Below are 69969 nucleotides of genomic sequence, written 5' to 3'. Positions count from 1 at the left end.
GCCCATAGAGCGCCTTATGGAGCAAGTAGACGTGGTTTGGGAATTTGGGATCTTCAAAACCCGGTGGTTGCTCAACATATACTAATTTGGAGATTGGACCATTAAGGAAAGTACTCTTCACGTCCATTTGATATAGCTTGAAATCATGGTGAGTAGCATAGGCAAGGAAAATACGAATTGATTCAAGCCTAGCTACGGGTGCATAAGTCTCACCAAAATCCAAACCTTCGATTTGTGTGTAGCCTTGAGCAACCAACCTTGCTTTGTTCCTTGTCACCACGCCATGTTCATCTTGTTTATTTCGAAAAACCCACTTGGTTCCAATTATATTTTGCTTGGGTCTTTCTACTAAGGACCAAACTTCATTCCGAGTGAAGTTGTTCAATTCCTTTTGCATAGCCATCACCCAATCCGGATCATCCAATGCTTCCTCCACCTTAAGAGGTTCCAAGGAAGAAACAAACGAGTAATGTTCACAAAAAGTAGCCAAACGAGATTGAGTGGTTACCCCTTTACTTATGCTTCCAAGGATATTATCCATGGGTTGATCCTTTTGAATTATGTGATGAACTCTTGGATGTGGAATGGAGGATTTATGTTGGATTGGTTCAGTTTCTCCATTGTCTTGAGACTGGTCTTGATGTTGAGTTGGTGCTTCGGCTTGAGTAGCCCGGTCAATATGTCCGGAGTCTCCGGCTTCGTATTCGGAGTTTCCGGGTTTTGCAGCGGATGTAGATGTAGATGGCCTTTGAAACATCAACTCATCGTCATTATCGTTGTCCATTTGTTCTTGAGGCTTTATCTCACCAATCGCCAACTTCTTGATGACTTGACTTGATGATTCTTCCATACCTACAATATTTTCAACTTGCTCTCCTTGAGAGCCATTAGATTCATCAAATGTCACGTCACACGCTATTTCAACACAACCGGAGGTTTTGTTGGAAACACGATAGCCATGAGCATTTGAGGCATAACCAAGAAGAAATCATTCATCAACTTTAGGTGCAAACTTAGAATTCTTGGGCTTCTTGTTAAGAATGAAGCACTTACTTCCAAAAACTCTAAAGTAAGACTCATTAGGCTTTTTACCAAGTAGAAGCTCGTATGCCGTTTTGTTCAAGATCTTGTGAAGGTATAGACGGTTGATTGCATGACATGCCGTGTTGATTGCTTCCGCCCAAAATTGATCCGAGATCTTGTACTCATCAAGCATTGTTCTTGCGGCCTCAATGAGAGTTCTATTTTTCCTCTCAACAATTCCATTTTGTTGAGGAGTGTATGGAACCGAGAACTCATGACCAATGCCCTCTTCATCTAAAAACTCTTCTACATTAGTGTTCTTGAATTCGGTGCCATTGTCACTTCTCACTTTCTTGATCTTAGTCTCAAATTCATTTTGAGCTCTTTTTGCAAACTTCTTGAAGGTATCTTGCACTACACTTTTGTCATGCAAAAAGAATACCCATGTGAAACGAGAATAATCATCAACAATGACAAGACCATATTTGTTACCACTAATGCTAATGTACGCCACTGGATCAAAGAGATCCATATGTAGAAGTTCAAATGGCTTGACGGTGGTGACAATACTCTTCGATGGATGTGGAACACCAACTTGCTTCTCGGCTTGGCATGCACTACAAACACGATCTTTCTCAAAAGAAACATTTGTTAGTCCTAGGATGTGATCCCCCTTTAGAAGCTTGTTGAGATTTCTCATCCCAACGTGGGCTAGTCGGCGATGCCATAACCAACCCAAGCTAGACTTTGCTATCAAGCAAGCGTCAAGTTGAGCCCTCTCTTGAGAGAAATCCACAAGATAGAGCTTTCCCTTGAGCACCCCCCTGAAAGCAACAGAGTCATCGCTTCTTCTAATGACAGTTACACCCTCGTTAGTGAACAAACAATTGAAGCCTGAATCACAAAGTTGTGAGATGGACAACAAATTGTAACCAAGTGACTCAACTAGAAGAACTTTTGAGAGAGTGAACTTTGAGTTTAAATTAATGTTACCGGTACCAAGCACTCTTCCCTTTTGATTTCCCGCAAATGTAATGAAATGATCTCCACTTGATGCGGTTATAGTTTCGAACATACTCCTTTCTCCGGTCATATGATTTGTGCATCCACTATCAATCACCCAAGTTGATCCACCGGAGGAGTATCCCTACAAAACAAAGTTACTCTTTTCTTTTAGTTACCCAACAATACTTGGGTCCTTTAATGGTAGTCACAAGAATTTTGGGCACCCAAACATGACTTTTTACTTTTGTGTTCCATGTACGATGTCCTATAAATTTGGCAACCACTTTACCACGGTGGTTCCTTGTCAAAACATAATCGGCGTAAAATGATACATGAGATGATTCTTGTGCCTTGATCTTGGTTGAGTTAGAGGCCTTGAACTTGTCTTCTTTCAATGAAGATGCAACAATCTTAGAACCCTCATCACATGTTGTGCCTCTCTTGATGAATTTGACATGACCACTTTCTTGAATCACATCATTTGTCTTGTGAATGGGAGTGGTCATGTTTACTAGACCTCCTTGAGCACCCAAGGCGGTCTTGTCCTTGTTCTTGGTAAATAGAATGGCATGTGGAGTACCTTGCCCATTCCTACCAAATCCCTTACCTTTTTCGAACCCAAACTTGCTCATGTATCTTGACCCAAATCCCTTGGTGTGTTTCTCAAACTCACCTACTCTTGTTGAGGGATTTTTCTTTGGGACTTGAGTGTGTGGTGAAGCTTCTTCTTGCAACAAATGAGTGAGTCTAGAAATTTCTTTCTTCATTGCATTCATCTCAACAAGGTTAGTAGCACAAGTTTGAATATCAATATTAAAGCACCGTGCACATCCATTACTCGTAGAAGGACTAGATGAATTGGATGTCTCTCTAGTCTTAGAAGTACTTTCCCAAAGAGTATTAAATTGAACTTCAAGTGCAGTGTGATTAGCTTGTAAACTTGTCATGCTCTCTTGAAGTTTCTCATTATCCTTCCTTAGGAAAGTGTTAGTGTCATTGACAAAAGAAAATTTTCTAGTCAAATCATCCACTATTTCTTTTTCGCTAGAGAGTGACTCTTTTAACTCAAGAAGAGTGCCATCCTTGACTTTGATTGAGTTCACAAGCATCTTGTTTTCCTCCCTTTCATAGGCGAGGTCCTTTTCAAGAGCTTTGAATTTTTCTCTTTCAAGTCTAAGCAATTCTTCTTGTGTTTCAAGAGTCTCATCCGCTTCGTCTAGTTTCATAACTAATTTCATCATTTTAGTTGTGGCCCCTTTACCATATTTCTTGACTAGTTTAGCAACTTCTACTTCATTATCAATTTCATCATCCGATGAGTTTGGAGATGTTACCTTGGAGTTTTTAGCCATGAGGCACATGATAGGATCTTCATCCTCATCGTCGGTGAGATCTTCAAACAAACTTGTAGGATGTGGAGATGATGCCTTGAAAGCCATGGTTGCAACATCTTCTTTCTCGGACTCACTTTCTTGTTGTGAATCCCATTCTTGGCCAAGATGAGCTTCTCTGGCTTGCTTCTTGTATCTTGATCTATCTCTATTGGATGAGCTTTCTTTGGTGTCTTTGTTCTTCTTCTTCTCTTTCGGACAATCGGCAATGAAATGCCCAACTTTGTTACACCCAAAACATGGCCTATTAGATCTTCTTCTTGGCTCATATTTCTTGTTCTTCCCAAAGTTTCTAAAGTTGCTTTTCTTCAATACCCTTGTGAAGTTCTTGATAAAGAAGGTCATTTGCTCATCATCAAGCTCGTTATCATCATCACTACTAGTGCCTTCAATTTTTGAAGATTGGCTTGCCTTTTCTTTGCCTTTTGACTTAGCTTGAAGTGCCAACCCATTGTTTTTGGCCGCTTGTTCTTGAAGCTCGGCTAGATTTTGATTAATCTTGACTCTCTTCAATTGATCATGGTGAGCTTCAATTCTTCCAAGGACATTCTCGGCGGTGAAGTGCTTGAAACCTCTTTCGGCTCTAATCAAACTAGGTAGAGTAACATCCCTAGCCATATACACAATCAAGAGCTTGTCCACAATCTCACGGTCACCCCACTTGTCACCACCAAAAGATTTGATTTGATTTGTGATCTTCTTCATGCGGTTATACATTTCTTTCACACCTTAATTCTTCTTCATGGAGAATAAGCTCAATTCATCTTCCAAAGTTTTGATTCTTGATTCACATACTTTTCTTGACCCTTGATGATTCACTAGGAGAGTGTCCCAAGCATCTTTGGCGGTTGGTGCATCCTCTATCTTGTCAAACTTTTCGGGACTCATGGATGTATGCAGGATGTTTAATGCTTGAAAGTTCATTTGTAGCACATATGCTTGAATCGGTGTTGGAGTTTCATCTTCTTCCGGAATTTCACATCCAACCTCCACAACTTTCCAAAGATCCTTGTGAATTGTATTTATGTAACCGAACATCTTAGTCTTCCATTGGTTATATCCGGTGCCATCAAAGAAAGGTGGCTTGCCCATATGAATTGATGCATTGTGCTCACTAGGTAGTGAAAATGTGTAGTCATGAGCAACTCTTCGATAGTCACCTTTGCCTTTTGACCTTGATGAGCTGCTCTTGTTTGAAGAGCGTGAGGCTCTTCTCTTGGGATCGGTATCGGAGTCATCACTAGAATCTATAATAACTTGGGAGCTAGACTTTTTCTTCCTTTGCTCCTTCTTCTTTTTCCTCCATGCCTTCCACTCCTCATAAGACATGTCATCATCGGATGTCTCTTCTTCACTTTCTTCTCCACCATTCTTATACTTTCCCTTCTTGTTGTTGTTGGATGGCTCTACATTCTTATCTTTGTCTCTTTTATCACTAGGATCACATTTTTCACCTTCATTAACCGGATTCTCTGGATTCTTCTCATCATCTGACATCTTGACCTCTCCGGACGGTTAAGCCCCTTGAATGGAGAGCCTTGCTCTGATACCAATTGAAAGGATCTTAAGATGCCTAGAGAGGGGTGAATAGGCAATCTGCAATTTAAAACACTTAACAAAAATGTCAGACACAAACCAGCCCGGATACTCCGGGTAAGAGCCCGGATAATCTGGGTTTTGTGATCCGGAGTCTCCGGGTATGAACGACCTAAAAGGAAACTGCAAGAATCTATGTATAAAAAGTAGATCGAGTCAAAGTATGAGTACCAGGGGTTCCTTAAGGTTGATATCCAACAAACAAAACTTACTAGAAACTCGTGAGTGAGTAGATCGAGCTCAAACCCTAGAAATGAAGTTTCACAAGCAAATAGCAAAGAAATCAAGTAAACTAACACAAAGGAGACAAGGATTTATTTCCCGAAGTTCACACCCGAAGGTGCTACGTCTCCGTTGAGGAAAGATTCGAGAGACGACGCTCAAGAACCCCTATGCTCCTCTTCCAAGGGCGAGATCACCACTCAAGCCCAAGGTTACTTACTATGGATTCCTCGGCGAGGAATGGAGCTTACAAACTTCTTGTGCAGCTAACAATCTTGATTGAGCAATCACAAGCACGCCTAACCATCTAGGAGCACAAGGCTCCAAGAGTAACAAACTTGAATCCGCGGGCTTTGACCAAAACCAAGTGCTCAAGAGATGGGAATGAGGCTCACTTTCACTAATCCTTGCTCTTGCTTGCTTCTCACTCAAATCCCTATAGGGAATCACTCAAGAATGAAGAAAGGGGAGTGAGAGAGCTCTTTCTTGGCTTAAGTTTGAGTTTAGCTCGTCAAAGTGGCAAGAGAGAGGGCTGAAGGGGTATGGTGGGGGTATTTATAGTCTTCAGCCCAGAAATAGCCGTTGGTTGAAACGGTACCCGGAGACTCCGGGCAACTCTAGTTTTTCAGCCCGGAAACAGTGTTGGCGCTCCTTAAGTACCCATTTTAATATACAATTAGGAGTTGTTTTGGTAAATTCTTCGGGATGATTCATGTACTAACCCGCCACTTGGCACCCGAACTTGACCGTTTTCGATTTTGTCCTGGATTTTGGAGCATGTTGCATTTTGACAGGAATTTGGACATTTTTGTATATGTTTTGACGCATGGTTACAACTGGGCTAAGATGAGAAATAAAAGGAAGATTCAACACACAAAAGATGGGACCGAAAGGGGCCAGAAAAGGCCCAGGCCGGCCGGCCTGGAGTCCTTGGGCCGGCCGGCCTAGCCCTTTTCGGAGCCCAATCGGTCTCGGTTTTCTTCAGCACGAAGTATGCGTCAACCCTAATCTATGTTTTACCAAAACCACCGACCATATCTGCCTATAAATACCCCCGAAGCCGCCGTCAAAGAGGGGGGTACTGCGGGAAGATCGCAGTGATCGCAGAGAAAGAGCATCCAGAGATACATTCGAGTTAGACACAAGAGAAAGGCGACACCGGAGGCCTCATCGTCCCTCGGCGCCACTGCAAGTTGGAGGACAGCAAGGGATCCATCCCTTGCCGGAGATTTCGTCACCATGATCGACTACGCTTCGCTTAGCTTCATGGGGTAAAGTCCTCGTTTGTTCATGGGGTTGTAAGGAGATCTTGAGTTGTAATTGCCGAATCCTTTATGAGATTGATCTATCACAATTCTTGTTGATGATGCTTTGATGCCTAATAGTTCGCGGCTTGGCTTTGGGTTTGTTGTGCTCTTGCATGGTTTACTTAGATTACATCAACTATCGTGTTCTTGTTGATTCGTTACCGATTATCCTCGTGGTGTGACAGTATGCGGAAGGGAAAGGTTTTGATCTTGGAACACACCTTTGGTAGATTAGATCTGTTCTTTATTGCTTGGCGATTACATCTCCAGTGATCCTAGACCCTATGGACAAATGCTCTTCATATCTTGTGCACACGTTTATCATTGCTCACTAGTCTAGATTATATTAGATTGGTTAGATTAGATCTATTTCACACTCAATCACTCAATATAGATATTTTACCAACATCATTAGTGCTTAGTTAAGCATAGTAATATACTTGTTCCGTGGATTGATAAACCTTGGGGGAATACTCTAAGGGAAAAGTTACACGATCCGTGCGCTTGCGGTACGTAAATTGGCGCTTTAAGAAGTGTCAACAAGCTTTTCTGGCGCCGTTGCCGGGGAACAAGCGATTTTGCTACATTTAACTATGTATTAATTTTGTTGGTTACTAACACCTAACCTTTTCCCTAGAAAATTTTTGTTTTTGTTTTGATTGTCTAGATGGGCCATCTCATTCAACACATGGAGTAAGGAGAAAAATCACTAAGGGACTATGCAAGCCCGCAATCGGAGGACTTCGACATGCAAAAATCAGATTCGGTGGTGTGAGCTACCGAGTACGAGATCAAGCCTCAAATCATCAAGATGGCGGCGGCAAACCCCTTTAGAGGAGATGAGACGGACAATCCATATAGACATATCAAGTGGTTCACAATGCTATGCAACACGGTACAACAAGACGGAGTTCCGCTAGCTTGGTTTAGATGGAATCTTTTCCCATACTCACTTGTGGAAGAAGCGAGAAGATGGTTTGCACTTGCATCCTTCGAGGTAAAAGGAAATTGGGATGACTTGATGAAAAAATTTGCGAGCGGTTCTTTCCGTTAAGCAAGGTTCAACATATTCGGAAGCAAGTGATCAACTTCGCGCAAGGAGAAGAAGAAGGGATAGATCAAGCATGGGATAGATTCAATGGATTGATTGAACAAGGACCGAAGCTCGGATTTTCTGGTGAAGTACTCTTGCATACTTTTTACTTTTCCCTAACCCCCGAGTGCATGCAGTTTGTTCAAATGTGTGCAGGAGGAGATCTCATGGAGAAAACACTCACGGAAGCCGCCCAACTCCTACAAAAAATCAGCAAGGGTGCGGCCATGCGAAGAGATTGGGAAAAACGATGTTCGGCAAGCTCCGAGGAAGAATCTCAAGTGCGGGTGCTTGCTGGAATTTTCAGAAAAGAGGCATCGGAAGTGAGGGAAGAACAACCGAAGCATGGGAAAGTCATAGAGACAAACAACGATGAAGAAGCATCAATCCGGAGTGCAACGAAAGACGACCCGGAAAAGAAAGGAAGAACCATGGGCACCGCCAAATCGCTAAGGGAATTCGAGCAAATGGATTGGATACCAATTGACTTCAGAAGATTGTTCGACAAAGCAAGACCGCATCCAAATCAGCGAGGAATGGCGAAGGTGATAGCGGAAGACTTCCCGCCGAATAATCACACGGGATATACATTTGGCAAGGAATCGGCCGGTGATATTATTCGGAAACTTTTTGAAGAAATAGAGGAAGAGATTGACTTAGACGAAATGCTGGAGATCAAAAGGACCCTAGGAGTGAACTCGGAATCGTCACCCTACGCGCACATAGCCCAAGTATATGCGATTGGAAGCGATCAAGGCGAAGGTAATCCATCACCCACACCTCGTGTTGATTGCACGATAGAAGGAAAGAATGTTGCAATGTTTTATGTGACGTTGGCGCCCATGTTAGTGTGCTGAGTTCCAAGGTTTACGTTGAGCTTTTTAACAAAACATCAAACCTAGATGCCACAATCATTAAATTGATCATGGGAGATGGTAGATTAATCAAACCGCTAGGAGTGCTTAGAAATCTAAATGTTGCCATAGCAGATAAAAAAATTCCTACCGACCTTTTTGTGATTAATGCCAGTGATGATGAGCATGAAGGCATAATCCTTGTAAAACCCTTTCTCAAATTAGTAAATGTTGTTCTAGATGTTGGAAAAGGGATTGTCACTTTTGACCTATATAGAGAGAAGCGCTCATTCGACTTTCATTCAAAACCGTCTTTTGCTTCACCTCTACCTCTTGATAACGAAGAGGTAGAGAGCATTCGTTCCATTGATTCACTCAGGGATCCTCTCCAACGCGCTTTGGAGAATGGAGACGCTCAATATGATCAAGACGGAGAACTAGTGGAAACAATGGAAGAGTTGAAGCCGCAACATGGGAATTTGGAGGAAGAAAAATTTGAAGACATTGGAGAGTTAGATCAAGAAGAGGATGGTGCGCCCGATGTTGAAATGAAGCCACTCCCCAAGGGATTGAAATATGAATTTTTGGGAGATGGCAAGACTTTTCTGGTGATTATTAGCGACGAATTGAGCCCGGAAGAGACGGAGAAGTTGCTGAATTTATTGAAGAAGCACAAAAAGGTGATCGGCTACTCGATTAACGACTTGAAAGGTATTAGCCCCGCTTTTTGCACACATCGTATACAACTTGAGGAGCAATACAAGACGGTCGTAGAACATCAAAGAAGGTTGAGCCATGCTATGCGTGATGCGGTGAAGAAGGAGGTTATCAAATTATTGAATGCCGGAATAATATACCCCGTGCCACATAGTAAATGGGTAAGCCCTGTTCATTGCGTTCCAAAGAAAAGAGGACTCACGGTTGTGAAAAATGAGAAGGAGCAATTGATACCGCAAAGAACCATCACGGGATGGAGGATGTGCATCGATTATAGAAAATTGAATAAGGCGACGAGGAAGGATCATTTTCCACTACCATTCATTGACGAGATGCTAGAAAAGTTGGCAAAGCATATTAAATTTTGGGAAGACATCACAACATCATACAAAGGTAGTGGAAACTTATTTTCTATTTTAGCATTTATATATTATTTATAAACTATTTACTTAGCAATCAACAAGTTAAATCAATAACTCGGTCATACTGCACTCAATGAACTTGAATTTTTTACCACAACACACACATCACAAGAATAGCCTACCATAAAAATTTCATAGCAAACAAAGCAACGTAACTATAAATATGAATTTATTTCTAACAAACATAGATAAATACCTAGAGCAATATTTTCTACTAAAGCATACAATATTATGCATCTACTGCATAGATCTATTTGCAAGGATTCCAAAATATCTTCATTTTCTATTTTACAATTTTTCTACCATTTACTATGCATTTTCAAAGCTTGCAACCACTTAAACTAACATTTAAATTAGAGCAAAAACAATTTAGAAACTGAAGTTCAACCTGTAAGGAAAGTTGTAGATCTTAGAACAAGGAATCCAACAAATTTTAGTTTGCATTTTTTTGATTTTTCTATGATTTACTACGATTTTTCAAAGTTTCAGCCAATTTATTACAAAAGAACCCTTCGCAGCACTATTCATATGAGTCATAGACTTCGCAGAAAACCCCCTGGACTTTATTCAATTGCTGCAGGAGATCCTTGGTCGCATACAGAGTAGGGAACGGCTTAGGGAACGGCGATTCCGGCGATGGGGGTGCTCACCGGCGGCGATGGAAGAGTGGATGAGCACAAGGAGGTCGAGAGCTACCCATTGGTGGGTTCGGACGGGGTTGGGGGCGGCCGGAGAGGGCTTTCCACGGAAGCAGGGGCGCGACGGTGGTACTGAGCGGCGGCGGCGGCCGTCCGGTGATGGAGGGCGAGCGGGTTCGGGCCGGGGAGCACCAGCGCGTCGGGGCAAATCCGTTTGGGGGCTCGGCTTGAGCGAAGGATGGCCGGAGGTGGGGCGCAGTGTGCAGGGCCAGGCGGCGGCCATGGTGGGCGGCGGTGCTGCGCAGGCAGGCAGGGTCGGCCGGCATGGTCTGGGCGGCGATGACAAGCACAGGGTGGGTGGCGAGGAGGCGACCTCAAGATGGTTCGAGAACGAACAACGCGGCAGCCGGGGAGGGGCGGGGGTTTGGCCACGACCACGCACCGGGAGAGGGGATGAACCGAGACGTTCGAACCATCAATGCGACGGATGAGGCCAGCACGAGGACGCGGCAGGGCACGTGGCGAGGCAGTGGCGGCATTGACGAGCCTGTTGCCATCGTCGGCATAGGCGCACAGGGCGATGGCGAGCGGGCGCTTGCCGCGCGTCGCGTGGCCATGGCTGGCGGAAGTGAGCAGGTAACACAGGGAGAGAGAGAGAGAGAGAGAAAAGTTCAATGAAACTCAGCTCAATTTTGACCATCCAAAATTCAAAATTTGATATTGAAACTTGAATTTTTGCCAAAACAAAAGTTGTAGAGAAAGGAAAAATCTACAACTTTGATGTTGGGCAACACTTGATTTGAGCTTTAGATTTGACAGAAAATTATGGATTAAAGCTCAGCTGACATGAAATGTCATTAAGCGAGAAAGGTTAACATTAATGACAATGTTTAAGCAAGGATTAGCGACTAAAGCATATGATTAACCCAAAACGTAACACTGGGGTGTTACAACAGCCCACTCCCTCTCTCCCTCACCGTGCCCTCCCTCTCCCCCCAAACCCTACACTCCAAATCTCTCATCCCAAATCAATCTCAAGGCCATGGGAGCTTCAAATCCACGTGGAGGACCATCTTCCCCACGTATTCCTCCCCGGGGAGCCTTGGATTTCAAGTTCTTCGCGCGGGGAAAATCTCGTTCAAGGTACTCCAACTTGTGTCGGTCCGATCTATCTTTCGAGGAGGTTCTAAGTGATTTCCTTTAGTCAATCATCTCTATATGCATCCCTTCACTACAATCTAAAGGGGTTTTGATTTTGTTGGTTAGTTTTTCCGTAATAAGAATTTCTGTTTTTGGCTGAAAATGTGTTTATCAGAACTTCCGACGTGTTGTCGGAACTTCCTACACGATTATTTTGGATAGGCCGAGCACTCCTTGTCGGAAGAAGCTCAAAACTTCCGATGGTTATCGGAACTTCCTACACATTTATTTTGGTTTGGCCGAGCGCCTCTTGTCGGAAGAAACTCAAAACTTCCGATGGGGGTCGGAACTTCCGACCCTGGGTCAGAACTTTCGATCAGCACTGAGCAGCAGAGCTTGTAAAATGCGTAGAAATTTGTAAAAAAATCAAAAAAATGCAAAACTAATTTTGTTAGCTTCGTATCTTCATGCTCTATATGATAGAACCATGAAATGTATTGTTTGACAACTGTGTTTATGTGGTTTTATTTATGCAAGATGAAATGCTTTTATAGCTTGTTAAATGCATAACTGGAGTTAGGGCCATGCGGTAAATGTAAAACCAATTGGGTTAGCTTTGTTTTGACATGTATTAACTTTTGCATTGCATTAATTAGCATATCATATGCATCTCATTTAGATGCGCTAGATGTACAAAGTGTGAACGTGAAGTACATGATGCTGGAGCAGAACCACAAGACGGTGTTTGGTGGGCATCTCCAGAATATGGAAGGACCAGCTAGTGCAACCGAAGACCCGGCCCAAGGTCGGAAGGGCCCAAGGCCTTGATAGTATTAACACTAATCTTGTTTTACCCTCAGGCAAGCACCGGTGCATGTCCTATTATTTTAAATTATGATTCACTATATATATATATATATATTACTTGTGCATTACGTTGTAGGAATTATTTGGAACTCTAGTTGCACAATCCTTAGGTTTCCTTTAGTTTATACTAGTATGTATAGGTCGATAGCGATGCCATGCTTAATAGGTCTCGGTAGAAGACGGGTGATTCCTTATCACTCGCCAGATACATGATATTTAAAAGTCGAGTAATTGCCAGTTACTCGCAAGATATAATTATCTTTATACTTCAGTATTTGAGATATGGAATGAAATGTGGAAATGATAGAAACTTGAGACCGGGCGGGGAATGATGATGATATGTAGGTATGGCAGCAGAACAGGGTTCCTGGTTGTCTTAGCCCCGTCTGTGTCGATTAAGGACCGGTCGTTGTCGGCAGTGCTGATTGGGGATTGAACTGTACTAACCGCATACCGGGAGTAGGAGGTAGTCGAAATCGGTAATCCTAGTACTACCTCACTTCGAAAGTACAGGACCCCATCTCACCTCCTGGGGTAGTCGAGTAATCGCGGAGAAATGGAAATGCATGTATTTACTTTTGGTGGTCTCACGTTGAGCTCGGCTGACCATATGATGGTGGGGCGGTCCTGTAGTTCGAGGCGGGGAGGAGAATGGTTGGTGCGTGTGGTCCGACGGGATTTATGCGCGCCGTGTTGGTTAGGTCCACCTTGCAAGGTTAAATCGGATCGATTCGCCGTGTCTCGCGGATATGAGGGCCTCGATCTCTTTGTCGCCTCGTAGAAAATGAGTTAGAATAATTGTGATCTATGATGGATACTACTTTGAATTAATATTGAATGCTCCACCATGATTGTTTTAGATGTGCAAACATTAGTTGATAGTCTATCCATATAAAATATGCGGCTAAAATATTAAAAGTAAGGACCTGCCAATAGAGGCATTTCTGCAAACAAACCACTAGCCAGAAAACCGTGCATGTCTAGATAATAGGCTAAGTATACTCTTAGTCGGGTAAGTCTTGCTGAGTATTAGTATACTCAGGATTTATTGTTTACCCTGTTTCAGGTATAGAAGCTAACCAGGATTCGCATCAGTGGGCTCGATGTGACGTCCTCACGTTTTCATAGTTATCGTTTTATTTTATTGGTTCTCAAATAAACTCCCTTCTCTCAAGTTATATTCGCTTCCACTGTCATCATTTATTGTAAGTAAATTCTAAATTTAAAGATGCTTTTGTAAATATTTATGTTGTTATCTATATTTGTGGAATTATATCATGCTAGTACCATCTGCGCTCGCCGTCATGCGAGACTACTGGTGATGTTTCGATCGGCCTGTGGGTTGAAAACAGACTATCAGGTTACACTTAATTAAGCTAATGCGCCTGATAAGTTCAAATGATGGCCATTACGCTTAATTAATCATTTTAACTTGGTGGTTCTGTCACAGCTAGTATCAGAGCTGAAACGCATCAGGGAGGGTACTAGCGTGATTATTTTGGTGACTTAAAAACTAAAAGTGAGCTTTAAAAAACCACATTTCTTTGCCCTTAAGGGATTAGGAGGGATTAGTTTGTAAGCCCTATATAGTGTAGGCTATGATAGGTGGCTGTAAATATAGTATCAACTAACTCCTAGTCAATTAGTAGTGGTGAATATATATGTGTTGTGATTTTTCTGCAGATACACTAATCCCGCTTATGTAGGAAAGAATTAGTAGTACACGGTTAGTATATAGGGAGAATACGTATTGTGCCACCGAATGATCTCCGTATATTGCCATAGTTGATTTGGCAAAAAATTTCTTTTGTAAGGACGTATAGGTCATGCGTGCATGCATCATGTCATTCATCGCATTGTGAAATTTTGATTAATAGAATTTTGTATGTATTGCTTCGTTTACATAAGAGCACATCTCCCTTATTTTGAGGTTTCGCATTGGTAATTTGTAATGCCGTTTTGGGTCATTTAGACCGCTTTTCTTCAAAACTCTCAACACTAGAAAAGAGCCGGCTCGTAGTCTAGTATGCTAGTTAAGTTTAGGAGTAAAAATTTGAAGTATGGTTAATACTTTTGAGCCTAGTTTTCAAAAGAATTCCGAAGGCACCACAGTATTGAGGGTAAAAATTTGACATGTGTAGGTTCAGAATCTATTCTAATAATAGGTACCCGGAGATTCCGGATATTGTGTCCAGATAATCCGGATATTGTGTCCGGACATTCCAGACTGCAACTCGGATTCTCCGGAGCTCTGCTGAGACACTATCAAAAGATCGTTTTAGAATAGTATTTGAGAATCTCGTGGATTTGTATAGGTTCTTTTGAGCACTAGTTCCAAATCAAACTGTACAATTTATCCTTGTCTCTAGGCCCTTCGTTTTCATATTCAAAGATAATTCATTCGGCCATCCTTGATGACTAAAAGTATTCTGTTATTCCTTCCATAGTTGGTATTTGTTGATTCCTGCTCGTCTTGATTCATATGCCTAAGATGGGTTCACTTGCATTTTTGCTCAAATAAATAAAAGTAAATTCTAAATTTAAAGATGCTTTTGTAAATATTTATGTTGTTATCTATATTTGTGAAATTATATCATGGTAGTACCATCTGCGCTCGCCGTCGTGCGAGACTACTGGTGATGTTTCGATCGGCCTGTGGGTTGGAAATAGACTGTCAGGTTACATTTAATTAAGCTAATGCGCCTGATAAGTTCAAATGATGGTCATTACGCTTAATTAAGCGTTTTAGTTTGACGGTTCTATTACATTGACCGTGTCCTTCTTTGATATCAAATCATTAGCTTGCTTCCATATACTCCATTTGCTATAAAATTTTCAAATTTTGATTTGAACATAACTATAAATAACTTACATGTGCATATTACAATAAAGTCACATGACGTCAAGATCAAGGGCTGAACATTATGATGGAAGATACCATGATACATTAGAAGTTTTTAATATAATACTACTATCAATATATCATACAATCCTACTAAGAGATCTTACTTTGAAAAAAATGTCATGGCATAAAAATCGGAAAATTGTGATGCAATTCGGAAGCAGAATTACAAGTTTTTTTTTCCCGTTGTCCACGTGGTGCAAACACACGGCGGAGAGGCTTCTGCCGTTCTGCGAAGCTTCCCCAAAAGGCCAAAAGTCAGCGGGCGCTACGTAAAAATAGCCATTCGCATTTCGCAGGGCGGAAAACAGGAAAATTCCCCATCTGTGCCTCGTGATCTCCGGTCCCCTCCAACGCCGACTCGCCGTCGCCTCCAACCCGACCGGCGACCGCGCGTCCCCGACGCCCTCAGCGCCCGCCTCTCGCGCGACACCGTGGCGACTAGTGTTTCCTAGCACCGCCTGCATCCCCCACCTCCGACCGGGTCCGCAGACGTCGGTGTCCTTCGCATTCCTCCGCTGTGCACGTCGTCAGGCCGGCGATCTCCGCTCCCCCGTCGTTGGCTCTCTCCCCGAGGGAAATCCCCTCTTCACCCGTCCGTCGTGTTCCTCCGGCCGTCCCAGCCGCAAGGAGGTAGGGGCCGACGGCTTCCCCATCTCCCTACCCCAACAGCAAATTCCTCTGTTCGCGAGGTGAGGTGAGGCCGCCCTTGGTTCCCCAAATCAAAGTGCTTGTGGAAATTTTGAGTTATGAACTGAGGATAATAGATTTTGGCTTGCGCTTCTGTTGTCAATGTGGGTTAATTTGTATCCTATACTTCTATTTGAGTTTTTCGGAAGCGATTTCTTACAAGAATTGCATGCACAACTAGTTGGTAGGAGGTGATGTCGACACTGGAGGAAGGAGAGTTCAGCTGCTGATTGTAGCAACACAGTCTCCTTCCTGATAATTTATTCAGGCCGTGAAGTGGCATCCTTGCTGACTATGTTAAATTAGGCGACCTCATTAGAGTGATGAAGAAACATTAGTTTCTCTGCTGATGTTAAGTTGGCCATGTTCTCCTGCACAAATAAAAGTCAACTGGCTTAGTGGTGCTTACCTCATGTTGGGAAATGAGCATGTGGTTTACAAATACAGGGAGCCACAAAATCATGCAAATTTTGCATCTCGGTTTCGTATATTTGCTGCCTAGCTTCTAGTTGCTGCATGCTGGGAATAATTTTAGCCAATCCTGATCGGAGCTGGTTCTGTGCCTCTAAGTCTGGGTTCAGGGTTCTCATTTCTGAAAAGTTAGCAAAACTAACCTGCATCTTTGTCAATAGCTAAGAGAGGATATTAATAAACAATGTCTTATTTCATGAATTTTTTTGGTTGGTTGTGCCATTGCAACTTATGGGCAAAATGAGAACATGTAGATAGTTACTGTTGTGTGCAAAGGAAATAAGACAACAAGTAAATTCCCAATAATCACACTTAGGGGCAAGGGTGGGTAAAAAAAGACAGTATAGGGGCAGAGTGATGGTGAACTGGTGATGGCAGGCACACCATGACCACCAACTCCATTGTTTTAAGTAGTACGGATAAACGAATTTCACAAAAGCAGACATATGCACATTACTTCTTTGTCTTTTTGCCCCCACAATGCCATTGTATTAACGGTGATTTTGTGGATTATCCTACCTGAGGACCTGAAGGTGTAATTATCAAATGGACAACACTACCTATTACCACCAAAATACCTATTGAAGTTACAGCTTTTATCTTTGTTCAATGGTTGCATATAGTGAATTTCTGAGTCCCTTAATAGTTTTCACTTTTTAGAAGTACCTAGTCTCTTCTCCGCCATAGCCATTGTGCCAGCTCATGCTCCATCTCTGCAAGTGGAACCAAATACTTTATACTCTGAACTAAGATCGTATAAGTAACAAATGAAGTTGTGATCTATACATAATGTACCAGTTCAGAAATTCACCTGTTCTAACTGTTTTTACATTTCAGGGGAAGCTAGCACATGTGACACATCAGTGACAGATAGAAGTCTGTGTCCACTGGATGTGAATTGTGAATTTCATTCGATTTGAGTTGAGATGGCTGTTGGATTGACATCCCAGCTGTTCCTAAGGCTGCCTGCTTCTCACATATTTTGCCAAAGGAACAAATTTAGGGTACATATTGCTCACTGATTTTTTGGTACTCAGTCTTTTTTTTTTGTTATTGTTTTATGAATCTCTCTCTGTCTCTCTCTCTCTCTCTTGTTTTGTGCAGAGCCATCAGATGAGGAGTTCTCTTCCCTTGTCATCCACTTCGTTTCCTTCAATTGCTGATGTATGCTTTCTTTCTTTTCAATTGTTAAGCTAACAGCACTGTTCATTCATTCTAAGACCAAATTTTGAAGGGGTTGTGACTAGGGATGCTTCTTTTCTCATGCTCTGTCATAAGGCATGTAACTGTTCATTTATCCTTTTTTGTCACCTTTCTGTTGTTTCAAAATTGGAATTACAATCAGTTTAGCTGTAGCAAATGGTTCTTTCAAGTGTGTGTATATTTTGACAGAAGAATTAATGAAAACTAACCATTACCTCTTTTTCTTTCATGTAGTTGTAATACATAACTCCGCGTATATCATGATATTATTTTTCAAAACTTTTTTTATTTTGAAATATTTTCTGAACAATTTAAACTTATTCCAAATTCCAAAAGAATGTGTTGAGTATATTTGGTAGTATAGGAAATATCTCGGGGGGGGGGGGGGCATTACCACTATATGTTCACCCTCAAGGCTCAATGTAATACAGACCACAATCATACGCAATCTATCCTTCCTACAGAATGAGGCATTTGGGTGTATTTGGTTTGAGTTGTGTAGAGAACACAGCCACTCAGAATATCAAAAGGCATTAGTCATACTCACTAGGAAATAAAGTTAAGCAATATGCTGCTGCTTTTGGGTGTAAATGTATTTCTTTGAACTAAAGGCTTATCTGCGTGCCTTTTGATCAATCGGTTACATGAAACATACTTCATCATATTTGTTGATAGGTTGAGAAATATCAAATAAGGCTCTTTATATAATATACTCCCTCCATTCACCTTTGATAGATATATTTCAAAAATTCAAATGTTCATAAATGATAGATATATTTGCTAATGCCGACGGGGGTTCTTGTGGAAGGGCCACAAAGATGTTAGAGGCGGCCATTGTCTCATTGCTTGGCCTAAGGTGACAAGGCCAGTTGAGCTTGGTGGTCTTGGCATTACAAATCTGCAGCAACTTAGTTGGGCCCTCAATTTGCGGTGGTTATGGTTGCAGAAGACCGAACCCGACAAGGTGTGGAACTTCTTTCCTGTCCATGCACCAAAGCAGGTCAAGGCTTTCTTCTCAGTGGCCATTGTTTCTGAGGTTGGAAATGGAAAAAACACTTGTTTTTGGTCGGACAGATGTCTGCATGGACAAAGATTGGATCAATTACTGCCTCATTTGTTTGCTGCAATAGCACCTAGAGCTCGGAAGAGATCGGTGTTTGATGCCTTGGATGATGCGCGTTGGATCTCAGACATCAAAGGAGCACTCACTCTAGAAGTTCTTGCGGAATACCTTGAATTATGGGACTTCCTCTCTAATTTTTCCTTGCAAGCAGAAGTGGAAGATGTTCATGTGTGGCAGTTTTCTACCACTGGACAGTACACCAACAAATCTGCCTATGAGGCTCTTTTCATTGGAGCTACTAGCTTTGGCCCCTGGAAACAGATTTGGAAGAGTTGGGCTCCAGGCAAGTGCAAATTCTTCCTTTGGACAGCTGCTTTGAACAGAATTTGGACTGCAGATCGCCTGGCCAGGAAAGGTCTTTCCCACCCTGCTGCCTGCCCTCTCTGTGATCAGGCTGAGGAAACTGCGGATCACCTGCTGGTTGCTTGTGTCTTTTCCCGACAAGTATGGTTCATGGTCTTGCAAACATACTCTCTACAAACCTTGGCTCCACTGAATGACCTCTCTTTTTTTGATTGGTGGATGGCCGCTAGCAATAGAGTGGATGGTCTGGTTAAAAAAGGCTTTGACTCCATTCTTATTTTGGGAGCCTGGACCATCTGGAAGCATCGCAACCGCTACGTCTTTGATGGGATTACTCCTGATGTGTCTTGTGTTGTCTCGGTCATCAAAGAGGATCTAAGACAGTGGTCCTTTGCTGGGGCTCGAGGAGTGTCACATGTCCTCGCCCTAGGAAATCAGGTGGTTTAGGTGCTTGTCTCGGTTCTTGTTGGTCAGGTCTCACCCCTTGTGTGTGTTCTTGTAATAGCTCTTAAGGGGTCTGTCTTGGGCTTGGTACAGGCCCTAATTGTACCTTTTGGGGCTCTTACCCCTCCTTTCTTCTTAATATATTGAGGCGCAGTTCTCCTGCGCTTTTGAGAAAAAAAAAAAGAGAACTACTAACTGATGTTGATAAATGTTGTGTATTTATCTGTGCTTGCATTCATCACACATGCTTCACTAAGCAACAATGCTGTTTATAAAATCATAATCCACTATGTCTCTCCAAACATAGACTTGGGGGGATTGTGGAGTCAAAATTTGTTGGCCTTATCAAAACGCCATTTGCACTTTCATTGCTAAAACTACTTTACAACATTGTATTTTACAGTTTTATCAACAATATTATTTTCAGATGTGTGCCTTGGAGACTGAAAGCATAAAACTTAGAATTAGGTATCAAAGAAGACTGTAGAACCGAAACTTGACGTACTTTATGCTTTATAGTATAACTAGCATAATGCCCGTGCGTTGCTACGGGTAACATAATAAACCTACATAATACTACCAAAACTTTATGCTCTTTCACTTCCTGTACAGGCCGTGTCATGATCGTGGGAGGCATTCATTGTCCGGGTTCTGATTAGGATTCCGATTAATTTGTCCCGGTTCCAATTAGGATTCCGATTGATATGTCTGGTTCCGATTAGGATTCCAATTGACGGACCAAGGAAACATTTCTTGCTTTAGAAATAGTAGAGATAGAGATGTGTAATCCACAGCCTTCTCTTATTTCCATCCTACCTTGAGTGTTGCCATTGGTTCCAAGATTTGTTCCATGATATTATTGTTGTATAGAAATAATTCTGTTTTTTTCCTTATAATTTGTGCCACTGCAGTCGTTAATAGCAATGTTGCTTGGACATGGCTGTGGGTGTCAGAGACTGATTCGTGTGTAGGTGTCTGACTCAGCAAAGGGGTTGGGATTCAACAATGGCGTGGTGTGCAACTGGACAAATCTTTTTTAGAAATGATGGTGTCCAAGTTATACCGATTAAAAAGTGCACTGATTTCGCCCAACTGTTGTAGATCTTACATAGTAACTCATGTTTTTATTTTATTTGTTTCTGTTTTTGCAGCGACAAGATTATTGGGGTCATTATGTGTTGGAGAGTAACTACAGGCTCATGCCTTATATTCCTAACAGATATAGATCTTTGGGCTTTAGGTCTTTTGCCTTGCCAGTTCCTTTGCAGGAAAATCCTCTTATCAAGAGCACGTCATTAGCACTGACTAGGTAGTTATCCTTATACCATTCTTTACTTATGAAGTTTCTGAATGCTTAGATAGTTCTTGGCATCCAAAGATGGTAATTTTGATCCTACCATTTTCTTGTGTCAGCAAGTGAGTAAACATTGGAGAAGAACAATTATCTAATGTATGTAGTACCATGCATTGGCAACTTAGTATTTTCCATTATGTTGGTAAGGGGAGCATAGGAAAATTTGCATTCAGTAGGGTGATTACCTAAACCTCTTGTTGCTATTGTTGAGGTCTTCAGGCTTTAGTAACCTATTGAAGTTAGATGATAAGATGGCGATGGTACTAAATTTGATGTTTTGGCATATGTGGCGCATATATGTCATGTTATTGGGGTATTTTTTTTAAATTTTTCATTTCTAAAGTAAGTTATGGATTAGTCAATAACTCTACCCATTTGTTAGGTTATATAGTTGGTGGCTAATCTAATAGAACTACAGTTTTAAACCCGTTCATGCTCTTACACTGGCTACATCCCTTAGGCAGTTTAAATTGACTATTTGTTTCTGACTTATTCTTTCTTGAGATTATTACTATGACACTATGCAAATTCATTAGGTTAACGCTTGAAATTGTCTCCTTTACTTTTAGTCAAAATGCAAATATGCCCATGGCAATGATACGGTGGTACCATTGTACCCATTTCTGCAGAAGCGTGTTGTACTTCATAAAAAAAACTAAAAGTTTCAGAGATGTGAAGCATTTTATTTACTTCAAAATTGTTCATTGCTATATCGTGTTTGCAGTTCATATCTTTTTATTAATTACTTTTATTTTTCTCCTTGACAGGTCATGTGATACTTTACTTGCAAATCCTGCTACTTCGCTTGTGTTCACTGCAGTTGGAATTATTGTGTTTGCTCTATGGGGTTTTTTGCCTCTAATGCGGGATATTAGAAACCGTTTTGATGTATGCTTCTGTTACATGCAACCATATTTATATGATTATATACTGGGCTAGCTAAATATATGGCAACACATAATGGACCTTGCAGCATGGAGGCAACTGGAAGAAGAGCCGTACTTATTTAGTTTCTTCGTCCTACCTTCAACCTTTACTTCTCTGGACAGGAGCAACACTAATCTGCAGGTATAGCTCCATATTATAATAGTTGCTTTCTGCAGTGGTAACCCTATCTGCTTGATATTTCATTGTTGTAATGCTTTGGACTCTATGTAATGTTGGAATTCTTCCTGTTTCCTATAGGAATTGCACTACCTACAATTCCTGCAAAATTCATGTGGTCCAAATGGGATTTAATACTTTTTCAGTTTTTCTTAGTTTTTGTTTTCTGTTATTTATCTTTCTTTGTCAATGCAACACAGGGGTTTGGATCCAGTTGTGTTGCCTTCAGCAGCAAGTCAAGCTGTGAAAACGCGCCTGATAACTTTCGTGAGATCATTATCAACTGTCCTGGCTGTTGCTTATATTCTCACAAGGTGCAGATACTACATTCTATGAAAAACTTCAGGTGTTGTTTGTAAGTTGCAACTTTATCGATTAAATCATGCTCATGTAAGTTACTTCAAGCTAATGGCAAAGCCTTCAAGCCAATAACAACATATCTAGATAGTTTATGATCAAGTACTCGAAGAGTCAAGATAGCTGCACCAATTGCAAAAGCACATGCTGGAGACTACAATTTAGACCATTGTGAATCTAGTAGTGTCAACCTTATGTTGCAAAACTATTTGTATTTTTAGCTATTGATGCTCAAAACTACAAAACAGTTTGACTTGGACAAACCTAAAACTACTTATATTTGTGATTGAGGAAGTAATTTCAACATTGTTTAGCAATGAACCAAAGAATTAGTTAGGCTACAATGGTCTTTCATGTGTTGCAATAGAAAGATATGCAGATCAACGTTAGTAATTGCTACCCCGATTTGCATTATCTTAAAGGTGCCATTATTTTTTTATGTTCTCTTGCCTATGATTGAGTTGGTTTCTTTGTGTTCAGTTTTTTTTTTCATTTTTAAAACTGACATAAATTTTATTCTTTTAGCTTGACTCAGCAGGTACAGAAGTTTCTTGTGGATATGCGTAATCCCAATGATACAAGAAATGTAAGATCCTTGTATCATAATAAGTAAAATTTGATATCTACCATAGTTCTTTGAACCATACCTTTTCTTTGTTAGCAATTTACTTCTCTTTATTCACTAGTGCCCTCCCCCTCCACCAACCATTCACTAAAAACAAACATGGAATGCGTGGCAAACTAATTGTAGAATGTAGAACTGTCTTTATGGATCTTGAATCCTATCTCTTGATCTCCAAATAAGGGATCCAGAGGTGCAGGATCCAACATTGCTTCTTTTGAAACAATTACTTCTAGTAGTTCACGGAGGCCACCATCCCCCTAAATTCTACTGGCAGAGGAACCTTCTTCCCCAATGAGTTGCTTTACTGCTTCAACTTTGAGGGCCTTATCAGATTTAAGCTGACAGCAAAAAGAATAAAAAAGAAGCAATATTTTATGTTATAAGAAGTGAATATTTGGGAAGAAATGGCATAAACCCAAGATCCTAAGCACACAGCTACTTTCTTTTGTAACACATAAAGCACTAAAATGTTTAAGATGCGGCTTAAGCAAACCAACAAAAGCCATAAGTGGGAGCACTGCTGACTTGCGCCAGCAGGTTCCTTTTTGAGCTATGAGCAACTAGAGAAGCGGAGAGAGTTCCATGTGCACGTGATACAACAACAACAACATAGCCTTTTTTCCCGAGCAAGTTGGGGTAGGCTAGAGATGAAACCCGAAAGAAATAAGTTCAAGGTTCAGACATATTGATAGCTAGTCTCCAAGCGCTCCTATCCAAAGCTATCTCTTTAGAGATATTCCAATCCTTAAGGTCTCTCTTAACCGACTCATCACACGTCAGTTTAGGTCTACCCCTACCCCTCTTTACATTATCGACCCGCTCAAGAACCCCATTACGCACCGGCGCCTCAAGAGGCTTTCGTTGGACATGTCCAAACCATCTCAGCCGATGCTGGGTAAGTTTCTCCTCAATTGGTGCCACTCCGACCCTATCTCGAATAACTTCGTTCCGGACTCTATCCCTCCTTGTGTGCCCGCAAAACCACCGCAACATCCGCATCTCTGCTACACTCAGTTGCTGGACATGTCTTTTTTAGGCCAACATTCAGCACCGTATAGCATCGCCGGACGAATTGCTGTCCTATAGAATTTGCCTTTTAGCTTTTGTGGCACCCTCTTGTCACAAAGGATGCCAGAAGCTTGCCGCCATTTCAACCAGCCAGCTGAAATTCTATGCCTAACATCTTCATCAATGTCGCCATCCTTTTGTAGCACCGATCCTAAATACCGAAAAGTATCCTTCTGAACCACCACTTGTCCATCTAGACTAACGTCTCCCCCCTCATGCCTACTCGCGCTAAAATCGCACATCATGTACTCGGTCTTGGTTCTACTAAGTCTGAACCCTTTCGACTCTAACGTGCGTCTCCACAGCTCTAACTTCCTATTAACCCCTGCCCTACTCTCGTCAACTAGCACCACATCATCAGCAAAGAGCATACACCAAGGGAACTCACCTTGTATATCCCTTGTGACCTCATCCATCACTAAAGCAAATAAATAAGGGCTCAATGCTGACCCCTGGTGTAGGCCTATATTAATAGGAAAGTCAGTGGTGTTGCCATCACATGTCCGGACAAACGTCGTCGCATCCTTGTACATATCCTTAATGAGGGTAATGTACTTAGTTGGGACTTTGTGCTTCTCCAAGGCCCGCCACATGACATTTCTCGGTACTTTGTCATATGCCTTCTCAAGGTCAATGAAGACCATGTGCAAGTCCTTCTTCTGTTCCCTATATCTCTCCATCAATTGTCGTATTAAGAAAATCGCCTCCATGGTTGATCTTCCAGGCATGAACTCAAATTGGTTTTGGGTCACACTTGTCACTCTTCTTAGGCGATGCTCGATAACCCTCTCCCAAAGCTTCATCGTATGGCTCATCAGCTTAATCCCACGGTAGTTAGTACAACTTTGAACATCACCCTTGTTTTTGAAGATAGGTACTAATATACTTCTCCTCCATTCTTTCGGCATCTTGTTTGACCGAAAAATGAGATTAAAAAGTTTAGTTAACCATACTATTGCTCTATCTCCTAGGCATCTCCACACCTCAATGGGGATACCATCAGGGCCCATCGATTTACCTCCCTTCATCTCTTCAAAGCCTCCCCGATCTCTACCTCCTGAATTCTCCTCACAAAACGTCTGTTGGTATCGTCAAAAGTCATCTAACTCAAGGGTAGGGCCCTCACTCTCCCCATTAAACAACTTGTCGAAGTACTCTCTCCATCTATCCATGATCTCCTCATCCTTCACTAGCAGTCGATCTGTCCCATCCTTAATGCATTTGATTTGGTTGATGTCCCTTGTCTTCCGCTCGCGGATCCTAGCCATCCTATAAATGTCCTTCTCCCCTTCTTTCGTGCATAGCCGCTGATACAGGTCATCATACGCCTTACCCTTTGCTACATTCACAACTCGCTTTGCAACCCTCTTCGCTAATTTATAGCCCTCGATGTTGGCTGCACTCTTGTCAAGGTGGAGGCGCTTGAAACACTCCTTCTTCTCCTTAATAGCCCTTTGCACCTCGTCATTCCACCACCAGGTGTCTTTCCCCTCCTGTTTGCCTCCCCTACTCACGCCAAACACCTCCGAGGCCACCTTCCGAGCACATGTTGCCATCTTTAGCCATATGTCATCTGCGTCTTCTCCTTCTTCCCAAGGCCCCTCACCTAGCATCCTTTCCTTAAACGCTTGTGCTGCTTCCCCTCTAAGCTTCCACCACTTTGTTCTCGCAATCTTGGCACGTTTGTCCCGGTGGACACGTACCCGAAGACGAAAGTCCGCCACCACAAGCTTGTGTTGAGGGACAACACACTCCCCAGGTATCACCTTACAATCTAAGCAATCACGTCTATCCTCCCTCCTAGCAAGGATAAAGTCGATCTGGCTCAAGTGTTGTCCACTACGAAACGTCACAAGATGGGATTCCCTCTTCTTAAACACGGTATTCGCTATCAACAAGTCGTAGGCTAACGCGAAGTTCAACACATCCTCCCCCTCTTGACTCCTGCTACCTCAAATTTAGAAATTAATAATTTAACAAATTTAGTTGCCACCTCAAACTGACTAGTCATCATCTGACATTGTTAGTCAATAGCAATTGTGATAAAGTCTGCTAACATATTAGCAAGTCCAGGATCTGATAGTTTAATGTTTAAGTTGAGGTAGCTAGTTGGAATCATGCTAGTTTATGGACCTACAGTGCAGTTTTCTCTTGATAATTGTCTGTTTAGAAATAGCCCTTCCAATGTAGTGTCTAAATGCCCCAAGGCCAGAAGATAAGGGTGAATGCAAGGGGTGTACTACCTCCATCCCAAAATAAGTGCATTTCAGTACCTGCCCAGGTACATAGTCAGAATGACTTATTTTGGGACAGAGGTAGTACAATGCAAGATGCTCAGTAGTCAGAATGACTTATTTTGGGACAGAGGTAGTACAATGCAAGATGCTCAGACATAAGTGCTTGGAGGGAGGGAGGGAGGAAGGGCGGATGGAGCTTGTTGTTACACAGTTAAGCACATATATAAAAGTTAATCCCTACAATGTAAACCTGTCTTAAATAGGCTCAGCCAACCTGTTAGCACAGCTTAAGCATCTCATTCATCATATAAGCGCACCTGGTGCATGTGACCTGGCCGAAAACAAAATGGTTTTGTCATCGAAGCACCTTCATTGTGCATGCCCTAAGTGAAACTACCTTCCTCCGGTGCATACTCTTCTGGATTTTTTAACAAGGGCTATGTCTTGCATGAGAGTATGAGACATCACTACCTTGTCTTTCTTCCCAAAGTCTCCTACCTGGCTACCTCGTCTCATTTCATCCTAAGGGGTAACCTATAAGCTATCATGGATTTATCCTAGATTTAATACAAGGTCTGTTTGGGATTGACAGAAATATGGATGTGAGTATACAAGGACAATATTAAGAAGAAGAAAAAGTAGTCCACAAACGGAGCTCAAGAGCTCAAGGAAACACCAAAAACAAAGAAGAGGAGAAACAAGAAACAAGAAACAAAACAGGCGTTCTGGCTGAAACACAAAAGAAAGCAGAAAATACAATAAGAACCCAGGGAAAAACCCTGGCCTGCACATTGGTCCAGAGTGTTGCCTCATCCCACATAGCTAGCTGCTGTTCATCCGTTTTGATGTTTCCATATAAACCATTCTGTGAGGATGATGAGGGAGTTTAGACTGCGGTGCTCACCCTACCTGTTTTCTCTTCAGTTTCTAGAATTCTGCATCAGAAGTGGGAGGAAAGGAGTGGAGGCTAAATCAGTGGGGTTATTATAATATAGAAAATGAGACTCTAATTCCTTTTTTAATAATAATATATAATTAATTATTGAAACTTTTGCTGAATGACTTTGTGTGTTTGAATCACGAAATTCCATGCCAACATTTACTCGCTAGTAGCCCACACTCTCCATTTGCTATACTTCTGAGTGTCTGATATGAGTATATGACATTTAACCTTACCAAATCTACAAATAAGTAATAAACTCAAGATATTCTTCTGATTTTTAATATTTTTACCACATAATACATTTTTATAAAAAAAAATTCATGTTGCTGTATCACTTATGCAAGTTTGTTTGCGGCAGATGGGATTTGATTTTATCACAAAAGCTCTTTATACTGGTATTTGGATTGCTGCCGTTTCTCTCTTTATGGAATTGCTGGGCTTCAATACCCAGAAGTGGATAACTGCTGGAGGTTTTGGGACAGTATTGCTTACACTTGCTGGTCGTGAGGTGCCACAAAACACGCTGCTCATGGGATCAGATTATTTTCTGCTATTGTGTTAATAGCTATCATAATTCATTGCAGATTTTCACTAACTTCCTCTCGAGTGTCATGATCAATGCTACAAGACCATTTGTAGTCAATGAATGGATCAATGCAAAGATAGATGGTGTTGAAATCTCTGGCATTGTCGAGGTCAGGATTATCGTGCCTTATTTTAGGTTTCAACTATCTTTGGTTCTGTTCCTTGCGTTTTATGGTCCAAAACTACACCATCTAGTTATGATAATGTTTGTAGCATTACTTAAGGCTTTATTTGAATGTACTATAATATCAGTTGGATCCCCATAAAATATCTGCTTAATGCTTCATTTCATCATTTCACTAACTTAAAAGTGATTTGATTTTCAGCATGTTGGTTGGTGGTCTCCAACAATTATTAGAGGTGATGATCGAGAAGCGATATACATTCCTAACCATAAGTTTACAGTTTCTATAGTAAGGAACAACACCCAGAGAACCCATTGGCGTATTAAGACCTATCTTGCTATAAGCCACATGGATGCTGGAAAAATTGGGGTAAGCACCACTATGAAGTACGTAGCATAACCCAAATCTCTCGTCTGTTTAACCAACCATGCTTCATTTTTCTTTGGCAGGTTATTGTTGCAGACATGAGGAAAGTGTTGGCAAAAAATCCACACATAGAACAACAGAAGCTGCATAGGAGAGTATTTTTTGAGAAAATTGATCCGAAAAATCAGGCACTTATGGTAATTATACATTTAGTAATTCCATCTTTTGGTTGGAATACTATTGCACAATCAGTCCTCACTAAAAACTCTGACCATCACTGGTACATCTTTTTTAGGTGTCACCTTATTGAGCTGTCTGCCAAAGACCCCCCCCCCCCCCCCCCCCACATACTGTTATCGTTGGGATTTTTATTTTTCTGATGTAAATTTGGCCTGTTTACTGTTTATGTTACCTGATAAACTTACCTTAGCGGTGCGAACTACATAATGCTTCGTGGCCATAACATTATTCATGAAGTCCAGTCTGTTCTGATGTTTAAGTTGGCCTGCTTTATGGAATGCTGGCACTAAAATCATGAAACAGTTTTTTTTTTTTTTGCTTTCCTTTTGTTTCCCGTAAAATGGTCCACTTGTTTGCATGCAACTGGTGTCAATATTCTAGTTCAATGCACATTTATATATTTGTATACATTCTTAGAATACTACGCTTTTTCTCCATTCTATTGCTTTGGGTTTATAATTGGCCACCAACTCATTTTATTTATGATGTGTTTCTTGTAGATTTACATATCCTGTTTTGTGAAGACATCGCATGTCGAGGAGTATCTCAATGTCCAGGTATAATGTCTATCCATTTCTAGAATTAGTTATATGTTCTATGGGCATAGGCTTATGGTGTCTGCTGAACAAATATGTTTTGTCAGACTATTATTATCTAGCATGTATTCTTCAAATAATTAATCAGGCCTGTAGAACCTTTATGGAGTTGTTAGCTCTCATGGTTTCACTCATTGGGTGTCAGAACTAAGCACATAATTTCTAGCATGTGGGATCTTTCAGAGTGAAGTATTTCAGTTTGGAGTTTCCAGTTCCTTTCCAATATGGTGCTACTGTTCTGAGCAGTTTCCAAGATGACATAAAAAAGCAGATAAATATAACTATTTTAAACTGCATAATTCTTGCACCCAAAATAATTCTTGCATAGAACTGTATGGCTACATTAGCATGTCCTAATGTTTGAATGTTTGAGCCCAATGTTTTTGGTTTTTGCTTGAATCCTGCTATTGATGTAACTTCCGAGGGTTTCTGAACTGTTCTGTTTGCTTTGGAATCGTATGTGTTGCTTCAATATATTTGATGGTTTCTTACATGATAAAGTTATTCAATAGTTCTGCCCTTTTTCTATTCTGACAAGATTTCATTGGAGAAGCTTAGGATGCTATTTCGGCATGCCACACATTTTAATCAATTATTTCAGCTGGATTAGGCTGCATTTAGTATAAACTAGGTGTCACGGCATACTAAAGCATAACTAATACATTTTTTCTATGTTCTGAATAACACAGGAAGCTGTTATGTTGGATCTTCTTAGAATAGTTGGCCATCACAAAGCAAGGCTTGCTACCCAAATTCGAACGGTTCAGAAATCATATGGCAATGCAGACTTTGATAACATTCCTTTTGGAGAGGACATGTATAGCCGCACCCGTGGCCGTCCACTTCTGATCGATACATCTGCGAGGATCAGTGATGACAAAGCCAAACCTCGACAGGCACTGTCACGTGAGGACCAGAAAGGGAAGACAAATGGTTCGGTACAGATCAAATCCGCTACACTTGAAAATCGTAATGTAAGCAACTCTGAAAAGCAGGAACAGAAAAAATTGGTAACTGAAGATGCTAGGATGAAGAACAGCAAGAGTGATAACGTGACACCAGTAATACCGTCTTCAGATGCTGTTTCGTCAACTTCTAAGACTGGTAAAGGGAAGGCACAGGAACTTGAGGCCACTGAACGTCAAGGAGATGGTTCCGTGTCGTTGCCTAATCCGAAGAAAGAATCTAGTCCAGCTTTCGAAGACAACATTGTTCTGGGCGTTGCTCTCGAGGGCTCCAAGAGGACGCTGCCTATTGAAGAAGGAAACCCTTATCCATCACACACCAAGTCTGAGACTGACACCGTAGAGGCTGCTTCATCACCGAAGGAAAAGATAGCTCAAAGACCGAAAATTTCAGGTCAAGAGAGGACTGACCAGAGGAATGTAGATAGGTGATCCGAGTTCAGATCGAACCCTTATGAAGAATTGTCACCAAGCCTACCTTTTTTTGTGCGCTGGTGCAAATGCGATGTGATCCGCATCATTCATGTGTGTTCAAGGTGTAAATTGCTGCTGATGATTATTCTGGGAACACAACTTGAAATATATCTATCAGTCCTATTGTATAGGCTTGTAAAAGTTTCAAGGGAACATACATTTTGTACATGCACTGCAGCAACTGATTTAAGTTGGTTTTTGCATGGGCATGCATGCGCTGCAGCAGCTGCCGTTTCCTCAGCAGCCTTGCCCTGGACCTGGAAGCATTTCCTATGAAACCGTCAAGGGCGCCACACGAAATTAGTTAAGTAATGAGATCCAGGGCTCCATCTGGACCTGGCTAAGCAGGCAATCTCATGCTGACAAAGGTTAAATGTCTAGCGAAATACAGTAGCAGTAATGAACGAGTGGTTAAAGATGTAATAGCATTGAGCAGAAACACTATACAGAAAGGTAGCAAGGGGACGTTTTTATGGTATCTTTAATTTTGAAGTTCGAAAGATTTATGGTATCTTTAATTTTACTCCCTGGGAAGGTTAAGATGAAACTCGGAAACTCTCTGACCGATTAGGGCAATCCCAATGGAGAGTTTCTAGTGCAGTTTTCAACGAAAATAAATTTCATTGTAGACTCTACCGCTCCAATGGATAGTTTCTTATACTCTCTTCTTACACGTTTATAAGGCATGGTGGACATATCACGGTCTTCTAAACAACATTTTGATCATTTATTCATCATATATTATATCACTTATGATTATAAACCTATAATCATTGTAAACTATATTTGATTACGAATCCAATTATATAAAATTTACATTATAAAAATAAAAAATAATAGTTAAATTATTTGTCAAAGATGGGAAGGTTTGAATCTTGATAGGCGTGTGCGCTTTATAAACGTGGAATGAGAGAGTAACAGTTATTAAAAGTACTAACATTTATTGGGAAACATCATCATATATATTAAAACTGAGCGTGATCAGTTGTGGCAACAGTCAGACCACACTGCACCCTTCTCCTTCTCACTTGTTCTCTCTTCTCGTCCTCACGCTGTCACGCACCTTGCCAAGAATAGAAAGAAAAATTCTCTTCTTGCTCTCCCACATCCCACCTCCAAATCTAAAAATCAGGTTATGCATATCAGACCAGCACGTTCTCCATCACAAAAGCTTTCCATTCTCTTACAGGACTGTCGCTGGTGTAGAGTATCGGAGGAGATCCAAGAAGGTTGGCCTTCATGGCCGCCTCAGCAAATTTCGCTGGCAAGCAGCAGCGACCCATGCCGGAGCAGCAGCGAGCCGCGATGCAGCAGCAAGCGCGTGGCAGCAACGAGTGCTGGAGCAGCGAGCCACGTAGCAAGCGCGCGGCCGCCGCGAATGCCAGAGCAGCCAGCACAGGCAAAGAAAAGCACGCGAGGGAGCGAGGCCGCGATGGCGCACAGGATCCACAGGGAAGAAGATAGAAACGAGTAGAGTCTTCCTAATGCTATTTTCAAGGTTTCTTCGCGTCTTGGTCCGTGCGACGATGCCGTGTCGTAGAGAAGAAATCGTTTCTTCGTTTTTCAATCTCTCTCCGTATAAACTCGGTTGCCACGTGAGCAATTTGCTTAGGTGTCACTGTATTTAAGATAGATAGAAACTATCATTAATGTTCCATTGAAACTGCCCTTAGAGGATGGGATCTTTTTCGGTCCAGGAGTTGGCCCGGCAATTATTTGTTTCCAAATTGAGGGCAAAAAAAACACGAAAAAAATAGCGAGGCTCGAACATGAGGTGAGGCTGCGTGTTTTTTTGTCTTTATACATAGCAGCATTCTCTCTGGTCCGAAAAAAATATAATTCTCGCTTTCTGAGGAGGCTCGAACGGAGGATGGATCCGATTTACATATAGGATGGACTAATAAGATCCACCTATCAGTAACACATAACAGATCAATCAAAAATTTGGATGAAAACCTTACTTGCATTAGAAATATAGATATAGATACATAGCAGTACTCCATTCCGAAAAGAATGCAGCTCTCGTTTTATGAGGAGTCAAACAATTCAAAATTTCATGAAATTTATATAAAATAATATTAACTCCTAGCTCAACATAACTCGGTCAATGATCAATCGTGGGTGATGCACCTTGCTTGTGCTGTCTTAGCTCCATCTAGATCTAAGGTTCAAATTATGGAATTTTCCAGATTTTTTATTATTTGTTCCATCATACACGCGTCAGACCGTACCCTATATTTTTTTCAGATGCAGCAGACTTATTATCAATGCTGTTTACGGCCTGACATTCAATTCCAATGGAGATTGCCGATGTGTTTGGCTTCTTAAATCGACTTGTCTATCTTTGCATATATAAATAAAACCGGTTTGTTCCTAACTTCCTATGCCATCTTCTAAATCTAATTGCTATGAATCTCGTTGCAAAAGCTATGGAGATTTAGTACCACACCCCAAAACCACAAGTGTTATTATTGTCAGCACATTTTATGAGTAATCAAAAATATTTGTTAGACGACTTGTAGAACAAGTGGTACTCTGCACTCAGTAGGGGGCGTGCCCCTCCTGTTCTCCTCAAAAAATCGGTACTCTGTACGTGAGATACCTAGATTGCCATCCTAAAAATCATGGTATTTGTGGTTGAACAAACAATATTTCAGTTTCTCCGTTATCTCTATCTCTATCTAGAAAATGTGGCTTATAGAAGGAAATTGATGATTAAATCATTCTTCTTGTCAAATCAATTGGCCGAAATACATTTGGCAACCTTAATTATCTTGCCTTGCATGACTAATTACAATTATTAAAGAAAAGAGCAGCAAGTAAAAAAAAGTTAAACTCATCTAATTAATAAGTAGATGACACTATTACTCTAGGGGAAAATAATTATTATAATTACATTTTTTTATGGGATGGAGGTAGCGTGCGATTTCTAAGAGGAACATGCAGCTAGTTAGTCCAAGAAGCGGACAAGTCCATCCTTTCCGAGGCGCCGCTTGCTTTCCTTTTCCTTGCAACCTTCCGGCCGGAGCACGGAAGAGTCCAAGTAATCGAACCGTTCGGGATCAAGGTCGTAGGGCTCCACCAGGTGGTCCGGCGCCGGGACGATCCCGAGCTTCGCCTGCCACGCATGGACTAGCGCCCAGTGCTCGTCCGCCACGGCGGCCATAATCCACTCCGCAAGCTCCCTGTCCTCGTCCTCGTCCGCCGTGGCGGCCACCCACTCCGCAAGCTCCCTGTCCTCGTCGTCGTCGTCCACGTCCGTCGCCACCGGCGGGATGCTCCGCAGCCGGTTGGCGGCGGCGGACGAGAGGCTCTCCGCCAGCATGTAGTCCTGCATCGCTTCGTCTGCTTGGCGGTCTGGCTCCGGCTCCGGCTCCGGCTCCTTCCGCTTGGTGCCAAGCTTGGGCGCTCCGCCCGGCGCAGCATCAGGTGCAGCCACGGGAGCTGCAAGGTGGCTGGCCATGGTTGCAATCTGACCGGAAAAATCTATTAATCTAATCTGGATGCAGCTCCCTCCTGCAGGCCTCCTACTGATTTATTAGATTATGGACTGGGATCAAAGGTACGCAGCCGTGGCGATCGAGCCCGACACGAGCACGGACCAACAACGATCTCCACGGACTCCGATCCGGCCCGGACTCACTCGCCGCCTATTAGCGCGAGGATGGCACGGTCATTGCGTGATGCGGTGATGCCATTGATGTGCCGCGCGTATTCGGAACCCACCTGGTGCGTCGCGCCTCGGCCTCGCCACGGCGGCATGGGACGCCAGCGGAGCGTCCCCGGTCACGTTCCCTGAAGCATACACGTAATCGCACATGTTTGACGGCGAGGGACAGGTCGGCTACGATCGGCTCCGTTCACATTTCTGCTCCCGACCGATGATGGTAAGCCAGAAATTTCGGTTCGCTCCGTTACGATCTTGCCCCGCGGGCCCGGTCCGGTCGATTCACCGAATCGCCGATGCCGAACTTGTTGCTGAAGGGTTGGCCACCCAGAGGGAGCCTCGACTTGCGACTTGCGACTTGCGAGTTGCCACCGTGAGAATTCCTCGACATGAGCGACCGGGCCACGCACGCGCAGGACACAGCTAGCACTAGCAGATGATTGAATAGCCAGGCCAAGAGGGCGCAGCCTTGTAAGTTGTAACCGGGCCGAAATTCCATTTGGGGCTCCTATACATCTTGTGGAAGGTGTATAAGTCATTCATCTTTAAAGCTCATTTGAGCCAATTAATTGCTGCAAATATATTCAACATTTCAACAAAATTATGTCAACATTTTTTATAAACATGTTTAACATTGAACTTCGAATTGTTGAAGCTGTAGAGATAAATGTTAGAATTGGAGTCACGCAATGTTGAAAAATACTAAAATTAAAAGTTGAATCCGGTGACCTGAACGCATTCTTCTCCGGCGCCGGCGCGTGGAGCAGGGCACCTCGCGGCGGCGGCGCGCGGCAACAGCGCAGCAGCAGGCCACGGCGCAGGAGCAGCAGGCTGCAGGGGCGGCAGCGCTGCCGCACAGGAGCAGCAGGCAGCCGCGATGCAGCAGCAGGCAGCAGTGCGCGGCGGTAGCAGACTGTAGCGGCCGCAGCACCGTGCCGCAGAGCAGGCAGCCATCCAGCAAGCAGGCCGGCTCGGTAGCAGCGACGCACACGTGACCAAGCAGGTGGCCGTGAGGAGGCAGCAGCTGCGACGTGGGGCGGCGGCGCAGCGGGTGAATTACGGGCAACGGCGGTGGCGGCGTGGGGGTGAGGAAGGAGGGAGAAGAAGATTAGGATTGAGAAGATCTAACCGACGAGATGTTTTGCATGATTCTCAAACACTGAAAGGTGGGGAAGAAAAAATCTTGTGGAAGATGTATAGAATTTCTGCAAGAGGGGGAAGGGGGTTGTCAAGTAAAGTAGGCCGATGTTGGGCCGTCTTGACATCAGCCGACAAATAAGCCCGCCAGCGGCGAGTGACAGCAATTTTCCAGAATTCCCCCAAAAAAGCAATTTTTTCAAAATTTCTATTCATCTTCCAGCAGATTTTTGCTTTGATATCTTCCAGTATTTGAGATTCATGCAAACAATTACAACCCTCAAATTTAATCCAAACCCTAGCTTCCTCTCTCCCAACCACTGCTGGTCGTCCCCGTGGCCATGCGCCGCCCCCATCCTGCCCCGCCACTACACAGATGTCCACGCGCTCCACGCGTAGCTGACCGCACGCAACGTCGCTCGCGCCCCTGAAAGCGATCGGACCGCGCTCTAGCCTAAAAGGGGGAGGGAGTGAATTAGGCAAACTAAAAACTTAGACCTATGGCTCTAACTATTTGCACAATAGTAAACTAAAATATGCTATCTAGATGTGCAACTATGATTGTTCTAGTGTGAAACCCCTATCCCAAAATAGTTTAGCAACCTATAATCTTTTCTATCAAGAAACTACTCTATGAAAATAAAGGCACACAAATTGATAGTATGAAATGCGGAAGCTTAAAGAGAGGAATAGGAGAAAGCAAACTGTTGACGCGGGTGTTTATCCCGTGGTTCGGTTAACCACAAAGGCACACCTACATCCACGTTGTTGTAGCACTCACTAAGAATATTGCTACTCGGCCACCAAGTCACTTCCGTGCACACAATCACGGTCACCTTGGCCCCGAGTTCCACTAAGGAGCTTCTCCACAAAGGATGGGGGTCTCCACGTCCCCCGCATAATATTGTCGTCGCCGCTCCACACCATGTCGGAGGGTCGATGACGTGCCGGCGAGCCTTCAAAGCTCCAAGGTGCCGGCGCACCAAAATCTTCTTTTGGTTCACTCAAAAATCACAGCACAAAGGCTCAAAGCCTTGCAATCTCACTCACTAAGAGCTAATTCTTTACACAACACTCTCAAAGTGTGCTAAGGACTAAGGATATGAGTGCTAAGCTCTTGGATGGCTTGGAGATGTTCTTGGTGTGTTTGTGACTTCCTTGAACTCCAGCAATCTTCAAATGGCCGGGGGATGGCATATATATAGGCCACCAAGTGGAGAGAGCCGTTGGCCACTTTTATGTGTGGCGTCGAATAGACCGACGGGTAGGCACCGGATCATCCGGTCACTCTGTGCCTTGAGATAGCCGTTGGGACTTCTAACACGTGACGCAGAAGGCACCGGATGAACCGGTGATGTGGCGTCGGTTCATCCGGTGGGGCGTCGGATCTTCTGGTGCTGAAGGGATCTTCAGCTGCTGCTGACGTCATTACACCGACGCTTGCTCCGGTGCTGCTTCGGATTATTCGGTGTAGTAGACTTCGCTCCCACGCCTTTGACATGCTCTCTCATGTATACTCCGGTCAATGCTCCGACGCCTTAGTTTTGGCAGCGTCGGATCATCCGGTCCCACTTAGTTTTCTCCCACATAGTCTGGCACACGGATAGAATTGCTCCGACGCCCTTGCGTCGGTTTATCCGGTGCCAGCCGGATACTCCGGTGCCTATGCACCGGTTCATCCGGTCCCACAGTCTTTTGCAGAACTCGTCCATTTCTTCATTTCTTCGAGTTCTTTCCTCGTGTTTTGTTTTGCTTGGCCTTTTTGCTTTATCCCTAGGATCTATTAATGTTTACTTGACAAACACATTAGTCCCATTGATTACGTTGTTACTCAATCACCAAAATCACAAAATAATGGCTTAATGAGGCTATTTTTCTTACAATCTCCCCCTTTTTAGTGATTGATGACAACACAATCAAAGAAGTATAAATTTGCAAAAATTGACAAATTGATACCAATTGAAAACAATTTGAAAACCATTTACACTTACTTGGATGCTTACCATCATCCAATGATGACTTGGTCTCCCCCTAAATCCATTATCCCCTTTTGTTTCTTTCTTTTTTTTCTTCTTTTCTTCCTTTTTGGAATCAAAGTTGCTCCTCCTTTGGGTGATACTCATTTACTCCTTGCTTTGATCCAAAATTCTCCCCCTTTGGAATCAAATCACCTAAAAAGGCTTGGCAAACCAAAATAGCTCAAAGGAAAAAGTTAGTAGCCTAAGGAGTTAGTTACATGAATCATGATCCAATTTATATGATATCAATGAAAATACCAATTGAGTGATTACTAAAGTGGATCACAAAATTACGAAACTAGCACGGAGGTAACCCTAAAATAACAAAAAATTGACAAGAATACCAATTGAAGGGGTTATAGACAATGCATACCTCCGAGTGATGTAGTTATCTTGCATGTACCAATTTGAAAGTGACTTGTGTCAAATGAAACCAATTGAAGTTGGAAACCAATTGAAAGTCTTTGAGGTCATAAACACTTGGTACACCAAGGTGAACAAAAACATGAGCTCATAGTCTATGAATTTAGATATGGAAGTTTAGTTTAATAGGTCATGGCTCAATATGAGACTACAAAGGATAAGCTTGAAAGTATGTTAGTCTCAAATTACAAACCATAGGATGACTCCCCCTAAATATGTGCATTTAGTATTTGAATCACTAATCAAATATATGCACATTGTTTATGACAACAATGGAAAGTTTACCCTATAGCTTGTGTTCATGGTACAAAAAGAAATACATACCTTATGAAGTCCATGTACCATGAGATGTAACATTGTGTAACTTTCTACACATTTATCAAACCATGTAGGTTGCTCATTGATTAGAGTCATGACACAAGCAACCCACCATATATAACACTAGGTGATGCAAATGCAAACAACCTAGCAACAGTAATGAAGCTATATGATGCTTGAATTGAAATCTAACTATCATTACCTTATGGGAGACTTGGGCAATAAATATCCAAAATGCGAGCTTGGCTTCTTTAGCTTGAGACCATCATCTTTTAGGTAGCCAAGCCTCCAAATACCCCGTAGCCATTCTTAGGCTTCAAGTCTCCTTTGGAACCCACACTATTTGAGACCCCTTCATATTGGTGATGACATCCTTGGGCATCCAAATGGAGTGATTCCAACTCCTTTCTTGCTTCCCAATCTTATGAGCAATTACCTTGCCATTTGTCTTCTTTTTTATCACATAGGTGGTGCTACAGCTCTTGTTCCTCCGGTTGGGCTTGGTGTAGATAAGAGAACTCTTGATTGTAAGTTTCTTCTTATTCTTCTCATCCGAAAGCTTCTTCTTTGGTTGAGGGCACATGTTGGACTTGTGGCCTTTTTTATGACACTTTGAGCAAGTCACGGTGGACCCCTTCTCAAGCTTCTTCACCATCTTTTCACGGTTATCTTGAGAAGGTTGGACATTGCTCTCTAGGTCCTTTCCTTTTAATCTAGCCAAGTCCTTCATGAGTCTTTGTACTTCTTGCTTGAGTTCATCATTCTCTTTGGCAATGAGATCATCATATGATTCTACAACAATATCCTCAAAGTATTTCTCATTGCAAGGGTTAGGTTTATCAAAGCAAAAGGTTGAAGCATTATTAGTGTCGTTAATGCTCTCAATTTTCAACTTGAGCTCTTCATGCTCTTCGCTAAGCAATTTGAATTTGTATAACAAATTTTCATAATTTATAGTGAAAATAGCATTAAAATCATTAAGAGCATTAAGATTTTCAATTTCAGTTAATTGCTTCTTTATGACTTTTTGGTGCTCATGAACTAATTCAAGAAGTTCTTCATATGAAGGAGCATCGGAGTCATCGTCACTTACATCGCTATCCATACCTTTGCATTTGATTCTTCATTTGAGTTTGCATTTGATTCTTCACCACTACTAACCCATTCACCAAAGATGGCAAATGACTCATGCTTGGGCTTCTTCTCCTTTTCTTTCTTCTTCTTGAATCTCCTCTCAACCTTCATTTGTTGGTGATAATGTCCATCTTTGAAGAAGACCATATACCCCATTGAATTGATTTCTTGCAAATATTTGTTTATCTTTTTGACTTGCATGTAGAGGTTGGGGTGCATTGACTCTTTTTCATCATTAGAGGAGTTTTGGTTTGCCTCCTCTTCTTTCTCTTCACTTGAGCTACCCTTAATGACCATCTTCTTCAACTTCTTGACTTGCTTGCATGCAAGTGCGCTATGTGTTGGTGAAGAAGGTGGCTTTCTTGACTTGATATCATGGCGTAACTCATGGTTGATCACCTTGGTGAGGACTTGATTTGGTGTCAAGGTGTTGATTTAATTCTCATAAAGGATTGTGATCACCAAATCATACTCCGGCCTTCGTAGTGAATGAAGGATCTTGCGAATGAACTTCAAATCATCAATTTTCTTCACATCTAAAGAATTAATCTCATTCACAAGAATATTCAACCGTGAGTATACAGTTTCGGCATTTTCATGATCAAGTTGCTTAAAACTATGAAGTTTATCAATGAGGACATGATATTTTTTATTTGCAACATCTTTAGTTCCTTCATGGTTCTCACTAATAGTTTTCCAAAGTTCCTTAGCATTTTTACAATCAAAAACACGGTTGAACACATTATCACCAAGAGAGTTTAAAATATCACATTTGGCTATAGCATCATGTTGCTTCTCTTGTTGACTATTGCCATTCATTCCCTCACTAGTTACCCTCCAAATATTTAGACCCTTTGCTTGGAGGTGAGCTTCCATTAAAACTTTCCAACATTGGAAGCCCGTGCCATCGAAACGTGGAGGAGATCCTAAAGAATACATCCCTTCCCCTAAAGGAGCTAACTCACTAGGCGGTGAAGCCTAACCGATCAAGTGAGCCGGTAAACACAAATTTCCAATAGAATTGGCTTCCTTTGTGAGAGGTGTGAGCCTCGGCTCTTATACCAATTGAAAGTCCTTGGATTGGAGAACACTTGGTTTAGCACTAGCACACTTGGTTTAGCCTATGCACCGGTTCATCCGGTCCCATAGTTTTTTGCAGAACTCGTCCATTTCTTTATTTTTTTGAGTTATTTCCTCGTGTTTTGCTTTGCTTGGCCTTTTTGCTTCATCTCTAGGATCTATTAATGTTTACTTGACAAACACATTAGTCTCATTGATTGTGTTGTTACTCAATCACCAAAATCACAAAACAATGGCTTAATGAGACCATTTTCCTTACAGCCCCGCGCCGCTGCCTCGCCGGATCGCCTTCAACATTTTAAATTCAACATGTCAATATTTCACGCTTCCAATTTCAACATTTCGTCTATACAATTTCAATATTTTGATGTGGAATCTATTTAATAAGAATATTAAATTAATCATATTAAAATATTGAATATGTTTGCAGAAGTTCACACATGATAATTGGATTAAGATGGACTTTAAAGATAGCTTATCTATCTTCCATAAGATACATAGAAAGTTCTGCAATTTTCCTCTTTTTTGCGAAAGTGATAGCAATTTTTCTTCTTTTAGAAATTTTCTTCTCGAAGAATAAATTCTGAGCGGTTTGGGTCTTGCCCTCGTGCTGTAGTGGGTGACACTCTCCACTTAACACGCTACGTGGGCTTTCAAGTGTCAACAGGTGGCTCAATGAAGACGACCTGGTCATAACAGGTAAGCTTAAAACAAACTTTAAAACAATTGACAATTGTACGCTAGATATTTGTCGAGAGAGAGAAGAGAGAAGCAAACTCTCAACCACCCAAACCTTGTTTCGTAGCCACCTCATCACATTGCGCACAAAATGAAATGATCACCCGATGGCTTGACGTCGTACATACACGTTAACTTATGACACAAGCAATGTACCAAACATGTGCTATTCGTAACCTCAGCTATTTGGTTCACTAATTTTTATCCAACTATGAAAATTTGCCTTAGAATAAAAATGATTACTAAAATATGGCAATTCTAAATTAGGAGTTTATTAAGCATATGTTTGAAGCCTAAAATATATTGCTTTGTAGCCAAGCCAAAATGAAATACTTTTCTAAAAAAGAAGACATGATAAAATATTACTTCCTCTGTTCCAAATTATAAGTCATTTTAGTTTTACTCTTATTCAAACTTCTTCACTCTGATCCAATTTATCGGAAAAAAACAAAAAAAAAATTACGAGTTTCATTAGATATACCATATAATATATATTTATAATGCATTTATTTGACAATATAGATGTTAATACATTTTTTATAAAAATAATCAAAGTTAAATAAGTTTGGTTTAGACGGAAGGGGTACGTTGATATTGACATGTTGTACATTGATGTGATAAATTATTATGCTGTACTCCTACATTACATTAGTTTAGTCAGACCTCCATTGGATCAAGATGCTAATGGCTGAAGTGCTAAACTTTAATACTAGCATATTTAATTAAGAGGGGTAATGAATGGTTAAACTTAGCCAAGATCTAGAAAATATCTAAACACTTTAGCTGCGAGAAAGGAACTAATGGATGCTAATAGAAACCGATCACTTAGGGAAAGATTAAAATACCCTCAACTTCATCTCTTTCACCATTCGTTCCAAGCTACTCCCTTCTTCTCAAATTATTAGTCGTTTTGACTTTTTTTAGATACATAAATTTTGCTATGCATCTAGATATATAATTATATTTAGATACATAACAGAAATTATACACCTAGGAAAGCTGATAAAATGACTAACTATTTGATATGGAGGGAATAAATAAATAGCTTTCACTCATCCAGCTAAATTTTAGCCATGACTCCTCCAAACATCCCCTATGCTAGAAATTTATCAGAATAGTTGCACTAAACTTTTCCTACAGACGATCTAAACATAACCTTTTAAAAAAACAAACCTCCTTAGTTTCGAAGATTCAGGCCTTGTTTAGATGCGAAAATGTTTGGGTGTAAAGTACTTAGTACTTTCGTCTGTATTTGGTAATTATTGTCCCGTCAAGAGTTAACTAAGCTCAAAAGATTCGTCTCGCAAATTATAGTCAAATTATGTAATTAATTATTTTATTTAGTTATATTTAATATTTCATACATGCATTCAAAGATTCGATGTGACGGAAAATCTTATAAAGTTTTGAAATTTTAAGTGCATCTAAACCAGGCCTCATTTAGCCTTGTAAAGCACTTGCAACGATCGAAATTTTATTGGTAAAGAAAAGCCGTCAAGAATAAAGTGGAACCTGGCGTCCCGTGTAGCCGTACGTGCGTGCACGTAACCTTGATACGCTACGCTCGCCACTGACTTTTTCTCCGACGAGTGGATAATCATACAGCACTCAGCGCTCACCACCGAACGCCTCTCCTTCTGGGCGACGATGACCGCGACAAGTAGCCTTCTTTTCAATCCCAGCAATCACCGTCGTCCCCTCCCCGGCTCCGAAGCTTCCTCCGTCGTTTTCCCCGACGGGTCGTTTTCCCCGACGGGCGAGGCCGGGCGCGGGAGCGCGCGGGGGTCAGAGACCCCGGCGGACAAGAAACCTCCCTCCCCGCCTACGCTGCCGCTGCCACATCATCGCATTGCATTGCCGCCGGGTGGAGCAATAAGCAATTGACTTGACTTCCCCCCTCCACTGCACAGCGGGGTCTCCCCTCCGGTTATTATTGTAACCGAGTGCGCTGCGCTGCATCCGGTGGGCGGCCCGACTCACTCCCGTCGTCGTCTTCCTCGTCCTCGCCCTCGTCGCGGAGCGGAGGCGCGCGTTCTTGGACGCCACCGGGGCACGGGCGTGAGGTGAGTGAGCCCCACGTGGGTTGCTGATTCGGTGGTCGGATTCCGTGCGGTGGTGTATCTGCTCTGGTTTTCTTGGCCCGGTCTCGATTTCTCGCACCGGCTAGTCCGTCTCATCTGCCCAATTCCCCTCCCCACTTCTCCTATCCTCTTGGTGAGGACGCCGAATTCTCGGTTGGCTTAGGAGGTGTCTGGATCAAATCGTGTCAGGTGAGTTTGTCCAGTGTTCGTCCCCGAGTATCTGAGGTTTGCGCTTTAATCTAAAAAAACTGAGGTCTGTGCAATGCCGAATTCTAGTTTCGTTAGCGGCCTTCGATATGGTCGATGCTTGTAGTTGACCCGGCGCATGTTTGGTCGATTTTAGCCAGGGAAAATTCGAAAAAGAAAAATAGTGGCCATGGAAAGGAGATGGGGGGACGATGTTGTGGATGTTGTAGGGTTATAGGAATTAGGAAATATGCCTATTATTGGCAGTGGGGAATCCCAACCTTGAATTAGGCATCCTTCAAAAGGTCCCACTATAACTTCTTGAGACATGTCATAAAAGGCTATGCTTTATTCCAGTTAGTTAGTACTTATTAGTGTGTGAATGTAGTGATGTTTTTCTTCCATGTACCAGGAAGCTCATCTGGGTGTTGGGGTCATCCGGAGCCCGGAGGTGCAGGCTGAACAATGGGGCAAAAGGACTCCAAGCCTTCCTATAGCTACTCTTATGATCACGGCAATACTTCGTCGGGGTATACTTCCAGGTATGCTGGAAATCCATCATCCAGTTATAGCGCGAGGTACGCGCCTTCTTCGGAGAACAATGTGCAGCCAGAAACACACGCCAGGTTGCAGAGGAAGTATTCCAGGATTGGTGATGACTACCGCTCTTTGAGTCAGGTATGTCTTCATGGCATGGCCTGCATTGCTGTTTCTGATTTGTGGTTTCCACTAGGTTCTTAAAATGGTGTTATTCTTCTTTTTGTTAAATCATCCTTGGTGAACTTTGGAAGAAACTAATTCGATAGGATTGCTTTCTCAAAAGGATTCCAACAGGAGCTGTATTTTTGCATTCTCTTCACTAGTGTCTTGTCATGAAATCAGTTGTCACTATATCAAATTCATATCTTGCTTCAGTTCCTAAGGGGCCATAGTCACATTGTGCATGTACTAGAGTCTTGCACAATATTCGTCTTTCAGTTATGGTTCTGTTACTTGTACAGGTGACTGAAGCTTTGGCACAAGCAGGCCTTGAATCTTCAAATCTTATTGTAGGCATTGATTTTACAAAGAGCAATGAATGGACAGGTTAATAGATGATCTTCCCCCTTTTGACTTTGGACGCATACTTGTGCTTCGTTACATTTGTTCTGTGTTGTACTGGTGCTCATTACACACTAAGCTACCATACTATTTTTCTTTTGAAACAAGAGCTACCAGACTATTTCTTGATTCCCTGGTTTTAGGAGAAGTTTTTTATGTTAGGTAAAATGTCCTTCAATCGCCGCTGCCTGCATGATATTGGAAGCACTCCAAACCCATATGAACAAGCCATATCTATTATTGGAAGGACACTTTCAGCTTTTGATGAAGATAATTTGATTCCCTGCTTTGGATTTGGTGATGGTAATTATTAACTCCTTTTTCTGTTGACCGCTTGATGGATTTTTCAATTACATGTCTAAACCACAGTGTTGATCTAGAGCTTCTGTTCTCTGATGAGCAGCATCAACTCATGATCAGGAGGTATTCAGCTTTTACCCAGAGAACCGTCCATGCAACGGTTTTGAAGAGGTGCTAGAAAGATACAGAGAAATTGTTCCAACTCTTCGATTAGCTGGTTCGTTCAGTAAAGATTTAATGTATACATTTTCTTTCTTTCTTTTGTTCTGAAGAAAGTAGTTCTTTCTTTCATAAAGGAGAAAAACTAAGTAGAATTTGCTATTTCACATCATTTTATAACTAGCTGTTTATTAAATGGTACTTCATCCATCCCAAATTATAGGTCGTTTTGGCTTGTCTAGATATGTAAGTTTTTCTATGGATCTTGATATACGCTATGGCTAGATGCATAGTAAAAGTTGTGTCTCTAGAATAAGCCAAAACAATCTATAATTTGGAACGGAGGGTGTACTTAAATAGGAACTGAGTCTAGATCAGTTGGATGAGGGTGTGGATGTATGCCCAGACCACCCAAATTTAGTCCTTGTCAAGGCAAATTTGGGTGACTATTTGGTTAGTTCTTCTTAATACAAAGCCGCCTATTTCCTCCTAGGTTGATCTAGCTTTTTTTTTAATAGTACTAAAGCATGGAAACTAAGATTTTAGTAGTTTATCAGGGAAAGAAGTGCATAATAAAATATTCATAGTTATTTTCTAACAGGGCCAACATCTTTCGCTCCGATAATTGAGACAGCAGTTGGAATTGTTGACAGCACTGGTGGCCAATACCATGTTCTTCTGATAATTGCTGATGGACAGGTTGGCGAACATATTATCAAATTTTTGCCTTTGTTTAAGTCACCTGTTCTTTCTGAACATTAAATGTTTGTTAGCAAAGCTTTTCTCTAGTAGAGCTTTTGTTTGTGTACACTTTTTTCACATGGATAAAACTTCTGGTTATAGGTAACCCGAAGTGTTGATACACAATATGGACAACTAAGTCCGCAGGAGCGAGATACAATTGACGCAATAGTAAAAGCAAGGTACTCTATCTGACAGAGGTTTTCGAAGTAAATAAGTAATACCTTCATGTTTTGCTGAATCTAATGTTTCAATAAAGTAAACACAGAATAATCTCTCTCCTTCAAAAAATATTCCAGCCAGTTCCCTCTGTCAATTGTTCTTGTCGGGGTTGGTGATGGACCATGGGATATGATGCACCAGTTTGATGACAATATACCTGCTCGCTCATTTGACAATTTCCAGGTGATTGTCCTACAGATTATGTCTAGTATTCAACTGAATAATCTGGTTCGAAATAACATAGGTATGGAAGTTTATTTTATGCAGTTTGTGAATTTCACGGAGATTATGTCAAAGAGCATAGCTGCTGAGAGAAAGGAGGCAGAGTTTGCATTGTCAGCACTGATGGAAATTCCTGAACAGTACAAAGCAACACTTGATCTTCAACTCTTAGGGTATCTACTATGATTAATAATGCTATTCTGGGTCAGTTAGAACTACAACTTGAGCTTTGAGAAATGATGTGCCAATTGACCACTTTCTTAATTTTTTCTACTATTTCAGACGCCGACACAGAATAACTCCAAGAGTTGCTCTGCCGCCACCAACAAGGAATGCTTATTCGCGGTCAACTAGCTTCAGTCAGCAATCTGGTGTTTATTCACGATCTAGTAGCTTTGACCAACAAACAAGTGGCTTTCAGCAACGTTCTGAGAGCTCCAAACCGCAGCAGCAGCCTGCCGCCACAAGGAGACCTGACACTTATGCAGCAGAAAGTGCTTTAGAGGACAGATTGGTACGTATATCTTTCTTATTTTCACCATGCCCGGTCATTTCATGCCCAAATCCAAAGTTAAACTGAATCACTGGAAATTTGATTTTACCAGTGCATTCACATGTTATTAGGCTTATTGATATTCAACCCTTGCATTTTGTTTCTTTAACTTCCCTTATAAACCTAGACTGATTTGACTATTTCTCAGTTTCACTTGTACCTTCTTATGTTCCATTTGATCTGGAAACCATAGTAGTCAAGCTTTGCTGTTGTACTTGGACACATATATTTGCATCTTGTGGTCATATTGATGACTTTCAAATCCTGGAGCAAAGGGTATTCCATGTTTGGGTTTCTATCTGCTGACGAAATATGTGCTAAAACTATTCTCTCTGCCCTACAAACTAAGAGCTTGACACTTATTACCTGCAGCTGTGCCCCATTTGCATGTATAAATCGAAGGACCTTGCATTTGGCTGTGGACATCAGGTGCGGGAAACTTTTAGCTGACTGGACTCAACGTTTTCGCTGCACAATTCCTGTTCTGCATTCTAGGCTGCTAACATACATGTGTTTGCAGACTTGCTATGAATGCGGGAAAATTTTGGAGCGCTGCCCTCTATGCCAGCAGAAAATAACTACAAGGATCAGGCTGTACTGATCGGAAGCCTATGGAATGGCACATATTGGAAGAGACTACCGCGCAAAATTGTTCAGAACCAGAGTGCTTCATCAGATTGTAATTGGTGTGTTAGTCTTTCTGCATAATAAGAAGGCTTAATGTAGATAGTGGTGATGTCACTGCCCCAGTAGTGCACAATATGTAGTTTAGCTACAGTGTTTACTGTAGAAAAGATCGCAGCACCAAATAATGTACATGTTTTCAACCCTTTCTTTCCCTTCACATCTCTTAGTAAATAAGTTGGAACACCTGAAAATTTCTGGATTAGATATGAATCTTGTGAAGCAAATATAGTGTCGTTTCTGAGCTCTGAAATATGCTGTATGCAAAGACCCCATGAATCAAAGCTTCAGTAACATCCATGTATTACACCTGTATCTTCAGTAATACTAGTATCAGTGTACATGCAAACTGCAAACAAATCAACATTTTGGGACGGTGTTTTGGTTAACTAGATGCTGGAGGGAAGAGACAGTTTAGTACACAACACAACTAGACAAGTGAAGCACATATATCCGCACGAATCTTGACATGGTCCAAACGCTGCCACGTGGACCACAAGGATTATTGGGTCCCAGGCCGAGGCCACCGGCGTGGCAGCGGCTAGTACTTGTACCCCTTGACGTACAAGCTCTCGGAGGCGGCGGCGTCCCCGGCGCCGGAGCCGGCGTACTTGCCGAGCGTGGCCTCGGAGTTGGCCTTGCACCGAGCGACGAAGGCGGCCTGCGCGGCGGCGACGTTCTCCTTCTTGCCGAGCCACTTCTTGAGGGTGCTCTGCTGCAGCGCGCGGCCGAAGGAGAAGGAGAGCGACCAGGGCTTGAGCACCTCCAGCTTGTTCATGGCGTTCAGGTTCTGCGTCGCCTCCTCCTCGCTCTGCCCGCCCGACAGGAACACCACCCCGGGCACCGCCGGCGGCACCGTGCGCCGCAGCGCCGCCACCGTGTACTCCGCGATCACCTCCGCGCCAACCTGTGTACAAGTTGCAAGTGGCACCCATGAGAAATGAGCCTGGTACATAGTTTTGCTAAGCTGGTCACAAAAATGATGGCAAACAGACTTGCTCCGCTTCTTGACAGCATGGTGGCTTCTAATCAAAGTGCTTTCATTAGAGGTCGATGTATCCATGACAACTTTATGCTTGTGCAACAAACCATCAAGGTACTACACCGCCGCAAAGTTGCAAGTCTTTTCCTGAAATTGGATATCTCTAAAGCCTTTGATTTAGTTGCTTGGACGTTTTTGTTGGAAATTCTTTCACTTGGGTTTTGGGCCTTCTTGGTGTACACTCATTGCCAATCTCCTTAAGTCTGCCTCCACCCAGATTATTCTAAATGGCGAGCCAGGGGATTACATCTATCATCAGCGTGGTCTCAGGCAGGGAGATCCTCTTTCTCCCATGCTATTTATATTGGTCATGGATGTTTTGAACAGCTTATTTTCTCAGGCAAACAGGGAAGGCCTGCTGAGACCTCTTCATTCCACGGGACAAAGACTATCTCTCTATGCAGATGATGTGGCTCTTTTTATTCGCCCAGAGGAAGCAGATCTTCAGCTTACAAAATCCCTACTGCAGATTTTTGGTGAAGCTTCAGGTCTACACACCAATCTCCACAAGAGTAGTGTGATCCCCATCCAATGTGATAATAATATTGCTGAAGTGGTAAATGATACCTTGCAATGCACTACTGTAGCTTTCCCTTCCACTTATTTAGGACTGCCCATTTCGGACAGAAAACTAAGAAAATGTGATCTGATGGCATGGATTGAGAAAATTGGCAACAAACTGCCAGGATGGAAGGCTTCACTCATTAGTCTATCTGGTCGCGCTGTCCTGGTACATTTTGTTCTCACAGCAATCCCAATCTACTTGCTGGTAGCGCTGAAAGTTCCTAAGTGGTTCATCAAGGCTATTGACAAAATAAGGAGTTTTTTATGGAAAGGGAGAAAAAATGTCAATGGTGGCTGCTGTTTAGTAGCTTGGGAAAAGGTCATGCGACCATTTGAGCTAGGAGGTCTCGGTATCCACAACCTCGAGGTCATGGGATGGGCATTACAAATGAGGTGGCTTTGGATTGAAAAAACAAAACAAGATCGTCCTTGGGCCGGCCTGGAAATCCCGGTCCACTTGAATGCTTCTGCTTTGTTTGCTATTTCAGTCGTCACCATTGTTGGCAATGGTGAGAACACCTTATTCTGGTCTGACCGCTGGCTGCATGGACAGAAATTAGAAAATTTGGCACCCAATGTTCTCAAATGTGTCCCCCCAAAAGTGAGAAGAACAAGGACTGTGGCAGAAGCCCTCCATGAGCTAACTTGGGTATCTGACATAAAAGGGCCTCTTGGTTGGCATGGGCTTGCTGAGTACTTGCAGCTCTGGGATTTAATTTCGGGCTTTGCACTTAATGCCATGGAAGATGCTCACCACTGGAAGCTTGATTCTTCAGGTTCTTTCTCCACTAAATCGGCCTACCGTGACTTCTTTTTTGGGTCCACTACGTTTGAACCTTGGAGGCGATTGTGGAAGTCTTGGGCTCCAGGAAAATGCAAAACTTTTGTTTGGTTAGCAATCCGGAACCGTTGTTGGACAGCTGACTGGTTGCAAAAAAGAGGACTCCCTCACCCGGACCGCTGTCCCCTCTGCGACCAAGAAGACGAAACTGTACAACACATCCTCACAACCTGTGTTTTCGCTAGACAATTCTGGTTCGCTGTCTTAGTGCCCCTGAATCTGGTCGCTTTGGTCCCCAACCGAAGGACGGTCTCTATGGCGGACTGGTGGTTGAAAGCTTGGAGGAAAGTACCAAAACAGCACAAAAAAGGTTTCAATTCACTGGTTATGTTGGGGGCTTGGATCCTTTGGAAACACCGCAATGCTTGTGTCTTTGATGGATCAGCTCCTTGCCTACAAGTTGCCCTGCAAGCTTATAGGGATGAATTTCACCTTTGGCAAGTTGCAGGTGCTAAGGGGCTTAGGGCCCTCGGCGTTGACCGGGTGGATTAGCTGTACCATTAGGGTGTTGTGGTCAGGTCCTTCTACCTATTTGTTTATGTAATAGTCTCTTTTTTTGTGTGTTTTTCTACCATCACCCACTCTGGCCCAAGGTGTGTGATTGGTTATTGTAATTGGCCATTTCTCTCTTCTTAATACAAAGATACGCAGCTCTCCTGCGTGTTCAAGAAAAAAAAAGAAATGAGAGAAATCTTGCACGGTGTACGGATTGGTGCATTCATGGAGAAGAAAAAGAAAAAGATTGCAAGAAGGATCGGAGCAGGATGGCACGTGCCTTGGGGCTGTCGGAGCCAGGGGTGACCATGTTGGTCTTGAGGAGCGTGCCCTCGAGGAGGACCTTATGGTCGCTGAGCGACTTGTAGACGGCGGCGAGGACGCGCTCGGTGGCGGCGGCGCAGGTCTTGATGTCGTGCCCGCCGTCGGTGAGGATCTCGGGCTCGACGATGGGGACGAGCCCGTTCTCCTGGCAGAGCAGCGCGTACCGCGCGAGCCCCTCGGCGTTCTGCCTGACGGCGAGCTCGGACGGCTCCCCGGCGGCGCCGACCTTGAGCACGGCGCGCCACTTGGCGAAGCGCGCGCCGGCCTCGTAGTACTTGGCGCAGCGCGCGCCCAGGGAGTCGTGCCCCTGGGTGGTGGTCTCGCCGTTGGTGCCCGCAATCTCGACGGTGCCCTTGTCCACCTTGATCCCCGGGACCACGCCGCCGGCGACGAGCAGGTCCACGAACGGCGTCCCGTCGGAGGTCTTCTGGTACAGGGTCTCCTCGAAGAGGATGACCCCGGAGAGGTAGTCGAACGCGCCGGGCGCCGTGAAGAGCAGCTCGCGGAGCGCCTGCCGGTTGGGCTCCACGTTCTCGAGGTTGATGCTGGCGAGGCGCTTCCCGATGGTGCCCGTCGACTCGTCGGAGGCCAGGATGCCCTTGCCCGGCGTCGCCAGGCACTTGGCGGTCTTGATCAGCTCATCTGCAGACAGCAGACGCGTGGCGTAGGCACAAGAACGGTGTGTATTACGCATACCACTAATTACTCGATTGTCTATTAGAGTTTCTTTTTGGAAATCAATGTTTACTTGACTATAAACCAGCTATGTCAAAGATGGAAATGGAACTTTTTTTTCAACTTAAAATTTTAAAACACAAGAGTTCGACATGAATTTCGGTAAACGTGACTTTCTAAGAGACAAACAGCTCAATTTTGTTAAAATACCCAAGTGTAGCGCGCCCACTACACTACATGGTACATACTGCTTAGCAAATTTGAAATTACTTTGGGATTGCTCTACTAGCTAGAACTGCACCCAAAAAATATTTTTAAGAAAAATAAATACTGAAAAGTGTGATGCAGATGTACATCAACAACTTGCAGCTTTGCAAGGGCATGAAAAAGTAGAATCAGAATCTCAGATACGGAGCAACAAGAACCTGCGTTTTTTCCCACAAAAGCAGACATGGTGGCCCTGTCAGGTAGAACTGTAGAAGAGGCCTTGTGCGAGGACTGAGGAGGGTCAAGGGAAGGGAGCAGGAACAAAATCCAAACGTGAGCGTTTTCAGTGGCTGCCCTTTATAAACCATCCCCAGGACACCCATCCAAACGAGAGGGTACACGTACACAAAATACCCACAACGATTCAGAGATTCATAACCGCATGGGCCCTTAGACACCCATCACCCGTTTCCGGATAGGAGAGCCACACTGCGCCACCCAAATTTCTGACGGCCAAACCAAATTATAGTTCCACTAAAAAAATCTAAGGGATCACAATTCCCTTTTAACAGAAACGATGAAAGAAACCAGAGAGAGAGAGAGAACTAAACAAGTGGTGGCCATGTGGACTTTATCCCTGCAGGGTGAACGTAGGGTTGAGAACAGCTGATAGTAGTCTGAGCTGAAAGGAAGGTATGAGAACATGAAGCATACATGTATTCGCTTCCTCTGCCATGAGCACAAATTGTGGCCCAGTTTTTTTTTAAGAAAAAAAAACATTGTGGCCCAGTTTGAGATACTTTGTACAATGTGATCTCGGTCTAAATTCGTTCTATTTCGAAAAAATCTTAGTCTAAATTGATGCAACCAAACTCTATGCAGGCAACCTGAGTTCTTCATTTCTACCTTATAAGCGTTGGGCCCAACATCGTTCCTCAAAATCAAGTTACTGTATAACCCATGTTTTCAAGTCGTCCGATTAATCGCGATTAATCGCGATTAATCGCCCAGGTCGGTTCTCCAAGTCCGACCAGCACCACCGACCCGACCAGAGCGACCAGAAACCTGGTCGTCCGATTAGTCGTCCACTAATCGCGATTAGTCGGTCGACCAGGGCATTTCTCGACCAGGGCAGCAGGGATTCAGCAAGAAGAATATGGAGTTTTGGACAAGAAGCTGGAGTTCTGGAGAGCAAATATCAAAAGTAAGTCACCAAAACCTACAGAATTGCTTGCTGTATACTATATTGTATATATATAATTATATATACACTATATAGTATATACTGAACATGTAGACATATGGACGATTAGGGAACGACCAGGCTCGACCAGGTCGACCTGGTCGTCGACTAATCGCGATTAATCGCCTGGTCGGTCCCTAGGCGACCAGGACCGACCAGCCGATTTGAAAACATTGTGTATAACTGGGTTCAGTGCTTCAATGTAGCATCAAACTTCTGGGAGTAACGAAGCTGCCCATGCCATAACGACGAAGATAATACACAGAGCACAAGATCGTTCCATATCAGTTCTTCAATCAGCACTGGGAAGCAGTCCTGCAGAAGCAGAAAGATGACATTTAGGTAAATGAGGATTGTATACAAACGGCATCAGAATAGGAAAGGGAAATATAGATTGACTAGAATTACGACTTATCATACCACTGTCAGGATTAGCCACACAAACAAAAATAATCCTGCCTAGAGCTGCTAGATGGCCTAGATGACAACTTATTGTGTTTGAGCATTGTGCTCTTTTCACAGAAAATTTTTCAAACTTCATACTAATTTTCACTTCACTGCTGCTCAAGTTTATCCAAGCAACAAAGGTTTTGATCTGAGGACCATTTCACAGAAACTAATATGGTTAGTAAGTTGCAAATATCTTTGACAATCGTGGCCTACAGTGATTTTGGTATGCAGAGTCTCTAAGCCAACATGGAGCTTAGCTAGGGAGCAGTGAGAACAAAAGTGTAACAGGCTGGAATAGATGGGCCACAGCAACTAACAGGTGAAAACTCATCGCCCAAAGCATCTCAGCACCGAGGACACAAGAGTGGATGATAGAAACTTCATTCCAGCAGATCCACCAGGGAAGTATGAGATGGTGTAATATGCTAGAGCAAGGACCTGGTAAATACAAGAGAAAAGTTTGTTAGCTCAAGCCGTTATAAATTATTGCAGATAGGCACCAGAAACTAACAAAGCCCAAGGCTGCAGTGCGAGAGTTACATGGCCTATTCATAGACTGAGGTTTCTCCTCAGAGTTGTCCCTAGCAGACAGCAGGAAGAACAGAGGATGGTCCTACTTATGCTGAAAGGAGTGAAGGTGCCTATTGTATATGAAAGTCTAATACCATAGTGCACGAGAATTGCAGAGTGCAAAGAGGTTATCACCTGAAGCACGGAGAAGAAAACAGAAAGTATGTAGCTATGCATCACCATTGACACATAAATGGTGGCAACCATGCTGCCGACAAATCCCACAGTGAAAGGTAACCTCTGTGACATAAGGAAATCAATTTCAGGAAATTGTAGCATAAATGCGTAGTTCTTGAGATAAGATTTAAATTTCAGCATATGAACTCATGATATAAGCCATCCACTAACAATGAATCTAGATATCACAGTATACCAAGACTCACCAAGTGATCTCGTAGATTGTTGAAACCAAGTTATAAGCAATAAGCTACAGTCAATAAATGCATGTTATCATCCAAAACTACATCAAGGTTACAAAGAATACATTCACTAGGGGTGTTAATTGGTGACCCTTAGGTGCACCTCCAACCCTCTTTAGTTCAAAATTTTGTACTACTTCAAAATGAGATCTCAATTTGGAAAAGTAGAAATTTTGAACTAAAGAGGGTTGGAGGTGCACCTAAGGGTCACCAATTAACACCCTTAACATTCACTATGGCCGCATGTTAATATACTTGAAATTTAGTACCATGCATGTTAATATGTCTTAACCTAAAAAAATAAAGCACGTTGAGTCATGTACAGAAACGTCTCCGCCGAATTAAGTATGGTATATCATGCCAATGCATCTACAAGAATGGTTTTTTGTTAAGTTTGGTTAAGCTACCCGCAGGCTAGGGCTGGTGTTTCTACAGCCATAGCAGCTTCACAATTTGACAAACACTTGATAGCTTATCAGATTATCAATACCTCAATGATATGATATGCTTTGATAGAAACTTGGTCCTGTGATTTCCTTTTTATGATACAACGATCTGTGGGAAGGTAGCTCAATGGTACTTTTACAAGAAATTTAGGTGGTAGACAAGGTATTGCCCTTTTTCTTCACTACAAGATCATTGTCCATGTGTGAAAAGAATAATAATAATATGTCCATTTCATTGTGAAATAACTTTTTTACAAGACAAAAGTATGATGGAATTTCACATAATTGGTAGCAAGAAGATCAGTGAGTCTACAAGCAGGCTGTTACTGGTGTTTCCATTCACAGCCATAACAGTTTCACAATTGGACACACAATTGATACTTTATTAAACTATCAGTACCTCAAGATTATGATATGACACCAATTTGTTCAGTTAGCATTGTACAAGCAAATTCATTGGCATATAAGAAATTAGCTCTTCTTCATTATGAGATCAATGAATGACAAGAATAAATTTATGCCCACTTCACAGGGAATTAAAGTTTAAAACAGTACAGGCAATGCCACACAGCACATCACAGAATTCATAGCAAGAAGATCTGAAGATGACAAAGCTTACGAGACAAAAACAAAATTATGACAAAAGGTGCAATACCTCTTTGGAAATCATATGATAGAGCTGATTCTTAGGCCCTTTCAGTGCAAAGAATGATCCGATTATGAAGGCACATCCCGCCGTGAAACAGATTGCAAACTTTTGAGGCATTATCACCATGACTGGCAGAAATATCGTGAATGCAATGAAAACTAGGAATACGCCACTAGCAAGAAACAGACTGAAATACATGAGAGATCCGCCAGATGTAACACTGCTTGTTGTGGACTTGAAGCTGCCAGGCAACCCTTTAACACCTTTCGAGACCCTGGACAGATAAGAATAGCAGAACACCATTAATTAAAAGAAACATCAAAGTTCAAAGCAAATGTCCTTATGAAGACAAGGAGAAGGCTTGCAAGAGGCTAGCCCAAGGCCATCAGATGTGTTGTCCTTTCTTTCACCAGCATGTTTTGATCCTTCTCCCATTTCCAAGCATCATTACAACTAAATTCAATTCTAAGCTTAGACAAACTAAACATTTAAACAGCTCAACATGAATTTTCATGAAATCTAAATTGACATTTTTTTTTCCTAGTTCAAGAAACCCACTTGCACTTGGAGATTACCATGGGAAAACAAATTGCTTCAGAGCTCAGCTGGAATTGATCGACCATCACCACCTCATCTATGCTACAGCTGGAGCCCTGGAGCGGCAAATTGCTCCTGTTCTCCTTAAGCTCAACCTAATGGACTCACTAATAAATGAAATAAATTTGTTCTCCCTAGCTCAAGAACCCGACTTGCTATTGGGACCACTATAGGAAAACAGACCATTTGTTGGCCAAAATTGCTTCAAAACCCAAGAGGAATTCGTCAAGAACCTTGTGTATGATTCGGCTCCAGCTCTGGAACGGCAAATTGTTCCTGCTCTCCTCACGCTTAACCTAATGGCCTCACAAACTGAAACCCCATCCATTACATTCCGGTCATATACGATGTGGGAACTCCCCACAGTCATTTCACATAAGTAGAAAAATAGGAACCGGAACTAAGCTAGGTATGATCCTATTGCGCAGGCCCAAGGAGGATACTGAGCGCTGCAGGAATTCGTCAGGCACCTCGTCTATGCTACACCCGGAGCCCTGGAGTGGCAAATTGTTCCTGATCTCTTCAAGCTTAACCTAATGGACTCACCAACTGAAACGCCATCACACTGACTCCGCGGAGACGATCTGGGAACTGCCTACGACTGCGATTCCTTCGATTGTGAAGTAAAATTGCAAGCAGGACTAAGCTAGGTACGATCCTATTGCAAGAACAAAGAGGAGGGGTGAAGGGCGTGGGGTGGGGGTTTCCGTTTACGTACACGCCGAAGGTGCCGGCGACGCGGTCGTTGGCGGAGCGGACGGCGGCCTCGATGTCGATCCCGAAGCCATCGCCCGCGTCCTCGGCGGAGCGGGCGGCGGCGTAGGAGTTCCAATCCGCGAGCAGCGACGGCTGGGAGGAGGAGGCCGCCGCCGAGGAGGAGGGCCCGGAGCCGGAGGAGAACCACTGCATCTCGGCCCCACTACGCCAGAGAGGACGAGAGACGGAGGGAGAGGAGCAGATGCGGGCGCTTTTCTCTTTTTATATTTAAAAAAAATCAAAATTTCAAAAATATATGTCCGTTTTCAAAAATTTCAAAAATACCCCGGTCGTCCCCATAGGGCGACATGCCCTAAACGTAATTTTTTTTTCAAATTCGCAAGAAGATCCCTGGGAAAAAAATGCAGGGGGCCTGTCGTCCCCCCCAACGGGCGACAGGGACCTGTCGCCCACCTCAGGGGCGACAGGGGCCTGTCGCCCCTCCAACGGGCGACAGGGTCCCTCCCCTTCATATAAGCCCTGGCTGCCATTCGCCGCCATTTCCATTGTCATTTGAGCCTAAAAATTCAGAAAAAAGGGGTGATGAGAAGAAAAGCGGCGAAACTCTGCCGAATTGCGTACTACTAATCTACAGGTAACTTCCGTATGAATCCATTGATATTGTATAACAATTTAATTTAATTAGCGGATTAGCTGAATTAGATTTGGTGCTTTAGAACACTCGTTTAGTATTGCAATTTCAGTACTATTACAGACCTGTTTTTAAATTAATTATGAATTAGAATAGAATTATGAAAGTACCTTATTGATATTGCAGCATAAGGCAATGGCTGCCTCCAATTGTGGAGGATTTGCATGGACCGAAGAAAAATCTAGTATAATACTTGATATCATGATCCATCTTGTTATCAGTAAGAAGTTGGATCCGTTAGCAGATGGTACAATAGAGATAGTGTTGTCCAAAGTAGTAGAGTTTAAAGATTTCACATTATTTCGAGGTATTACGACGCAAGATGTAAAGGGACACCTGCTAGAACGTCGGAAGATATACATAAGAGTATGTGAACTAGCGAATCATCCTAATATCATTGGATTCTTACAAAATTCTTGTAAGATATGGATGCGGCCAGAGGTGTATGAGATGCACATTAAGGTAACTCTCGTTCAGTTGTAATCCCGTCCGTCATTTCGAATCCATATTTATGAAATAGTAACATTATTTTTTAATTATATGCTAGGATTACCCCGAGGACACAGAGTTGATTAACAAAACGATACCAAATTTCCGTAAATTGGTATGTATCTTCGGTGGTGGACTTATGCCGCAAACTAGACGAAGGAGGCGGATAAGATCTTCGGGTGATAGTACTTGGCCTGCGCAAGAACAGATGCCCGGAGGTTCGTCGAGTCATGCTGCAGCACCTCAACCACCAAATTATGTTAACTGGGATGACGATATGGATGACTTCATGCCCCCCAAATCATGGCCTCCAACACATAATGTTCGTCCCCCTTTACATGAACCTAGAATCAGAAAAGAGACAAAGGGAAAGGCAAGAGGTTTGTCAAGTAATGTTGCACCACCTGCAGCACAAACTTGTGTTAACTGGGATGACGACATGGATGACATCATGCCCCCCAAACCATGGCCTCCTACACATGATGTTCCTCCCCCTGTACATGAACATAGATCCAGAAAAGAGAGAAAGGGAAAGTCAAGAGGTTCGTCGAGCCATACTACACCACCTGCAGCACCACCATCTGTCAACTGGGATGACGACCTAGATGATTTCATGCAATGATCTATAATATATGATGTTCATCGGTTTAAGATGTATTCGCATTTAGTATTGTTAATGTTGTATTATGCTTGTATGTATGTCTCGTACCTAACTTGTATTCACTGGACATGTACATAATGTCGAGTTTGAATCGTACTTAGTCGTAATGAAGCATCGAAGTATAAATATACCATCTATTGTATGTAATGGAAAATACGAGAGTGATCAGTGACGAACGTTGAAGTGTATAAATAAGCGGTCCACAGCTATCTCATTACAAACAAATATCAGAGATACAAACATCAGATATATCTAACCACTCCTATGGCGTCGGACCCTCTTAGGCCTCTGCTGGGCACGGACATGGCCCTCGGAGCTTTTCATGTCACTTGAATACTAAAAAGCACAAATATAATTAATATAACGATAAGAAATAAGAACTAAAAAATGTATTACGTAATGTGAACCATCAAATTTTACATCATAATACAACGATAATGAAACACACATCACACATGCAGTGGCATGTCAGAACCCGTTGCAAACTACGGTAAACAGATTCCGGACTAACCTAACATGCCTTAGGTAATTTAAAAAAAATAGAACAAACACAACGATGCAGCATGTCACTAGCACTAGGGTAGTCCTAGTAGCCGTACCCACACGTAGCAAACTGCGTTGAGCCTTCTCCGCAGTATCCACCCATTACAGGTGGTGCAGGCGGTGGTGCCGGAGGCGCAGGGCCCTTCTTCTTGTGACAAGGACAGTTGCAGTAAGGAATAGTACATGCTTAATCTTGTGAACCGGCTGCATTGCTGGTATCATCAACTTCGTCGTCTTTGTTACCCTCGCTCACTTCCTCATAATGGTTCACCTTGAATTCCAGATCAAAGATCTTTATCTGGAGGTACTCGATGAACTCCTGAACAGAATCAATTGGTGCAGGATCTACCCGCCTAGTAAAACCACAGTTTTCTGGAGCATCGGAAGACTGCAAAACAAATTTCATGTAAGGTGTCTCATTGAAGATAAAGAAATGAAACAACCGAGTATTACCCATGCGTGTGGACATTTAAAGAAACACCGACCGCCATCCATCCCGTCGGTGCACATCTGCACTAAGCAGTCCTCACCATATCTGTATTTTGGCCACGGTTCTCTACGATTATCGTATTGTCGAAGAGGAGTTTCATTGGTAAATTCACTCTTGTGCTGTGGCGGAAACTCAAACACTGGTTCCGAAAAGAATCAGATCCAAGAGGCCCCTCCCATATTATGGGGTCTCACTTTTTCCCCCTTTTCCTTTCCCAAAACCATAGTAATTCTTCCCGCTAGACCCACCTCCAGACATTGGGTATACAATGAGCTTTGGTGTTTGAGTGATGCTGGGAGTTCACAAACTTCCGAGTATTTATAGGCGCACAAAGGTCTGATACCCGGAGTGTGGAGTATAATGCACCTAAAAAACCTACATGACAACACAGTGAAGAGGCTATCTGACCTAACACTGAAAAGGCTAGATTCGATTCTCGAAATGACTACTCGATGCATCTCTGTGCATGCAGACTCACAGCACTGCATTGCTGCCGCTCGGTCGATCGCGCCTAGATGCCGCCTTCCCCACTACACGCCACAGACCTTCGCTGTAGAATGACAGGTCCGTCGTCTTTGCCAGAGAGACTGCTTTGAAGGTGAGCTGGTGTGATTGCCGTGTTGTCACATCTTTTTTAAATGGTGGAAGAGCACTGCTATTGGGTTGTCGTCTTTTGTCACGTATGTCTGGGCAAAGAATGCGACATTTGGGGAACCCGTGATCGCCGTGCTGAAGCAATGGCAACTTGTGATCTCGTACTCGCAGCTAGATACACGATGGTTCCTATTTTGAGCTATTCGAGCGTGTAGTCGTCATCATCGTCGGCGGGATCTCGGCCGCTAACTTGGGAAGCCGTGTGCAGTACGAAGACAGCCACGGGTCGTCCCAGGCCTCATCGTCGTTCCCGTGTCCGTCGACCGTGCACGGGCCGACGTCGCAGTTCTACACAACTGTAGGTAACGTAGAAATCTCTTTAAAATTAGATCAAGTGTTCCTACATATTTACTAATATCACAAATAGGATACGGTCCAGCTACTGCGTTCGGCGATGTATTTCACAGCTAGGATATTTGCCCTTCCTAATTGCTTCGGGCCCGGCTTCCTTCGCAGGAAGCAATGCAGACTCACAGCACTGCATTGCTTTATAATTGCAGGTGGTGCTTGGGGTATTCACAGCTAGGAGGAGCACATCTTGGGATCTCTCTGCATCAGACACCGCAGCCCCTTTCGCGTCCTGAGCGACAGGTGAGGTCTCCGGATGCTTTTTAGTATTCTAGTGACATGAAAATGTGTGCTTTTTAGCAGCAGACCCCGATGTATTTCTTAGTTCTTAATTATTATCGTTATATTAATAAAATGTGTGCCTTTTAGTATTCTAGTGACATGAAAAGCTCCGAAAATATTAAGGACAAGTTCAAAGATTTCATAGATTCCCGGCTACAACCAAATTAATGGTAAAGGTTACAACACACAGAGTTAAGCTCTCAACTTAAAACATAAACAACTAATTGCAGTGGCATGTGCACGCGACAAGATAATTTCTTGTTGCATCTAAACCTACCATGCCTTATGGAATGTAAAATACCGAGATTACATGATACTGCTCTACTGAGTGCACCTAGGATATTTGCCATTCCTAATTGCTTCGGGCCCGGCTTCCTTCGCACGGCGTGCCCTCTCTCGCTTTCTCTCCCTGTCAGCTTCACGTTCGGCCGCCGCCTTACGATCCACCTCCTCCATCCTCTTGCGGATCTCTTCTTGCTCTTTCTTGCGCTTCTCCTCTTGCTGTTCCTCGTGCTTCATTCGGCGCCAACGTTCTGCAGCTCACCTTGCTTTTTGTTCCACAATGTCCTTTGCATGCTGTGACTGCACGGTGTCGAACCACTGCATAAAATCACAAAGAGGCGGAGGAGACTTTGTCCAACAAAAGTTAGAACCATAACTCAATGTTAGGTCACAGAGAAAAATAGCGTATGTTTTCCTGCTACCTTGGCCCGGTCTTTGCCGTATCGCTTAGGTGGATCATATTCGTAGTTCACACACATAAAGAATCTCATGCCGTAGTTATCTCCTAAAACCTCAGATTGCATGAACTTGCATAACGAACCGCAGAAGCACATTGGCACATCAATTCCTTCGGGTACGGTGGCTTTACACTTGCTCCACAGAATGTAGGTTGATCCTGACGAAGACATTGGCGCTATAGTGTGGTGCGCCAAATAACAAACAATGATTTAAGCAATGCACATATCGTATACCAAATCGATGCGTGAAAATATAGGTACTGTCATAATTTTATGGTCTTATACTGCAATATCAATAAGGTACTGTCATAATTCTATTCTAATGTATAATTATTTTATTTGAAAAAGTCTGTAATAATACTCAAATTGTAATACTAAACCAGTGTTCTAAAGCACCAAATACTAAACCAGTGTTCTAAAGCACCAAATCTAATTCAGCTAATCTGCTAATTAAATTAAATTGTTATACAATATCAACGAATTTAGACGGAAGTTACCGGCAGATCACAAGTGCGGAATTCGGCAGAGCTTCGCCGCTTCCCTTCTCCTCACCCCTCTCTTTTTTCTGGATTTTTTGAGGTCAAATGAGGAGGGAATGAGGGGGAGGCCTTATATAGGGTGGCCTGACCCGGTCGCCCGCGGGGGGGAGGGGGGCGACCGGCCCCCTGGCACGCCTGTAGGCTGGGCCCACTGGTCGCCCGAGGGGTGGGCGACAGGCCTCCCCTGTCGCCCTTTGGGGGCGACAGGCCCCGTCTTTTTTTTTCTCCAGGGACTTTGTTGCAAATTTGAAGAAAAAAATTTCATTTTAGCCCTGTCGCCCCCCAATAAGGTGACCGGGGTATATTTTTGAAATTTTCCAAAACGGACATATATTTTTGAAATTTTGATTTTTTTTAAATATAAAAAAGAAAAAACAACCAGATGCGGGCTGTAGTAAAGCCTTTCCAAAGAAGGTTGCAAAACCAGCGAGCGAGGCTGCAGCTGGATTCCTGAAGAAGGTTGTTCCTTATTTTTTCTAATTAATTAGTGCTACCTCCATCCTGAAATGTAAACCATTTTATTTCTCCTAAATCAAAATAATCTATTTAATCAAATTTGTAGAGAAAAATATTAACAATTAACCCATCAAATAAGTAAATTACAAAATATATTTTATAATAGATCTAATTATTCTCATTTACCATTCAAAATATTATTATTCATTTTTATAAACTTAGATCAAATTTAGAATATTTTTTATTTAGTACAAATTAAAATGTTTCATATATTAGGATGAAGGGAATACTTCTCTATACGAATCTATGCATATAAGACCTGAAAAGGTTTGGCTTTGGTTTTTTTGCAGTCAAATGTTTATACATTGATAATCAACATCTTTCTTTGTTCAATTTCTGCAATTGCATATTTGGTTTCAGAATTTTTTCCTAAAAATTTCAATATTTCACATACACTAGTGGAGATGTAGGTGCCACATATATATTTATCTTTTCTTCAATTAAGCAACGTTGTCATTCATTTTTCTTTCCAAAAATAATACACGTCTTTCTTTTGCTTCCATAAAAACAATGATATCAATTATTATCCTTCGAAAATAAATAGTGACGCAAATTATGTACATGTGCAAAGAAAAGTAAAATGTGTGCTCAAGAAAAGTAATACATGGATACAAGAGGTGAGGAAATTGTTGGTGTAAAAAGTATTAGTTTTTCGGTAGAAACATTTTCCTTCTATCAAAAAAATAGATTTGCACCCTTTTTCGTCAAACCTTTTGAGACCTCCGTGAGGATACGATGGATCTAATCTTAGTGAAAAAAAGTTTCAATTATTTTAACTTTTATAATATAAATATTCTTCGTAGACAATCACTCAAATGTATTGTTAAATGTGCTGATACATATTCTTCGTAGACAAGCTAGGCAAGCACTGTGTAGACAGGCTAGGCAAGCACTGAGGAGCCAGTGTGTTCGCTGCTCCAGCACTGACAATAAGGAATCGATAGTAGATGACCCACCACAGACGCGATCGATCATGATAATAGAGCTTATAAATACACCTTTGGTCGGATAAACAAACACAAAGGTGTTGCACCAAACTTACACAATGAGACAAAATCCTGCTTCGCAGACACAGAATAGACAACTGAATTGAAGATCCAGGCGCTGCAGCAAATCCACCATGAAGAACAAATAGGCAATGAAGCGACAGTTTCATCAAACCAAGGCCTCCACCCGTAAACGCAAAAAAGTTGTAAACGCAAAAAAGTGCAAAGGAATCTTGCTAATTTGAAGAACTAAATGAAGTCTATTTACAAAATTTTTTGCATGGTTGGGCTGTAAATCGCGAGACGAATCTAATGAGCCTACTTAATCCATGATTTGCAACAGTTATGCTACAGTAATCATCCGCTAATTATTGATTAATCATGGATTAATTAGCATCATTAGATTCGTCTCGCGATTTACAATCCATCTGTGCAAAAAGTTTTGTAAATAGACTTCATTTAGTACTTCAAATTGGCAAGATTCCCACCCAAAAAAATTTGCGTTTACATGTAAAACCAACTAAACAGGGCCCAAAATTGGCACTAGAAAGATATGGCAGAAATTGAAATACACATTACTGAAATATCCCCAATTTATTAGCAGAATATTTGTTTATTAGCTCATCTGAGGTGATTGATTACAAAACAATAGCATAGCATGATATCATACATAAGCTGTCAGGCTGGCATGTGGCTTCTCTCTGTGTAATTCTGACATCTTCCTAGGAAGATCTTCATTAGTATACCCGAGTTCCAAGATACTCGCAGTATCTGGACTCCAACATGACCATGTCAATGACTGTAAACTGCAACATAGAAGTCTTTTACTTAATAACAGATCTGATGCATGCCGTCTATAGCCATGAAAAAAACTAACCTATTGCAAATTTAGTAATCTGTAAAATAATAAATTATTTTCTGTCATGTTGGGGATTTGATGCATCATGCTAAGTGTGAGTTGTTTCATTTGTGACTATTAATTCTTAAAGAGTGAAAAAGCACCATGGACCCAACTCGGAATAAAAGATGGAGAAGTACCTAATTACATAGCCATTTCTGCTTGTAGAGCTGCCAGTTCATCATCTTCGGTTTTACTACTCTGGGCCGACGGCCGAGAGGACTGCTGTGCAGTAGGCACACGCACTGGAGCGGTGGTAGGAGCAGTCGTGGTGGGTGCAAGCAGCTCTGCCTCCAACTCCTCCCCCTCCAGATCCGCAAGTTCAGCTTCCAGTTCATCCTATATGAAACAGAACAGGTTAGGATCCTTTTTCCTTGTTTTTGCATGCACGAAAGCACAAACACGCATGCATGGCCATGAGTGTGACTGCGTGCGCGAGAGATACCTCATCAAAATCAGCTGTTGCGCCCATAGGTGCTGACAGTAGATCCTGAATTTGTCTCATGTTCTCCATATTGTCATTGATTTCATCCATGGTTTTGTCAACATCATCAATATTTCTGTAAAAGCAACACGGTTTTTTAATAAAGAGGAAAATATACAGCATTTCCACAAACCAAGAAGTAGCAAAAGTGATAGCTTCTGGTATCTATTAATCACCATGATAGGTGTGCACTTAATACGGCAAATCAAGGCACGATAAGTGTGCACTTAATACTACAAATCAAGGTACACAAGCATAGACACTTATTGATGTAACATGTAAGGACGACTGTACTGAAGTTTGTTATCAACGCATATCTATAGGAACAGTAAAAACTGTCCATATTAGGTGGCATGAACTCTCATTTCTACTACGTGAACTCTTTCTAAGACTTCTGCTGTGCTCATGTTTCTATTTTAATCTGTAATTTAAGTAGACATGCTTTGTTGCATCATTTCAGTTTAAGAATCAGTGTGATAGCCCCCCTGCAATAGTTACAAAATAAGATGATCTTGGTCCAAGTTAATAGCGAGTGGTGGCTAATATTCTGAGAAGATACATTCACAATGGATTTTAAAGGCTCAAATCAGTTTAAATAATTTTTTTTAAAATCCAAGAAATACTTAAAAGCATGATAATTGATTCTATAAGGCAAAGTACTATCATGTGATGGTACATACGTTGATTTGTGCATAGCTTTCATTGCGGATGCTCCAGTTCTCAATGCATCCACAGTCTCTGTTGTAGCTTTTGCGGCTTCTAGCATAATCATCTAGAAAGAAAAGGTAAGACAAGTAAGGAACACAATAAGCCTTAATAATCAACAATAGGACCTAGACAGAAAACAAACTAAGTGATTATTGGTGTCTTCACCTGATCATGTATCCTTAGCTGGAAATTTCCAAGCTGCTCAATTTGTTGCTCATATAACCTCTTCCTCTTCAAGCACTGTATTGCGGCTACAATGCAAAGTTCAAAGCTAACAGTTAAGCCATGCTTCAACTGAAACTCATTTTGGTACAGAAGAAAGAAAACTTGTCATTTCTGATGAGTATAAAATCTGCGCCTCAATGACTTACGAGAAAACTTGTCAGTTCTAACTAGCCTATTACAAGATTGGTTGAATATCATATGGTAAACTATTAATTACATGGTGGAATGACATGAGGTCACCAAGTATAAAACCTGGTCTGTCAGCTCACTATTAATCTTACCACTAGCAGTGTCAAACTAGGAATGCAAGCAACTGAAAATTCATGAATGAGGCATAACGGAGCAAAATTAAAATCAACACATTAAACAAAAAAATGAATGGGATCATTATACTGTACCTCTCTTATTCTTGGCTTTGGTGAAATTCTTGGCCTTCTCTACTTCAAGATTCGCCTTTTTCACTAGCAAATTTTCCTTCTTTTCCAACATTTCAAGTGTCTGAAGCATATTAATAAAGTTAGTTTTACAGATACTAACTACTACAACCATCTTAAGAAGGGACATAACCAGTAGGGGGAGCCATGGCCCCCCTTCATGGCTTATCTACACTATTATATTTATATACAAGGTAAATTTGTTGGATATTATTTTTTGCCCTCTTTTGTTGCAAGGATGCCCTTTTCTGGCCCCCTCTTTGATTCATTTCTTGTTCCATCCCTGGTCTTAAGTTTTACATAGTTACACGCTTTACCGGAAGAAACTCTTTATTCTGAAAGAGAGGAAGGTGCTCTAAAACCTAGAAATCATCTATAAGGAACAGCGTTGAATTGGGCTTGCAAAAAAACATATGCTGTTTGCATTTAATACTTCCATGCATTGAATGATTCAGAGATTGGGTCTATCTAACCCTGAATCGGCAGCAATATTCTCTTTCCAAAAATAAAACTAGCAGCAACCCTTGCAATCACAAAAGATTTTAGCTTCCCCAACACGTAGGGTTCAGTCACTGCTTAGAACAGAGTTAGGAATGGACAGCGGGATTAATGACAGGTTTAGATCGCCTAAAGACTCATTCAGGTTCCAACTGCAGAAAACTACTACAAATCTGGTACACATCCAGATGGATAAAATTTGCAAATCAACCGAGCAACCCCTATATAAGCTTAATCACAACAGCAAGCAATAGCTCATAAATTCCACCCCTGACAAACATAATCCAACACGGGCAAGGATATCATCCGATAGATTCATTCACCTCGTTGAGCTTGTCCAGAGAGGCCAGCGCGGTGGCCTGGCTCTGCTGCTTGGACTTCCCGAACACCCTGCCGAACACGCCCGACATCGCCGCTGCTCCCGAAGGCTCCTACCAAATCACCGCGACCCCCGATCGAAATGAATCTGCGAAGACCCAAACACAAGGGGTAAGGGTGAGCCAAGGAAACAACTACTAGGTTGGATAGTTATCGGGTGATCGAGCAGACAGATAACTGCAGCGGGATCGAGGAGCCTCCTCTCCTTCCTCGTCGCAACTCGCGATCCCTACTTCGTCGGCCGGCGGGGATCGTGGTCTCCGCCGTGCGGTGCGGGGAAAAGGGTAGCGGCCGGGACGCGGAGTAGTTGCTTTCCGGCCGGAGAAGGAAGATGGGGTCAGGCTGTCAGGGACTCGGGATGATGGTGCGCGCGTGGCACTGGCATGGGAAGGGCCGAACCGGGGCTTGTGTGGCTATTAAAAGGCCGGGCCGACTCGGATAAAATGGGCTCGAAAATAGGGCCTACTATCTTTTGCTTCCAACCATAGGAAAAAATATTTTTTTGCCCCCCTCAACTATATGCGAAATCTGATTTGCCTCTCTGGACCGCAAAACCGGCTGAACTGGATCCCTGTTCTTCCCATATCGGGCACGGGTCCTTCTTTAGCGGGTTTGAGGCCGGTTTCGTCCGACTTGGCGCAGGGTCGACGACACGTCCGCTGGCTCGCGTGGCATCGCGTGGCATGGGCCCACTTGTCAGTCCCCTCTCACCCCTCTCACTGATAAACGGTCCGCCGCCGCCGCCCGCGTCCTCTCTCCCCCATTTCCCTGTCTTGGCTGCCACCGCCACCCGAACCCTAGCCCTTTCTCTGCCGCTTAGGGGTTCGATTCCCCGACCGGTGGAGCAGATAGGGTGCGGGCCGTGGAGGACTAAGGTGAGTTTGGAATCTATATATGTTCTTAGGCTTCGATTTTGGGTATATAGATGTTGGATTCGGTATTGGGGTTGATTTACAAATGTAGGATTTTGATACATTGGCGGTTAGGTTCCATTTTGGGGTCAATTTGTCTGCCATGGCCAAAAGAAATCGTATGTTCGAGGAAGGGAAGTAATGTCCTACATTGATAGAGATAAGGTATCTCTACCAGAAATAGTTGGCCACCTGCGCGACCACTACACTGTATATGAAGGGGGTTTGCTGCATTGGTTGTTTCCTGGAAATGAATTGGATGATGGTCTGCGTGTGTTGTTTGATGATGATGCATGTCTGAAGATGTCACAATGTGTCGTGGTGTGGCAAACCACAGCCGGGTGGCGGAATGCACCCGCCTCAGCCCAGAGGGTGGATACTCGGGGGTTAGCTAGCGACTAGTTCGATCTCGCTCAAGAACATGATGAACACAGCAGGATTAGAGTGGTTCGGGCCGCCGGAGCGTAATACATACGTCCACTGTGTGTTGTATTGCTTGGGTCTGGATCAGCTTGGAGCTGAGCCTAGCGTGTGTCTCCGTGTGAGTGTTCTAGCGTGCTCCTGAGAGCTTGTCGTGTACAGCGAGCGCTACCCTTTTATATCTCAAGGGAGGCGCGTACATGGCCGTTGGGTCCCCGACAGGTGGGCCCAACCGGTGCAGTATAGAATAGAGTGCTATTCATATGTTATGGAGTTGCAGGCGAAGGAGATCTCTCTCCTGGGGTTCCCTTGCCTGCTCCTGGAGTCCCCCGTTCAGCATGTCCAGGCGCTGTCTTGTCGGAACGGTGCCAGGCGTAGCTAGCGGCGTCGCCTACCACGTAGCTGAACGGGCCGCGTAGCTTGCGGCATAGGTGGCATGATGGAAAAGTGACGTGCCGTCATATCCAATTAATGCGGCAGACGGGTTCTGCGTGGGTGCGGCGCAGGCGGCTTCACTGTGTACCTTGGTAATACGCGGTGCCCAGCGAGGCCTGACAAAGGCTGCCCTCGCGTGCCGCGACGGCAGAGCACGCCTCAGCCACCCGCATTGAATGCGGTGGGTGGGCGAGACTTCCAGCGGAAGGCTCGCGCACGAGCCCGCGCCCGTGCCTTCGGAACACGCGGCGGCTCCGGACCCCCCGGCGGTATGTTGATTCTACCGCGAGGGGGGTCCGGATGGACGCGGGAGGTTCCGGACCCCTATAGGGGGTCCGAGGCCTCGGCTGTCAGCTCGGAGCTTCCTTTCCTCAGGGACACGTGGCGTCTCCGGACCCGTCCCCAAGCGGGGAACGGGTCCGGGGCCGTTGGCCTGGTGAGGCAAAGGCCTGACCCGTGGGGCACGGCTGCTCCGTCCTTTGGGCATAGTTACAGATAACTACGCAGGTCCTGCCTTGCTGCAGTAGGAGTGGGTATCCCTGCTACAGGGTACCGACAGTGGCCCCCGGGCCCACCTCGGGGGAGGTACGAACCCGCAGGTGGGGCCACTACTGCGATTTGGCTCTGCATAGCTTGAAGCTTCTTACTGCAGGGGTCTTGACCGGCTTTGACCATCTATCGGGTTGTTTGCTGCCTCATCACATCGCAACGGCTCACTGACTCATGGCCCCCACGCATAGTGGTTCACCTAGTCACGCGTGCGATGCTCGGCATTGTTGCGGCCGGAGCAAACGGGATATTTACTACCGGCGCAGTTCCCGAAAAGCTTGGCCACGCCAGCGCTTAATACGCGCACGTCAGCTCAGCTTCCGCCTCGCTTCGCACGCGGGCGACGGTTCAGATCCCGCCCTTTCACACCTTTGTCTGTTACCCGCCCTCCCTGACAGGTGGGCCTGGGCCCTCTTGTCATGGACTGGGCGGTTAACACCAGGTGCGGGCGTCGCTCAGGTTCCAGCGACGGTTCCAGGGCGCGCCGGTTGAGTCAGGCTTTATAATGGGGCGAACCGCATACCGCAGTTACTTTCTCGCATTCGCCTTCTTCCTTCCAACCTTTGCGCCCCCTTGCCTTCGAGCTTCCTTGCCCCTTGCTCCCCCGCGTAGATTGCTCCTCATCTCCACAGAGAGA

At 43.0% G+C, this 69969-nt stretch overlaps 5 protein-coding genes across 12 annotated transcripts; 2 read left to right on the top strand and 3 right to left on the bottom strand.

The window, feature by feature from the left end:
* The first annotated feature begins 15460 nt into the window (after positions 1–15460).
* LOC120669710 (mechanosensitive ion channel protein 2, chloroplastic-like) lies at positions 15461–30675 on the top strand. Of its 5 annotated transcripts, none has more exons than XM_039949538.1 (14): positions 15462–15810; positions 17176–17342; positions 17443–17502; positions 20563–20720; positions 21533–21653; positions 21739–21833; positions 22070–22183; positions 22752–22812; positions 27458–27607; positions 27684–27794; positions 28011–28178; positions 28259–28372; positions 28916–28972; positions 29701–30675. In XM_039949538.1, the coding sequence occupies exons 2-14, from the start codon at positions 17265–17267 to the stop codon at positions 30406–30408; spliced, it is 1995 nt and encodes a 664-aa protein (XP_039805472.1). In that variant the 5' UTR covers positions 15462–15810; positions 17176–17264; the 3' UTR covers positions 30409–30675. The 5 variants fall into 5 exon arrangements, with proteins under 5 accessions (XP_039805475.1, XP_039805474.1, XP_039805472.1 ...); XM_039949537.1 differs by having other exon boundaries at positions 15462–15869; XM_039949536.1 differs by having other exon boundaries at positions 15462–15874.
* Positions 30676–42601: 11926 nt separating this feature from the next.
* Positions 42602–47603, top strand: LOC120669705 (E3 ubiquitin-protein ligase RGLG2-like). 2 transcript variants are annotated; one of them, XM_039949530.1, is made up of 12 exons: positions 42602–43028; positions 43645–43910; positions 44234–44318; positions 44496–44636; positions 44737–44850; positions 45394–45491; positions 45636–45715; positions 45833–45938; positions 46023–46150; positions 46260–46491; positions 46903–46959; positions 47051–47603. In XM_039949530.1, exons 2-12 carry the CDS (start codon positions 43698–43700, stop codon positions 47129–47131), a joined length of 1335 nt encoding a protein of 444 aa, XP_039805464.1. In that variant the 5' UTR covers positions 42602–43028; positions 43645–43697; the 3' UTR covers positions 47132–47603. The 2 variants fall into 2 exon arrangements, with proteins under 2 accessions (XP_039805464.1, XP_039805465.1); XM_039949531.1 differs by having other exon boundaries at positions 42701–43235.
* Positions 47490–51893, bottom strand: LOC120669706 (fructose-bisphosphate aldolase 5, cytosolic-like). The gene is made up of 3 exons (XM_039949532.1): positions 51581–51893; positions 50437–51122; positions 47490–48121 (listed from the first exon to the last, which is right to left on the bottom strand). Exons 1-3 carry the CDS (start codon positions 51606–51608, stop codon positions 47756–47758), a joined length of 1080 nt encoding a protein of 359 aa, XP_039805466.1. The 5' UTR covers positions 51609–51893; the 3' UTR covers positions 47490–47755.
* An 890-nt stretch (positions 51894–52783) lies between these two features.
* Positions 52784–64059, bottom strand: LOC120669707 (protein transport protein SFT2-like). 2 transcript variants are annotated; one of them, XR_005672759.1, is made up of 8 exons: positions 63928–64059; positions 63449–63570; positions 62270–62332; positions 56455–56691; positions 55146–55413; positions 54009–54052; positions 53761–53865; positions 53451–53493 (listed from the first exon to the last, which is right to left on the bottom strand). XR_005672759.1 is itself a non-coding variant. In XM_039949533.1 (6 exons), exons 2-5 carry the CDS (start codon positions 56643–56645, stop codon positions 53383–53385), a joined length of 675 nt encoding a protein of 224 aa, XP_039805467.1. In that variant the 5' UTR covers positions 56646–56691; positions 62270–62314; the 3' UTR covers positions 52784–52920; positions 53373–53382. The 2 variants fall into 2 exon arrangements, 1 of the variants encoding a protein (XP_039805467.1); XM_039949533.1 differs by lacking the exons at positions 54009–54052; positions 63449–63570; positions 63928–64059 and adding an exon at positions 52784–52920 and having other exon boundaries at positions 53373–53493; positions 62270–62314.
* On the bottom strand, positions 63947–67398 carry LOC120669708 (vacuolar protein sorting-associated protein 32 homolog 2-like). Of its 2 annotated transcripts, none has more exons than XM_039949535.1 (8): positions 67196–67398; positions 66963–67105; positions 66106–66205; positions 65648–65733; positions 65455–65546; positions 64736–64850; positions 64431–64629; positions 63947–64198 (listed from the first exon to the last, which is right to left on the bottom strand). In XM_039949535.1, exons 2-7 carry the CDS (start codon positions 67047–67049, stop codon positions 64435–64437), a joined length of 675 nt encoding a protein of 224 aa, XP_039805469.1. In that variant the 5' UTR covers positions 67050–67105; positions 67196–67398; the 3' UTR covers positions 63947–64198; positions 64431–64434. The 2 variants fall into 2 exon arrangements, with proteins under 2 accessions (XP_039805469.1, XP_039805468.1); XM_039949534.1 differs by having other exon boundaries at positions 67189–67397.
* Positions 67399–69969: the final 2571 nt, after the last annotated feature.

This window comes from Panicum virgatum, chromosome 4N, assembly GCF_016808335.1.
Source record: "Panicum virgatum strain AP13 chromosome 4N, P.virgatum_v5, whole genome shotgun sequence".
NCBI classification, from domain to species: Eukaryota; Viridiplantae; Streptophyta; class Magnoliopsida; order Poales; family Poaceae; genus Panicum; species Panicum virgatum.
This window is presented reverse-complemented; position numbering and strand designations above follow the sequence as displayed.

What these genes read in the sequence shown, in the direction of transcription:
- LOC120669707 (XM_039949533.1), bottom strand. Translation starts at nt 56,645, where the DNA reads ATGCAGTGGTTCTCCTCCGGCTCCGGGCCCTCCTCCTCGGCGGCGGCC. An exon ending in ATCATATGATTTCCAAAGAG is followed by an intron (nt 53,866 to 55,145) that starts GTATTGCACCTT and finishes CTTATGTCACAG; the next exon opens with AGGTTACCTTTCACTGTGGG. An exon ending in TTTTCTTCTCCGTGCTTCAG is followed by an intron (nt 53,494 to 53,760) that starts GTGATAACCTCT and finishes TGTATTTACCAG; the next exon opens with GTCCTTGCTCTAGCATATTA.
- LOC120669708 (XM_039949535.1), bottom strand. Translation starts at nt 67,049, where the DNA reads ATGTCGGGCGTGTTCGGCAGGGTGTTCGGGAAGTCCAAGCAGCAGAGC. An exon ending in CAAAGCCAAGAATAAGAGAG is followed by an intron (nt 65,734 to 66,105) that starts GTACAGTATAAT and finishes TTTGCATTGTAG; the next exon opens with CCGCAATACAGTGCTTGAAG. An exon ending in AGCTAAGGATACATGATCAG is followed by an intron (nt 65,547 to 65,647) that starts GTGAAGACACCA and finishes TTTTCTTTCTAG; the next exon opens with ATGATTATGCTAGAAGCCGC.
- LOC120669710 (XM_039949538.1), top strand. Translation starts at nt 17,265, where the DNA reads ATGGCTGTTGGATTGACATCCCAGCTGTTCCTAAGGCTGCCTGCTTCT. An exon ending in ACGTCATTAGCACTGACTAG is followed by an intron (nt 20,721 to 21,532) that starts GTAGTTATCCTT and finishes TCTCCTTGACAG; the next exon opens with GTCATGTGATACTTTACTTG. An exon ending in TTACACTTGCTGGTCGTGAG is followed by an intron (nt 27,608 to 27,683) that starts GTGCCACAAAAC and finishes AATTCATTGCAG; the next exon opens with ATTTTCACTAACTTCCTCTC.
- LOC120669706 (XM_039949532.1), bottom strand. Translation starts at nt 51,608, where the DNA reads ATGTCTGCTTTTGTGGGAAAAAACGCAG. An exon ending in TTTTGTGGGAAAAAACGCAG is followed by an intron (nt 51,123 to 51,580) that starts GTTCTTGTTGCT and finishes TGCTGTCTGCAG; the next exon opens with ATGAGCTGATCAAGACCGCC. An exon ending in CTGGCTCCGACAGCCCCAAG is followed by an intron (nt 48,122 to 50,436) that starts GCACGTGCCATC and finishes ACTTGTACACAG; the next exon opens with GTTGGCGCGGAGGTGATCGC.
- LOC120669705 (XM_039949530.1), top strand. Translation starts at nt 43,698, where the DNA reads ATGGGGCAAAAGGACTCCAAGCCTTCCTATAGCTACTCTTATGATCAC. An exon ending in GACGCAATAGTAAAAGCAAG is followed by an intron (nt 45,716 to 45,832) that starts GTACTCTATCTG and finishes AAAATATTCCAG; the next exon opens with CCAGTTCCCTCTGTCAATTG. An exon ending in CATTTGGCTGTGGACATCAG is followed by an intron (nt 46,960 to 47,050) that starts GTGCGGGAAACT and finishes ATGTGTTTGCAG; the next exon opens with ACTTGCTATGAATGCGGGAA.